The 60,948-nt window shown below is 43.6% G+C and overlaps 1 protein-coding gene across 1 annotated transcript; it reads right to left on the reverse strand.

Annotated features, from left to right (window-relative positions):
- Positions 1 to 21,819: 21,819 nt before the first annotated feature.
- On the reverse strand, positions 21,820 to 55,280 carry SOD2 (superoxide dismutase 2). Its single transcript, XM_056567192.1, has 5 exons — positions 55,011 to 55,280; positions 45,510 to 45,703; positions 28,614 to 28,730; positions 28,337 to 28,516; positions 21,820 to 22,183 (listed from the first exon to the last, which is right to left on the reverse strand). Exons 1-5 carry the CDS (start codon positions 55,037 to 55,039, stop codon positions 22,038 to 22,040), a joined length of 666 nt encoding a protein of 221 aa, XP_056423167.1. The 5' UTR covers positions 55,040 to 55,280; the 3' UTR covers positions 21,820 to 22,037.
- Between the last annotated feature and the right edge of the window lie 5,668 nt (positions 55,281 to 60,948).

A 60,948-nucleotide genomic window follows, 5' to 3' on the forward strand; every position in this document is an offset into this window, starting at 1 on the left:
CTATGCACACTGACGGGCTGGCTCAGCTAACGTCCGGCACAGTTGTATGTGCCCGTCTGGAGGGAAAGCTTCTCCGCGTGGTCCTGTGGTGGCAGACTGGCAGGGCTGGCGTCCGGCCAATGTAAAATGTCCGGGCTTCAACAGGTGACTGTGGGAGTGATGATGTAAGGGAGGTTGGCAGTGGATGCTGGCGTCCTGTGTAGAAGCGCATGTAACAGTGCTGATGTCCTGTGTTGCTGCGCATGTAACAGTGGGCCGCTCACTCGGGGCCTCCAGCAGTTGCAAGTTGGTTTGTAAAGATCCTGGTTTCTATGGTGGTGAGTATAGTATAATAGATTGATGGTATATGTAGAGGCTAGACGCGTTTCGAGACCTTCATCTGTCTCTTTTTCAATAGCTGTCAGCTATTGAAAAAGAGACAGATGAACGTCTCGAAACGCGTTTAGCCTCTACTGTGCGGGGGGTAGGTGATTATAACTGTATTTAATAAATGTTTTATGATCACACTGAATCTCCTACAATCTTTTTAATATCACATTTACATATATATATTATATAGAAACATTACATTTACACACACACACACACACACTTTTATACACATATTAAAATCCATATAGACAACATCACATATTTATATGGTCCATACATATTTATCCATATCACACAAACCCAATACATTGTATATACACAATTTTCCTATATTTATCCAGGTTGTAAGGGCTACACAACCTTCACGCTAGTACTCGTCTGGCAAATATCCCATATAATCACTGTCTTGGTTGTAGCTACCTATTTTTTTTATTTAAAAATAAAAATAAACATATGTGGTATCGCCACGTTCGGAAATGTCCGAATTATAAAAATATATCATTAATTAAACCACAAGGTCAATGGCATACGTGTAAAAAAAATCCAAAGTCCAAAATAGCGTATTTTGGGTCACTTTTTATACCATGAAAAAATGAATAAAAAGCAAACAAAAAGTCCAATCAATAAAAAAATGGTACCAATAAAAACTTCAGATTACGGCGCAAAAAATTTGCCCTCATACCGGCCCGTACGTGGAAAAATGTAAAAGTTATAGGGCTGAGATATAAGTAGGGTATCATTTTAACTGTATGGACCTACAGAATAAAGATAAGGTGTCATTTTTACAGAAAAATGCACCACAAAAGTGGCAAAATGCAATTTTTTCTTCAATTTTGTCACACAATGAATTTTTTTTCTATTTCGCTGTGGATTTTTTGGTAAAATGACTAATGTCACAGCAAATTAGAATTGGTGGCGCAAAAAATAAGCCATCATATGGAATTTTATGTGCAAAATTGAAAGTGTAATGATTTTTAGAAGGTGATGAGGAAAAAATGAAAATGCAAAAACGGAAAAACCCTGCGTCCTTAAGGGGTTAAAGTTATCCATTTATAAAAAGTGGTACTAAACAGATTTTAAAGGAGAACTACGGGATTGAAAAATGTATCCCTATCCTAAGGATAGGGGATAAGTTTCAGATCGCGGGGGGTTCCGCGCTGGGGCCCCCTGCGATCTCCCATACGGGGCCGCGGCTCTCTGGTTAGAGAGGGCGTGTTGACCATCGCACGAAGCAGCGGCCGACACGCCCCCTCCATACACTGCTATGGGAGAGCCAGAAATTGCCGAAGGCAGCGCTTCGGCTCTCCCATAGCAGTAAATGGAGGGCGCGTGTCAGCCGCCGCCTCGTACGGTAGCCGACACGCGCTCTCTATGCAGAGAGCCGCGGCCCCGTACGGGAGATCGTGGGGGGCCCCAGCAGTCGGACCCCCCGCAATCTGAAACTTATCCCCTATCCTTAGGATAGGGGATAAAATTTTCAAGCCCGTAGTTCTCCTTTAAGGATGGGTTTAAACAAGGAAGAATCTCTGCAACTGTTCTAGTGATTCAAATTATACCATCTCAGATAAATAGAACAAATTTTCAGTTGTCAGAATTTCTGTAACAGATCTGCCGCAGCCTTTTAGTGTAGGGTCACATGTGCTGTATCTTGCTGTGTATTTTGCTGAGTATTTTTTGCAGCTGGTTTTGCTACCGATTGACTTCAATGGGTAGGAAAATATGCAGCAACAAATAAGCAGCAAAATATGGCACGTGTGACCCTACCCTAAAAGTGGAGTTATAGATTTTTTCTTCTTCTTGAAATATGTACAGTATTTTTAGCACCAGCTATGTTTTAGGAATGTGGTAATGGCCTATGCTGCCAACATTAGTATGTCTGACTTTGTACAGTTATTACGATGTATAAAATAACTGAAAACTAAAATATACATCTAATGGTCGTCTAAAGAAACCTATATGACATTTTAAATGCCTTTTTTCTAGGGGTACTTTATTTTTTTACATGACCCCCCTATTTTCCATGCCTATTATAATAAGTATTGAGTGATTCTATTGAATTAATTGTATTACACTTAGATACATCTCTGATATTTCTTGCTCATAAGAGAGAAGCTGCAAGGGATTGCTTAAACTGGTTGGTAGGACACCATTATTCTCCTGAAGATAAATAAGGTGTAGGTCTAGGCTCAACAATTTTCCTCTTTTGCATGCAGGAAGGTAATGCATGTAGGTTCCTGTTGTACATGCTACAGGCTGTATAGCGCTGTACATTCACGATTTGTCATTAGTTTAATCATCTTAACTGTAAATAGAACAGTATAAGGATTTTCCTGCTGTAAAAAATAAAACTGACATATTTGTTATTAATGGCAGGAGTGCACCTAGAACTTCTTATTGGATAGGGTCTTGGAATCACGCCAAAGGGGTTGGAGAGCATGTAGTGGAAAGACAGACTATGTCCAATTTTTCTGATTTGCTGTGGCACCTGAAAATACCAACAACTGGCTTTAGGTGGCAACAAAGTCACAGTGAAAATGTAGGGGTCACACATCATCCAAATAAGTTGTGCCTTTCAACAACCAAATAAATAATGCCATACAGAGCCCCTAAAAATAGTTACAGATATGCCACCTTAGTGTCCTCTTTGTGCCATACAGAGCCCATATGTGTCCCTTTTGCATCATACTTTGCAGAGATGTTGCATGCAGTGCCCCCTTAATGTACACATAGCACCATACAGTGCCAGGCAACGGCATAATATATTAATGTATCCATCTCCCAACCATGTTGGTCACAGCTGCCTAGGCTGCATACATTTTCTAGGCTGTTGCATATATAGCCTGTGTAGGAACACAGACTGGCACAATGAGATCATTGTGAAACACACACCCTTTAACATCTGTGTGGACAACGGGCCTAAAAGGGCATGAAGCCTATGCTTAAAAATGTGGGCGGAAGCCAGTGCATGGTTACAAGCAGGGCAAGTGCTTCCTCTGCTGGTGTATGTACCACTACGTGTTGGGCAGGGGCACAGGGATTATGCTTTTGAGCCAGCCATTGTAGATGAAACTCGTATTGCCTAATGAAAACATTCTCTGTTTCTGTGAAAGATCTTAATGACAGTGGTAGTGGTAGTGATGGGTGGGGGTGGGTATCTTCAATATATGCTGTGTACTTTGCTTTCAAGTATCCCAAAATTTTGCACAGCCCACAAACTGTGCATAAATGTTGCACTTTTTTAGAGATGTATGCATCTTGCGCTGACATTATGTGTTGAATTTGTTAAATGCAACATTTCAAGTTTTACTGCAAAGAAAAAACTTAAAATAAAACTTTCTGATGCCACACATTTTCAAGCATAATGGGCACTGTAAGATTCAAAAACTTTTTACTATTTGTTGTACATCTTGGCAAAGCCTTTTTAATATACATCATTTTTACAACATTGTATTTCCTTTTTATAGAAAAGCATGGCTTATAAACTAAGACCACTAGGGGTCGCCATACCATCCAGAATATAATCCTGTCCGGCTGCAGCATCATCTTTGTCCAAGCTGAAGCACAGGGTAGGACAAAATTCAAGAATTGAGGGTAGGACTAGCATTCCCCTGTGCTTACTCCTGTCCTATCACACTCCTGTCTGAAAACAAAGAGCAGCCTGTATTAAAGGGGTTATCCAGGAAAAAACATTTTTTTATATATCAACTGGCTCCAGAAAGTTAAACAGATTTGTAAATTACTTCTATTAAAAAATCTTAATCCTTTCAGTACTTATGAGCTTCTGAAGTTTAGGTTGTTCTTTTCTGTCTAAGTAATCTCTGATGACACGTGCCTCGGGAACCGCCCAGTTTAGAAAAGGTTTGCTATGGGAATTTGCTTCTAAACTGGGCGTTTCCCGAGACACGTGTCATCAGAGATTACTTAGACAGAAAAGAACAACCTTAACTTCAGAAGCTCATAAGTACTGAAAGGATTAAGATTTTTTTAATAGAAGTAATTTACAAATCTGTTTAACTTTCTGGAACCAGTTGATATATAAAAAAAAGTTTTTCCTGGAATCCCCCTTTAACCCCTTCATGACCCAGCCCATTTTCACCTTCATGACCTGGGCATTTTTTGAAAATCTGACCACTGTCACTTTAAACATTAATAACTCTGGAATGCTTTTACTTATCATTCTGATTCCGAGAATGTTTTTTCGTGACATATTCTACTTTATGTTATCGGTAAAATTTCACTGATATTTGTATCCTTTCTTGGTAAAAAATTTTTCTAACTTTGAAAGTCTCTGCTTGAAAGGAAAATGGATATTCCAAATAAATTACATATTGATTCACATATACAATATGTCTACTTTGTGTTTGCATTAAAAAATTTACAGGTTTTTACTTTTGGAAGACACCAGAGGGCTTCAAAGTTCCGCAGCAATTTTCCAATTTTTCTCAAGATTTTCAAAATCGTAATTTTTCAGGCCCAGTTCAGGTTGGAAGTGGATTTTAAGGATCTTTATATTAGAAATACCCCATAAATGACCCCATTATAAAAACTGCACCCCCCAAAGTATTCAAAATGACATTCAGTAAGTGTTTTAACCCTTTATGTGTTTCACAGGAATAGCAGCAAAGTGAAGGAGAAAATTCTAAATCTTCATTTTTTACACTCGCATTTTCTTGTAGACCCAATTTTTGAATTTTTACAAGGGGTAAAAGGAGAGAAATCACCCAATTTCTCTTGAGTAAGGAAATACCTCATATGCGTATGTAAAGTGTTCGGCGGGCGCAGTAGAGGGCTCAGAAGGGAAGGAGCGACAAGGGGATTTTGGAGAGTGAGTTTTTCTGAAAGGGTTTTGGGGGGGCATGTCCCATTTAGGAAGCCCCTATGGTGCCAGAACAGTGGACCCCCCCCACATGTGACCCCATTTTGGAAACTATACCCCTCATGGAATTTAATAAGGGGTGCATTGAGCATTTACACCCCACTGGCGTTTGACAGATATTTGAAACAGTGGACTGTGCAAATCAAAAATTTTATTTTTCATTTTCACAGACCACTGTTCCAAAAATCTGTCATACACCAGTGGGGTGTAAATGCTCACTGCACCCCTTATTACATTCCGTGAGGGGTGTAGTTTCCAAAATGGGGTCACATGTGAATATTTATTGTTTTGCGTTTGTCAGAACTGCTGTAACAATCAGCCACCCCTGTGCAAATCGCCTCAAATGTACATGGTGCACTCTCCCTTCTGGGCCTTGTTGTGCGCCCCCAGAGCACTTTGCGCCCACATATGGGGTATCTCCGTACTCAGGCGAAATTGCGTTACAAATTTAGAGGGTCTTTTTTCCCTTTTACCTCTTGTGAAAATTAAAAGTATAGGGCAACACCAGCATGTCAGTGTAAAAAAATTTTTTTTTACACTAACATGCTGGTGTAGACCCCAACTTCACCTTTTCATAAGGGGTTAAAGAAGAAAAAGCCCCCCAAAATTTGTAAGGCAATTTCTCCCGAGTACGGCGATACCCCATATGTGTCCCAAAACTGTTGCCCTGAAATACGACAGGGCTCCAAAGTGAGAGAGCGCCATGCGCATTTGAGGCCTGAATTAGGGATTTGCATAGGGGTGGACATAGGGGTATTCTACGCCAGTGATTCCCAAACAGGGTGCCTCCAGCTGTTGCAAAACTCCCAGCATGCCTGGACAGTCAATGGCTGTCCGGCAATACTGGGAGTTATTATTTTGCAACAGCTGGAGGCTCCGTTTTGGAAACAGTAGAATACCAGACGTTTTTCATTTTTTTGGGGGAGGGGGGCTGTGTAGGGGTATGTGTAGTGTTTTTTACTTTTTATTTTAGGTTAGTGTCAGTGTAGTGTAGTGTTTTTAGGGTACAGTCACATGGGCAGAGGTTCACAGCAAGTTTGCCGCTGGAAGTTTGAGCTGCAGCGCAAAATTTGCGCCATCTCAAACTTGCAGCACTCACTGTAAACCTCCGCCCATGTGAGTGTACCCTGTACATTCACATTGGGGGGAGTGGGCAAACATCCAGCTGTTGCAAACTCCGAGCATGCCCTTTGGCTGTCCGTGCATACTGGGAGTTGTAGTTTTGCAACAGCTGGAGGAACACTGGTTTGGAAACACTAAGTTAAGTAATAAACTTTCAAGTGTTTTGCAACCAAACTTAGTGTTTCCAAACCAGTGTGCCTCCAGCTGTTGCAAAACTACAACTCCCAGCATGCATGGTCTGTCAGTGCATGCTGGGAGTTATAGTTTTGCAACAATTGCAACAGCTGGAGGCACTGAGGTAGGAAATGGACAATGTTTCCCAACTAGTGTGCCTCCAGTTGTTGCAAAACTACAACTCCCAGCATGCCCAGACTGCCAAGGCATGCTGGAAGTTGTAGTTCAGCAATATCTGAAGGATCAGATGTTGCCGAACTACAACTTCCAGCATGCTTGGGCAGTCTGGGCATGCTGGGAGTTGTAGTTTTGCAACATCTGGAGGTCCACAGTTTGGAGACCACTGTATAATGGTCTCCAATCTGTGCTCTTCCAGATGTTAGAGAACTACAACTCCCAGCATGCCTGGACAGACTGAGCATGCTGAGATTTGTAGTTTTTCAACATCTGGAAGAGCACAGATTGGAAACCATTATACAGTGGTCTCCAAACTGTGGACCTCCAGATGTTGCAAAACTACAACTCCCAGCATGCCCAGAAAGCCAAAGGCTGTCTGGGCATGCTGGGAGTTGCAGTTTTGAAACTCTCAGAGGCAGCAGTGAGATCGCTTTACGGCGATCTCACTGCTGCCAATGAAGATGCCGCCCTGCTGCCGGAAACTCACCTCCGGGACGCAGCGCAGCCGGGACCGCACGGAGGATGCCGGGACCGCACGGAGGACGCCGGGACCGCTCGGGACACCGCTCCGACGGGTAAGTGACGCCGGGGGACGGGTAAGGGACACTTAGCAGAGCGGTGTGTGTCCCGATCCCCGTGATCGGAACTCACACACCGCGCTGCTAAGTATTCTGATAGCGAAACGCTGCTATCAGCTAGTCAGATTTGAACAGCTGATAGCAGCGATCGCTGGGGGGGGGTGGGGGATGAAACCCCCCGTGGTCGCATGGTAAGATGGCTGGCTATCAGTGATAGCCACCATCTTTCCGGGCGCTGCGGGATGCCGCGAGTAGCGGCAGTAATGTCCATGACGTACCTGTATGTCATGGGTCGGGAACACCTTGCCACCCATGACGTACAGGTATGTCATAGGTCGGGAAGGGGTTAAGAGACCAAGCACAGCACAGCACAGCAGACTGAAGGAGGAAGTGAATGCATGGTGAGTGAGGGCAAGAAACCAACATGCACCCTACAAAGCACAGGATGAAAAACCAAAACAGAAAGAAGGTATTTGTGAGAGAAATACAGGTGCTACATACATAAAAATATATATCCATGATCAGGATTAGGTACTGAGTAACATTACATTTTTTTGTGGAATATGACAGGTACTCTTTAAATAAAGATACAGAATATAATATGGTCTATGGATGCACAGAACAGCAAATAGATGAGACGACTAACTAATTATAAATTACACCCTGGGAAAACCAGTCTATCAATAGGAGACTGAGGAAATTATACATTTCCCCAATATATCTGGCAACAACACATAAAAAGTAAGCCAAAGTTTCATATGATATAGTGGCAGCCCGAGGGCAAAAGGTACCTCATGAAGAAAAAGGTGCCTTTGAAAGTTCCAGATATTGGTAATCTCCTGTCAGAGCAGATGTCTACTGTACCTCTAGGCCATTCATTTATTCTGACAAAGAAGAAAGTTGATATAATGATCACATTATTAAGAGCTGTCAGTTCCAATATCTCCTACTATGTATGAACATGTTTAGAGTGGCAACCTTTCCTTCATATTCAGGAAGATTTTATTAATACTGTACATTGTTTATAGTATATAACCTCTAAAGTTTATCCTGTTTCTGTGTTAATGAGATTCAGAATATTTTACAATTCTGTGGAAATAAATAATGACCTAATGGGAGACAGTGGCTTCTGTTTGCCTTAGTGTAACATAAAATGTCTGAAATCCATAGCAACAAGTGTCCCTCTAAATTTTGCCCAAATGTTGGCTGTTACATACACAAAGATGCTAACTTCACTGGCGAGGAATTTTAAATATTTGTACTAGAGAAGCTATTATAAAAAAGAAAAACAGAAGTTCCTTTGAGTTAGTAATGGATATTGCCACTATTTTACACCTCAGAGGAGAAAACTTGTGGCAAAGATGTTTTAGTGTGTTTGTAGCACCACCTAGTGGTTTTAAAGCTTGTTGTTTCATTTGTTTAGCATTGAAAACCTTAAATTTCAATGCAAAAAAAAAAAAAAGATATACAAAAGCAGCTCTCTACTGCCACCTTTTGAAGGTAATGTCAGAGTGTTGCTTTGCATACAATGGAGCAAAAAGGTATTTAGTCAGTCACCAATTGTGCAAGCTCTCCCACTTCTAAAGATAAATACAAAAGAAAGAGAAGCACTCCATAGTGCATCAACCGGGCAAGATGATATTCACAGTAGTTTACTGGGAGTGCTTACCCGGTAGGTTGTGCTAGTATACCAGGCACAACACTGTTAAGAGCTTCCAAAATGCAGCCAGTCCCGCCACCACATAGGTGTAATGGTAACAGCAACCTCCAAATACTCCCAAGGGACTTCAATAGGCACAGAAAGGATGAGGAGTTATAGATGTATAAGCGATAGCATTTATTTGCAGAGCAACGCGTTTCAACGCCAGGACGGGCGTCTTTCTCAAGTTCAGAAAGTTCAGAAAGACGCTCGTCCTGGCGTCGAAACGCGTTGTTCTGCAAATAAATGCTATCGCTTATACATCTATAACTCCTCATCCGTTCTGCGCCTATTAAGGTCCCTCGGGAGTATTTGGAGGTTGCTGTTACCACTTATAAAGATGAGAGGCTGTAATTTTCATCATAGGTATACCTCAACTATAATGAGAAAAAAAAAATCCATAAAATCACATTGTCTGATTTTTAAAGCATTTATTTGCAAATTATGGTGGAAAATAAGTATTTGGTCTATAACAAAAGTTCATCTCAATACTTTGTTATATACCCTTTGTTGGCAATGACAGAGGTCAAATTTTTTCTCTAAGTCTTCACAAGGTTTTCACACACTGTTGCTGGTATTTTGGCCCAATTTTCCATGCAGATCTCCTGTAGAGCAGTGATATTTTGGGGGCTGTTGCTGTGCAACTCCTTCCAAAGGTTTTCTATGGGGTTGAGTTCTGGAGACTGGCTAGGCCACTCCAGGACCTTGAAATGCTTCTTATGAAGCCACTCCTTCATTGCCCAGGTGGTGTGTTTGGGATCATTGTCATACTGAAAGACCCAGCCACGTTTCATCTTCAATGCCCTTGCTGATGGAAGGAGGTTTTCACTCAAAATCTCACGATACATGGCCCCATTCATTCTTTCCTTTACACTGATCAGTCTTCCTGGTCCCTTAGCAGAAAAACAGCCCCACGTTTCCACCCCCATGCTTCACAGTAGGTATGGTGTTCTTTGGATGCAACTCAGCATTCTTTCTCCTCCAAACACAACAAGTTTAGTTTTTACCAAAAAGTTCTACTTTGGTTTCATCTGACCATATGACCATATGACATTCTCCCAATACTCTTCTGGATTATCCAAATGCTCCCTAGCAAACTTCAGAAGGGCCCGGACATGTACTGGCTTAAGCAGGGGGACACGTCTGGCACTGCATAATTTGAGTCCCTGGTGGCGTAGTGTGTTACTGCTGGTAGCCTTTATTACCTAGGTTCCAGCTCTCTGCAGGTCATTTACTAGGTCCCCCGATTGGTTCTGGGATTTTTGCTCACCGTTCTTGTGATAATTTTGACACCACGGGGTGAGATCTTATGTGGAGTCCCAGATCGAGGGAGATTATCAGTGGTCTTGTATGTCTTCCATTTTCTAATAATTGCTCCCACAGTTGATTTCTTAACACCAAGGTGCTTGCCTATTGCAGATTCAGTCTTCCCAGTCTGGTGCAGGTCTACAATTTTGTTTCTGGTGTCCTTCAACAGCTCTTTGGCCATAGTGGAGTTCGGAGTGTGACTATTTGAGGTTGTGGACAGGTGTCTTTTATACTGATAAGTTCAAACAGGTGCTATTTATACAGGTAACGAGTGGAGGACAGAGGAGGCTCTTAAAGAAGAAGATACAGGTCTGTGAGAGCCAGAAATCTAGCTTGTAGGTGGCCAAATACTTATTTTCCAAAATCATTTGCAAATAAATTCTTTAAAAATCAGACAGACAATGTGATTTTATGGATCTTTTTTTTTCTCTCTCATGTCTCTGTTAGTTGAGGTATACCTATGATGAAAATTACAGGCCTCTCATCTTTTTCGGTGGGAGAACTTGCACAGGTTGTGGCTGACTAAATACTTTTTTGCCCCACTGTATTCTTCCAAGAATTCCTAGTGGAGAACGAATGGATTTTAAGTCTTCACTTGTCTTTATGATGATCTCCTCAAGGAGAACAATTACCCATTTGGTCCCAAAGCAAATAAATTAACTATTACAAAAGAAAAAAAATTTGGACAATTAATTTTTTTAATTTGCAGAGGTAACAGTCACACTTTAGCCCTGTTGTCTGAGGGGAACCAAGAGCTATGCTGTCACAGAGGACAAAAAGTATGATAAATGGCTGATGGGGCCCTGATCAAGATCAAGTCCTGCCCTTGGTGTTAAAGGGAACATGTCACCAGATTTATGCTGCTCCCTGTCTAGCAGAACAAAACTGTTGACAGGTGCCCTTTAATACCAAGGTGGTGTTAAAAACAGGTGCAGTCAGTACAATCCTGACATACTATGATTTACTCTGAAACACTCTGGAGTTTTGGGGAAATCGTGGTTAACAAATGCTGCCAGGATCAATGTAAGTAGTCATTGGGGTGGGTCCTGGCACCTGCTCTGTGTCCCACTGGCACCAAGTGATGTATCTCTTTCTATCTACCGTATATACTCCAGTATAAGCCGACCCGAATATAAGCCGAGGCCCCTAATTTCACCCCAAAAACCCAGGAAAAGTTATTGACTCGACTATAAGCCTAGGATGGGAAATACATCATCCCCCGTCATCATCCAGACCCCCGTCATTAACACCCTCATCATCATCACCCTGTCATCATCCCCCCTTCATCATCATCACCTGTCATCACCCCCCCCCCCCTTCATCATTACGCTGTCATTATCCCGCACTTCATCATTATCCTGTCATCATCCCCCCTTCATCATCCCCCCCTTCATCATTACCCTGTCATCATCCCCACCTTCATCATTACCCTGTCATCATCCCCCTTCATCATTACCCTGTCATCATCCCCCCTTTCATCATTACCCTGTCATCATCCCCCCCTTCATCATTACCCTGTCATCATCCCCCCCCTTCATCATTACCCTGTCATCATCCCCCCTTCATCATTACCCTGTCATCATCCCCCCTTCATCATTACCCTGTCATCATCCCCCCCTTCATCATTACCCTGTCATCATCCCCCTTCATCATTACCCTGTCATCATCCCCCCCCCCCTCCATCATTACCCTGTCATCATCCCACACCATCCCCTTCATCATCACTGCTTGTCAATGTCTGATTTAACAGTGGTCTTCAACCTGCGGACCTCCAGATGTTTCAAAACTACAACTCCCAGCATGCCCGGACAGCCATCGGCCTATCACCTTAATGCTAAATATCAGTCATAAGCAAGGGATTCTCCAGATTCTGTAATAGACCTATACATCACAGTGACCTTTTGTTACTGACACTATACTGCCCAAGAGATCAAAAGCAGGAGAGCCGCTGATATACACACACACAAAAAAAAAAAAACACAGACTTCTGCCACAACTGCCTAGGAGCATAGAGGGATTAGTCTTACTGGTAATTCGGTTTCTATGAATCCTCTATGACAGCATCATATGACTATGTCCATTGGTTCTAGAAGGGACAGGAAAAACACAAGAGGTCCCTCTCCCACCTTATCACCATTAAATTATAACTGATCACTACTAGGAAAAAAAAAAAAAGTGCACAGTAGAGAGGGTAAGATTCCTGATGCTGTCATGGAGGATTCATACAAACGGATGGGGGTGAGAAAGACTTGATGTGACCATAGATGCATAAGTGCATAAATGCGGTCCATTTAGCAAAAAGTGGTAAAATATAAATCTATGACCACTGCATAAAAACTTACGGTATCATTATAAACGTCCCTCACTGTTTGTAAGTTGGGCCATGTTGCTGCCTCACATATTTACACCACTGAGGTGTCTGCCGTGACCCCGCATCATACCGGGTCGGTCCTGGCAGCTAATGACAGCTGGGACCCTGGGCTAATAGCATGCGGCACTGATCATTGTGCCGCACGCTAAGAACCCTTTAGACGCGGCATTCAAAGTTGATCACCGCGTCTAAAATGAAAGTGAAAGCTTCCTGGCAGCTCAGTCTGGCTGATCGGGACAATCGCGGTGAAAGCGCAATGTCCCGATCAGCTAAAACCTGAGCGGAGGTCCCCTTACCTGCCTCCGACTGGCGATTGATTGCTGAAATACAGGCTTGAGCAATTGACCGCCGATAACACTGATCTTTGCCGTGCCAATGCACGGCAATGATCTGTGTATGAGATCTGTACCGTATGTGCATTGTAATAGCCACTAGGGGGGCTATGACTAGGGATCGACCGATTATCGGTATGGCCGATATTATCGGCCGATAATCAAGATTTTGGGCATTATCAGTATCGGCAATTATCTTGCCGATAAGCTGATAATGCCCCGCCCCCACCGCACCACGACCGCCACCCCCCGACCCGCCGCACCGCACCCCCGACCCACCGCACCGCACCCCCCACCGTAATGCTAGGCGGCATACCGGTATGGATTTTTGCCCATACCGCTATACCGGTTGGGCCCCTCCCCCACCCTCCGAGTCAATAATAAAAAATTAAACTTACCCGTAATGGGGGTGGTCCGGCCCATCCATCCTTCCTTCCTGTAGTGTCCGGGGGCGTTCCGGGTGAAGAGTGAACCGGTCCGGGCTGTCCTTCTTCTCCCACGGTCTTCTTCTCCACTCCGGGCAGGCTCCGGCCTAGTACGCTGCATAGACGCCGCTACGCCGTGACGTCAGGTGCGGCGCTGCGCACGGGCATCACTGCGCAGCGGCGTCTATGCAGCGTACTAGGCCGGAGCCTGCCCGGAGTGGAGAAGAAGACCGTGGGAGAAGAAGGACAGCCCGGACCGGACCACCCTCCACCCGGAACGCCCCCGGACACTACATGAACGATGGATGGATGGCCCAGACCACCCTGACAGGTAGGGGAGAGAAGCGGGTGGTGGTGGCGGCGGCCTATGGCCCCGCAAAAGCCACTGCAGATCATTGATTTAAAGCGCCCGCTTTAAATCAATGATCTGCAGCGGTGTCGCAGGGGGTTAAATAGCCGATAACTTATACCGGAATATCGGTATAAGTTATCGGCTATCGGCCCTAACCTGCACCGATTATCGGTATCGGCCCTAAAAAAACGATATCGGTCGATCCCTAGCTATGACACTGCCCAAAAAAAAAACCCTTTCCCATAAAAAAATAAACTGTGTAAATAAAAATGAAAACATATGTGGTATCGCCGCATGCGGAAATGTCCAAACTATAAAAATACATTGTTAATTAAACCGCACGGTCAATGGCGTATGCGCAAAAAAATTCCAAAGTCCAAAATAGCGTATTTTTGGTCACTTTTTATATCATGAAAAAATGAATAAAAAGCAATCAAAAAGTACGATCAATATAAAAATGGTACCGCTAAAAACTTCAGATCACGGTGCAAAAAATGAGCGCATATAACGGCCCATACGGAGAAAAATGTAAAAGTTATAGGGGTCAGAATATGACAATTTTAAATGTATAAATTTTCCTGCATGTAGTTATGATTTTTTTTAGAATACAAAATCAAACCTATATATTTAGGGTAGCATTTTAACCGTATGGACCTACAGAATAAAGATAAGATGTCATTTGTACCGAAAAATGCACTGCGTAGAAACTGAAGCCCCCAAAATTACAAAATGGAATTTTTTTCCACTTCGCCGTGAATATTTTGGTAAAATGACTAATGTTACTGCAAAGTAGAATTGATGGCGCAAAAATTAAGCCATAATATGGAATTTTGGGTGTAAAATTTAAAACTTTATGATTTTTAGAAGGTGATGAGGAAAAAAAATGCAAAAAAAGGAAAAACCCTGCGTCCTTCAGGGGTTAAAGGGGTACTCCGGTGGAAATGTATTATTATTATTTTTTTAAATCAACTGGTGCCAGAAAGTTAAAACAGATTTGTAAATGACTTCTATTAACCTCTTAAGGACGCAGGGCGTACCTGTACGCCCTGCGCCCGGTCCCGGTATATAACGCGGGGTCCCGCCGTGACCCCGCATCATACCAGGTCAGTCCCGGCAGCTAATGATAGCCAGGACCCTGGGCTAATAGCGCGCAGCACTGATCGTTGTGCCGCGCACTATTAAAGCGCAACTGTCATGAAATTTTAGGGTAATAACCTGCACACAGCCATTGTACTGTGTGCAGGTGTTGTGTACAGCAATTATTTTACCTCATATTTGCAGGCTTTCGTGACGCTAAAAAGGGCTTTTAATCAAAGCCTCTGACGGTCGAATAGGCGTGGTGCGAGGTACGCGATGCCCCGCCGCTACCAGGCCCACCCACACAGCCAATTTGTATCTCAGTGCTGGGACCGCTCTGTGATTGACACACAGGTCCCAGGGCATGTGCCTTTCAACTAATGTAACGTGCGCGCTGCTGCGTGTCATCCAGCAAGCGCTTGCTCCTCCAGCGAGCACTCGCTCCCGCCGCCGTCCTCCTCAATGCGCCTGTGCAGGGCTAGGTGCAGAGAGCGCGCTTCCTCTCTGCTTCTAGTATCCTGGACTATACTGATTGCGTGGCGCGCACGTTACATTAGTTGAAAGGCGCATGCGCTGGGACCTGTGTGTCAATCACACAGCGGTCCCAGCACTGAGATACAAAGTAGGCGTGGGGGTGGGCGTGGTGGCGGCGGGGCATCGCGTACCTCGCACCACGCCTATCCGACCGTCAGTGGCTTTCATTAAAAGCACTTTTTAGCGTCACGAAAGCCTGCAAATATGAGGTAAAATAATTGCTGTACACAACACCTGAACACAGTACAAAGGCTGTGTGCAGGTTATTACCCTAAAATTTCATGACAGTTGCGCTTTAACCCTTTAGGAACGGCGATCAAAGTTGATCGCCGCGTCTAAAATGAAAGTAAAAGCTTCCCGGCAGCTCAGTCGGGCTGATCAGGACCAACGTGATAAAATCGCGATGTCCCAACCAGCTAGCACGCAAGCGGAGTTCCTCTCACCTGTCTCTGTCCGATCGGCGATTGATTGCTCCAAGCCTGAGATTTAGGCTTGAGCAATCGACCGCCTATAACACTGATCAATGCAAATCTATGGCTTTGCCGGAATCAGTGTCAAAGATCAGTGCGTGCAGTGTTACAGCCCCCTATGGGAGCTATAACACGGTTACAAAAAGTTAATAAAAGGTCATTTAACCCCTTCCCTAATAAAAGTTTGAATCAACCCCCTTTTCCCATAAAAAAAAAAACAAAGAAGTGTAAATAAAAATAAACGTGGTATCGCCGCGTGCAGAAATGTCCAAATTATAAAAATATATCATTAATAAAACCGCACGGTCAATGGCATACTCCAAATAAGTCAAAAGTCCAAAATAGCGTATTTTTATATCATGAAAAAATGAATAAAGAGTGATCAAAAAGTCCGATCAATACAAAAATGGTACCGATAAAAATTTCAGATCCCGGCCCAAAAAATGAGCCCTCATACCGGCCCGGATATGGTGTCATTTTTAACAAAAAATGCACTGCGTAGAAACGGAAGCCCCCAAGAGTTACAAAATGTCATTTTTTTTCTTCAATTTTGTCACACAATTATTTTTTTTTCCATTTCGCCGTGGATTTTGGTAAAATGACTAATGTCACTGCAAAGTAGAATTGGTGGCGCAAAAAATAAGCCATCATATGGAATTTTATGCGCAAAATTGAAAGCGTTATGATTTTTAGAAGGTGATGAGGAAAAATTGAAAATACAAAAAACGGAAAAATGCTGAGTCCTAAACCTGTTCAGGACCCCGGGCGTACAGAGGTACGTCCTGAGACCCTGGGTCTTAAGGACCCAGGACATACATGTACGTCCGTGGGAATTTCGGTCCCCACCGCGCGGGGACTCGACCGGGGTGACTGCTGATATCGATCAGCAGGCACCCCACGCAAATGCCCAGGGGGGTCACCAGTGCCCAGGGGGGTCACACTTGCGATTTGCGCCTATTCCGGGTCATACGGGTCTATGGTGACCTGGAATATAAGGGGGATCGCGGTTGTCCAAGACACATACAATACCCCTAAAGGGATAGGAGTGAGGTGGCAGGGGTGCCACCCCTCCTATCCCTGCTATTGGTCGTCAAAAGCGACGACCAATAGCAGATCGGGGGCAGGGGGGTTAACTTTCCTTTTCCCCGTTCGGCCCACCCACAATAGGCAGGGCAGAAGTGGGAAACCGAAGGGGACTGGGCACCGAAGTCCACTTACCCATCGGTGGAGGCTGCGGGATCGGCATGTCGTGCGGCTGGCTCCCTGGATCCTACGGAAGCCGGTGAGTTGCCTAGCAACATCTGGAGGGCTACAGTTTGAGACCACTATACAATGGTATCTACACTGTAGCCCTCCAGATGTTGCAAAACTACAACTCCCAGCATGCCCAGACAGCTGTTTGGGCATGCTGGGATTTGCAGTTTTGCAACAGCTGGAGATCTACAGTTTAGAGACCACTGCACAGTGATCTCTATACTGTGGCCCTCTAGATCTTGCAAAACTACAACTCCTAGCATGCCCACACAGCTGTTTGCTGTCTGGGCATGCTGGGATTTGTAGTTTTGCAACATCTGGAGGTCCACGGTTTGGAGATCACTGTGCAGTGGTCTCTAACTGTAGCCCTCCAGATGTTGCAAAACTGCAAATCCCAGCATGCCCAAACAGCAAACAGCTGTCTCGGCATGCTGGGAGTGTAGTTGCGTACCTCCAGTTGTTGCATAACTACATCTCCCAGCATGCCCTTCGGCAATCAGTACATGCTGGGAGTTATAGTTTTGCAACAGCTATAGGCACACTGGTTGGAAAATACTGAGTTAGGTAACACAACCTAACTGAAGGTTTTCCAACCAGTGTGCCTCCAGCTGTTGCAAAACTACAACTCCCAGCATGCACGGTCTGTCAGTACATGCTGGGAGTTGTAGTTTTGAAACAGCTGGAGGTTTGCCCTCACATGTGAACGTACAGGGTACATTCACACGGGCAGGTTAACAGTAAGTTTCCTGCTTCAAGTATGAGCTGCGGCAAATTTTTCGCCACGGCGCAAATTTCTAGCGGGAAGCTCACTGTAAACCTCTGCCAGTGCGAACGTACCCTAAAAACACTACACTAACACATAATAAAGGGTAAAACACCACATCTACACTCCCTTACAGTGTCGTCGTCCCCCCCCCCCCCCAATAAAAATGAAAAACTTATTGTACGGCAGTGTTTCCAAAAGCTGTTGCAAAACAACAACTCCCAGCATTTTCGGACAGCCACTGACTTTCCAGACTGCTGTGAGTTTAGCAACAGCTGGAGGCACCCTGTTTGGGAATCACTGGTGTAGAATACCCCTATGCAATCCCTAATTTAGTCCTCAAATACGCATGGAGCTCTCTCACTTCGGAGCCCTGTCGTATTTCAAGGAAACAGTTTAGGGCCACATATGGGGTATTTCCGTACTCGGGAGAAATTGCACTACAAATTTTGGGGGGCTTTTTCTCCTTTTACCTCTTATGAAAAGGAAAAGTTGGGGGCTACACCAGCCTGTTAGTGTAAGAAAATGTAAAAAAAATTACACTAACATGCTGGTGTTGCCTCACACTTTTTATTTTCACAAGCGTTAAAAGGAAAAAAATACCCCAAAAATTTGTAACGCAATTTCTCCTGAGTACAGAAATACCCCATATGTGGTCGTAAAATGCTCTGCGGGCGCACAACAAGGCTCAGGAGTGAGAGCGCACTATGTACATTTGAGGCCTAAATTGGTGCTTTGCACAGGGGTGGCTGATTTTACAGCAGTTCTGACATAAACGCAAAAATATAAATACCAACATGTGATCCCATTTTGGAAACTACACCCCTCACGTAATGTAATAAGGGGTACAGTGAGCATTTACACCCCACAGGTGCCTGACAGATTTTTGGAACAGTGGTCCGTGAAAATGAAAAATTTTATTTTTCATTTGCACAGTCCACTGTTCCAAAGATCTGTCAAACGCCAGTGGGGTGTAAATACTCACTGCACCCCTTATTAAATTCTGTGAGGGGTGTAGTTTCCAAAATAGGGTCACATGTGGGGGGTCCACTGTTCTGGCACCACGGGGGGGGCTTTGTAAACGCACATGGCCCCTGACTTCCATTCCAAACAATTTTTTTCCCCAAAAGCTCAATGGCGCTCCTTCTCTTCTGAGCATTGTAGTGCGCCAGCAGAGCACTTGACGTCCACATATGGGGTATTTCCATACTCATAAGAGATGGGGTTACAAATTTGGGGGGGGGTCTTTTCTGCTATTAACTCTTGCAAAAATGTGAAATTTGGGGGGGAAACACATTTTAGTGAAACATTTTTTTTTTTTACATATGCAAAAGTCGTGAAACCCCCTGTGGGGTATTAAGGCTCGCTTTATTCCTTGTTACGTTCCTCAAGGGGTCTAGTTTCCAAAATGGTATGCCATGTGTTTTTTTTGTTGCTGTTCTGGCACCATAGGGGCTTCCTAAATGCGACATGCCCCCCGAGCAAAATTTGCTCTCAAAAAGCCAAATATGACTCCTTCTCTTCTGAGCATTGTAGTTTGCCCAAAGTGCACTTCAGGTCAACTTATGGGGTACCTCCATACTCAGAAGAGATGGGGTTACAAATTTTGGGGGCATTTTCTGCTATTAACCCTTGCAAAAATGTGAAATTTGGGGGGAAAAACACATTTTAGTGAAAAAAAATTTTTTTTTACATATGCAAAAGTTGTGAAACACCTGTGGGGTATTAAGGCTCACTTAATTCCTTGTTACGTTCCTCAAGGGGTCTAGTTTCCAAAATGGTATAGCATGTGTTTTTTTTTTTTTTTGCTGTTCTGGCACCATAGGGGCTTCCTAAATGCAACATGCCCCCCCCCCCCCCCCCCCAAAAAAAACATTTCAGAAAAATGTACTCTCCAAAATCCCCTTCTCGCTCCTTCACTTCTGAGCCCTCTACTGCGCCCGCCGAACAATTTACATAGACATATGAGGTATGTCCTTACTCGAGAGAAACTGGGCTACAAATGTAAGTATAAATTTGCTCCTTTTACCCCTTGTAAAAATTCAAAAATTGGGTCTACAAGAACGTGCGAGTGTAAAAAATGAAGATTGTGAATTTTCTCCTTCACTTTGCTGCTATTCCTGTGAAACACCTAAAGGGTTAAAACGCTGACTGAATGTCATTTTGACTACTTTGGGGGGTGCAGCTTTTATAATGGGGTCATTTGTGGGGTATTTCTAATATGAAGACCCTTCAAATCCACTTCATACCTGAACTGATCCCTGAAAAATAGTGAGTTTGAAAATGTTGTGAAAAATTGGAAAACTGCTGCTGAACTTTGAAGCCCTCTGGTGTCTTCCAAAAGTAAAAACACGTCAATTTTATGATGCAAACATAAAGTAGACATATTGTATATGTGAATCAAAAATTTTTTTATTTGGAATATCCATTTTCCTTACAAGCAGAGAGCTTCAAAGTTAGAAAAAAGCTAAATTTTCAAATTTTTCATCAAATTTGGGGATTTTTCACCAAGAAAGGATGCAAGTTACCACAAAATTTTACCACTATGTTAAAGTAGAATATGTCACGAAAAAACCATCTCTGAATCAGAATGATAACTAAAAGCATTCCAGAGTTATTAATGTTTAAAGTGACAGTGGTCAGATGTGCAAAAAACGCTCTGGTCCTAAGAAGTAAAATGGCCTGGTCCTTAAGGGGTTAATGCTTAAAAAGTGACAGTGGTCAGATGTGCAAAAAATGGCCAGGTCCTACAGTGAATATTTACCCATCCAGTACTTTTTAGCAGCTGCATGCTACAGAGGAAATTCTGCTGTTTTTTAATTTTTTTTTTGTCTTGTCCACGGTGCTCTCTGCTGACACCTGATGCCCATATCAGGAACTGTCCAGAGCAGGAGAAATTCTCTATTGCAAAGCTATGCTGCTCTGGACAGTTACTGACATGGACAGAGGTGTCAGCAGAGACGACTGTGTAAAAGACAAATAAGAAATTCAAAAAGAACTTCCTCTGTAGCATACCACTGCTAAAAAGTACTAGAAGGGTAAAGTACTGGAAGGGTAAAGATGTCAATGTTTCCGGTGGGACCTTCTGTGCGGATGAAAAAAATAATGTTTTTGATTTTCTGACCCTTAGGATAGATCCTTCTCCCTGATTTGCCCTTTCCCCTATAGGCATACTGTCTACCAAAGTTGCAAAATTACCTTTCTTTTAAAGGTCTTTCCTATCTTTTCACCCAGATCTTGTCTAGGGCTGGTCCAAAAATAAGCTCCCTTAAAACAAAATACAACAGTTTAGTTTTACGCATAATAGCCCCAATAGAGCTACATAGATAAAGATATTGCTCGCTATGAGGTAGACTTGTCAAAACCTGTGCAGAGAAAGAGTGGTACAGTTGCCCATAGCAGATCACTTCTTAAATTTTTAAAGAGGACTGTGAAAAATGAAAGAAGCAATCTGGTTGCTGTGGGCAACTGCATCAATCTTCTACATAGGTTTTGATAAATCTCCCCCTATATCCAGTGATTAAGGAGAAATAGGAAGAAAGGAATAAATAAAAATAAATCATTGTCTTCAAGGCCAACAATGTGTGTCCTGAAGGAGATATAATTACACAAACCTTGAAGGGTACTCTGTCCCAAGACATCTTATACCCCATCGAAAGGATAGGCTGTACCACAGTTGTGAGTGGGCGTGGAGTCATAACCACATGCGCCCAAAGCTGGTGTTCTGAACATAAATGTCCAGAACTCTGGGGTGCCAGCCCGGAGATTGCAGGGGGTCCAGTGCCCAGACATCTCACCCCCTATGATTTGAATAGGGGATAATATGTCTAGGGGCGGAGTACCCCTTTAAGTTGTAGACTGAGGCTTAAAGTACATTACATCACTAAAATTGAAAACTGATATGATCCAAAGAAGAAACACACTTACACAGGAAAGATATTTCAGATCTTTCAGTCGCTTTTATTGTAAGCAGAAATCAAGCAAAACTCTTCACAGGTTTGCAGAAGTGTAAAGGTGCTGTAAGTATTCTGAATGAGAAGGCATGGCTTTTGTAACATAAGAAAATTAACAAACATCTAAGGAAGTCCACCTACAATTGTAATGGGTTCTAAGTGCTTATATAGGATGGAGCAGATTACTATAAAAATAAAGTTTATTTTTTACAGGCCCGATATCTTTCTGATACATTCTCCCAGTTGATAACATCCCAGATTGCTTTTAGATAGTCCGGTCTAACGTTCTTGTACTGTAAGTAGTAAGCATGCTCCCAAACATCAATACCTAGAAGAGGGATGAGACCTGGAAAGCAAAACAGAAGGAAAGTATCACTATTCAGTTTTAGTGGAAGACAGTTAGTATAGAATTATATATCTGACTAATTCGAAGAACGCAGCAACTAATGTCACAAGTGATGCCAGAAGTGCATAAGATGGCATCAGTTATTTAGGATCTGGCGTTAATTATTGTGCATGCTGGACAGCGGAATGCAGCAGGATGCGTTCTCCCGTCTGGTGGCCATACGACACGTTTCACCATCAGGCGTTTTATCTAGAGTTAATTGTCCCATTCAAATATAGGATACCTTATGATTGAATGTCCACACTAAATGTTCACGATGCATTAAAAAAATCATCCTGTAATGTGTCCAATGTTATATTTCTTACAGTGCTGCTACAGCTGGACTAATTTTGAAGTAGTCCTAGCTCTCTGGCATAACAAGACAGTGACAAGCAAATAACTACTTAAAAATGCTCAAGTGCATTTAATCCATTTTCATAAAACATATACTATTACAGTACATAAATTGTTATCACATAAGTAGGTTATTAACCCCTTAAGGACCAGGCCATTTTACACCTTAGGACCAGAGCGTTTTTTTGCACATCTGACCACTGTCACTTTAAACATTAATAACTCTGGAATGCTTTTAGTTATCAATCTGATTCAGAGATTGTTTTTTCGTGACATATTCTACTTTAACATAGTGGTAAAATTTTGTGGTAACTTGCCTCCTTTCTTGGTGAAAAATCCCAAAATTTGATGAAAAATTAGAAAATTTAGCATTTTTCTAACTTTGAAGCTCTCTGCTTGTAAGGAAAATGGATATTCAAAATATTTTTTTATTTTATTCACATTTCCAATATGTCTACTTTATGTTTGCATCATAAAATTGATGTGTTTTTACTTTTGGAAGACACCAGAGGGCTTCAAAGTTCAGCAGCACTTTTCCAATTTTTCACAAAATTTTGAACCTCGCTTTTTTTCAGAGACCAGTTCAGGTTTGAAGTGGATTTGAAGGGTCTTCCCATTAGAAATACCCCACAAATGACCCCATTATAAAAACTACACCCCCCAAAGTATTCAAAATGACATTCAGTAAGTGTTTTAACCCTTTAGTTGTTTCACAGGAATAGCAGCAAAGTGAAGGAGAAAATTCACAATATTTATTTTTTACACTCGCATGTTCTTGTAAACCCAATTTTTGAATTTTTACAAGGGGTAAAAGGAGAAAATGTATACTTATGTTTGTAGCCTAATTTCTCTCGAGTAAGCACATACCTCATATGTCTATGTAAAGTGTTCGGCGGGCGCAGTAGAGGGCTCAGAAGCGAAGGAGCGACAAGGGGATTTTGGAGAGTACGTTTTTCAGAAATGGTTTTTGGGGGGCATGTTGCATTTAGGAAGCCCCTATGGTGCCAGAACAGCAAAAATAACCCACATGGCATACCATTTTGGAAACTAGACCCCCTGGGGAACGTAACAAGGAATAAAGTGAGCCTTAATACCCCACAGGGGTTTCACAACTTTTGCATATGTAAAAAAAATTAAAAAAAATTTCACTAAAATGTGTGTTTCCCCCCAAATTTCGCATTTTTGCAAGGGTTAATAGCAGAAAATACCCCCCAAAATTTGTAACCCCATCTCTTCTGAGTATGGAGGTACCCCATAAGTTGGCATGAAGTGCATTACGGGCGAACTACAATGCTCCGAAGAGAAGGAGTGATATTTGACTTTTTGAGAGCAAATTTTGCTCGGGGGGCATGTCGCATTTAGGAAGCCCCTATGGTGCCAGAACAGCAAAAAAAAAAAAAAAAAAACACATGGCATACTATTTTGGAAACTAGACCCCTTGAGGAACGTAACAAGGAATAAAGTGAGCCTTAATACCCCACACGGGTTTCACGACTTTTGCATATGTAAAAAAATGTATATATTTTTTTCACTAAAATGTGTGTTTCCCCCCAAATTTCACATTTTTTCAAGGGTTAATAGCAGAAAATACCCCCCAAAATTTGTAACCCCATCTCTTCTGAGTATGGAGGTACCCCATAAGTGGACCTGAAGTGCACTACGGGCGAACTACAATGCTCAGAAGAGGAGGAGCACCATTGAGCTTTTGGAAAGAGAATTCGTTTGGAATGGTAGTCAGGGGCCATGTGCTTTTACAAAGCCCCCCGTGGTGCCAGAACAGTGGACCCCCCCACATGTGACCCCATTTTGGAAACTACACCCCTCACAGAATTTAATAAGTGGTGCAGTGAGCATTTACACCCCACTGGCGTTTGACAGATCTTTGGGACAGTGGGCTGTGCAAATGGAAAATTACATTTTTCATTTTCACGGATCACTGTTCCAAAAATCTGTCAGACACCTGTGGGGCGTAAATGCTCACTGTACCCCTTATTACATTACATGAGGGGTGTAGTTTCCAAAATGGGGTCACATATGGGGGGTCCATTGTTCTGGTACCACGGGGGGCTTAGTAAACACAAGTGGCCTTCAATTCTGGACAAATTTTCTCTTCAAAATCCCAATGGCGCTCCTTCTCTTCTGAGCATTGTAGTGCACCCATAGAGCACTTTACATCCACATATGGGGTATGCTCTTACTCAGAAGAAATTGGGTTACAAATTTTGGGGGGCTTTTTTTATTTTCCCTTGTGAAAATGAAAAATTTAGGGTGACACCAGCATTTTAGTGAAAATTTTTTTTTTTTTTCATTTTCCCATCCAACTTTAATGAAAATTTGTCAAACACCTGTGGGGTGTTCAGGCTCACTATACCCCTTGTTACGTTACGTGAGGGGTGTCGTTTCCAAAATGGGGTCACATGTTTGTATTTATTGTTTTGCACTTATGTCAGAACCGCTGTAAAATCAGCCACCAATGTGCAAATCACCAATTTAGGCCTCAAATGTACATAGTGCGCTCTCACTCCTGAGCCTTGTTGTGCGTCCGCAGAGCATTTTACGCCCACATATGGGGTACCTCCGTACTCAGGAGAAATTGCGTTACAAATTTTGGGGGTCTTTTTTTTCCTTTTACCTCCCATGAAAATAAAAAGTAAAGGACAACACCAGCATGTTAATGTAAAAAAAAATTTTTTTTTTACACTAACAGGCTGGTGTAGACCCCAACTTTTCTTTTTCATAAGGAGTAAAAGGGAAAAAAGCCCCCAAAATTAGTAACGCAATTTCTCCCGAGTACGGAGATACCCCATATGTGGCACTAAACTGTTTCCTTGAAATACGACAGGGCTCTGAAGTGAGAGAGCGCCATGCGCATTTGAGGACTAAGTTAGGGATTGCACAGAGGTGGACATAGGGGTATTCTACGCCAGTGATTCCCAAACAGGGTGCCTCCAGCTGTTGCTAAACTCCCAGCATGCCTGGACAGTCAGTGGCTGTCCGGAAATGCTGGGAGATGTTTTGCAACAGCTGGAGGCTCTGTTTTGGAAACACTGCCGTACAATACGTTTTTTATTTTTTATTAGGGGGACAGTGTAAGGGGGTGTATATGTTGTGTTTTACTCTTTATTATGTGGTAGTGTAGTGTAGTGTTTTTAGGGTACATTCACACTGGCGGGTTTACAGTGAATTTACCGCAAGGAGTTTGCGCTGCGGTGAAAAATTTGCCACAGCCCAAACTTGAAGCAGAAAACTTACTGTAAACCCACCAGTGTGAATGTACCCTGTACGTTCACATGGGGGGGGGCCAAACCTCCAGCTGTTTCAAAACTACAACTCCCAGCATGTACTGACAGACCGTGCATGCTGGGAGTTGCACTTTTGCAACAGCTGGAGGCACACTGGTTGGAAAACCTTCAGTTAGGTTCTGTTACCTAACTCAGTATTTTCCAACCAGTGTGCCTCCAGCTGTTGCAAAACTTCAACTCCCAGCATGTACTGATCGCCGAAAGGCATGCTGGGAGATGTAGTTATGCAACAGCTGGAGGGATCGCAATTACAACTCCCAGCATGCCCAGAGAGCTGTTTAGGCTTGCTGGGAGTTGCAGTTTTGCAACATCTGTAGAGCTATAGTTTAGAGACCACTGCATAGTGGTCTCCAAACTGTGGACCTCCAGATGTTGCAAAACTACAACTCCCAGCATGCCCAGACAGCAAACTGCTGTCTGGGCATGCTGGGAGTTGTAGTTTTGCAAGATCTGGAGGTGCACAGTATAGAGATCACTTTGCAGTGGTCTCAAACTGTAGACCTCCAGCTGTTGCAAAACTGCAACTCTCAGCAAGCCTAAACAGCTCTCTGGGCATGCTGGGAGTTGTAGTTTTGCAACATCTGGAGGGTTACAGTTTAGAGACCACTATAGTGGTCTCAGACTATAGCCCTCCAGATGTTGCTAAGTAACTCACCGGCTTCCGTCGGATCCAGGGAGCTGCGTCGCCGTCCTCTTCTTCCGCCGTTCGTCGCCCGCTGCTGCCGCTGATCGTCGCCCGCTGCCGTCGCCGATGGGTAAGTGGATCTTCGGCGCCGGTCCCTGTCGGTTTCCCCGTCCTGCCCCGCCTATTGTGGGAGGGCAGGACGGGGAAACCGAAAGTAAACCCCTCCGCCCCCGATCTGCTATTGGTGGTCACGTCTAGACCACCAATAGCAGAGATAGGAGGGGTGGCAACCCTGCCACCTCACTCCTATCGCTACAGGGGGATCGTGGGTGTCTAGGACACCCGCGATCCCCCTTCTATTCCGGGTCACCGGGTCACCATAGACCCGTATGACCCGGAATCGGCGCAAATCGCAAGTGTGAATTCACTTGCGATTTGCGCCGATCGCCGACATGGGGGGGGGTCTAATGACCCCCCTGGGCATTTGCGCGGGGTGCCTGCTGATAGATATCAGCAGTCACCCCGGCGCGATCCCCGCCCGGCGGGGACCGAAATTCCCACGGGCGTACAGGTACGCCCTTGGTCCTTAAGTACCAGGGAACAAAGGCGTACCTGTACGCCCCTGGTTTTTAAGGGGTTAAAATAATAAAAATCCTTGGAAAGAGTATAGAAAAAGGTTGCAGCAGCACTTTTTGATCAAAATGTATCCCCCATCCACCACGCAGAGGTGGCCCCACAACACGCTAATTCCACTCATCTCTGCTGGGTGAAGGCCAGATCATAAAGTTGTGATCATAAAGTGTGTTAAGCGCCTCAATATTTTGACCAAGAGTGCTGCTGCAACTTTCTTTTTGTATACTTTGTATTTGCCCCACAGCTTGCCCCCGTGGTGAATTACGCAGTTGTGCTGGCTATTTTATTTTTTGCCATGCATAGTGATAAACAACAAGCTGATCACTGGGTAGGACAGCTTTCAGATTTTATGAAAAATGGCATGGCCTAGACTCATCTCTTGGCCAAAGTACAGAGCAGTTACAATGAGACAACCCACCAACCCTAAGGGGTGCTGCAGGCTGCCTAATCTATGTTGTGGTGCTGCAGGAAGGCTGCCCATTTACTACCAGGTTTCCTGAAGATAGTTTTTTTTTGTTGGGCTTCTATACACTTTTTAGAGGGACAGTTCAGATTAGCTCATTGTCAAGGAACCCTTCTAAGAAGAGGTTGTGCAAAACTAAGAACCCCATTAAAGAAGAAAACCCCTTTCCTGAACGCACACCTAGTGGTGATCACATAGTTACACCTGCCAGAATAACAGTAGTGTGCTGTAAAGTGCTACTATCATTTGCAAAAAAAAATTACATGTCACAAAGACTGGTGAAAAGTTTTCATTGGTTGGGATCTGACACCCAGACCCTGACCAATTATTAGAATAAGCCAGTATAAGCATGTGAATGTGCACTTTATTTCCCAGTGCAATCTTAATCTCACTGCAGGAGACATGCTCCATTGTAAGTCTATGGTGGACACCTCCTACAGCGAGAAGGAAAAGGCAACAAGCTGCAGAGTAAGGTACACAGCGGTGCACACTTCTCCCAGCTCGTTCTAATTATCGGAGGGGGTCTGAACACACAGACCAGTCAAGACTTTAGACGTGTCTGTAACATGAACATGTTTCTCAAATGAGAAGGACACTTAAGAAAATTGTTTTTCTCTGAAGAAACAAACCCTGTAACATCTTAAGGGTCCATAAAAGGGGTTATGCTATGAAGCACACTAAGATGCAAAAAGCCTATTTACTTTTTAAAGCCATTTAAAAATACTGTGTGGTCTCACCTGTTGTTCCTTGGAGAGGGTCCTGATTGGCACAGGAAGCAACTTGCAGGCGATTGGATTCTTTGTTGTAACCTAGCCAGCCCCATCCTGATCCCTGGACTCCCACTGACACAGTAGTCAGCTTCTCCTTAAACTTCTCAAAAGAGCCAAAGTCCCGTTTGATTGCCTCCAACAGGTCACCTGATGTACACACAATTAGTCATTGGTTCAAAGTCACAGCATTTTAGGAATATATGAATTAGCAATGTATTTATGAAGTACATGCATGTATACAAACCTTGAGGTTCTCCCCCTCCATTGGGAGAAAGATTTGTCCAGAAAATAGTGTGATTAATATGTCCGCCACCATTGAATTTAAGGGCAGGCTGAAGAGCAACCTGAGCAGTCACATCCCCTACAGATGAATGAAAAAACAGGTTACGCTTAGGAGACAAGTCATTATCTAATGTTACAAATCACAATAGACTGATATCAAGACAAATGTTAAACCTCATACAATAAAGAAATTCTAAAATAACAGAAGCCTCGGCATCCATCATTGTGAATGATCTTTTTAGAGGATCGTATAGGTTCACTAACATTACAGACAGTTCTCGAACACCGCATTTTTCCTACTTTTAGTTTTAACATAAAAAAAGCTCTTGACATACAATCTCAAAATCTGCACAGGAGACCACTAGTTAGATGAGAGACAAAAGAAGGAATAATTCCTTTGTCTAACGTGTGTTTGTTTGTCTACCCCTGTCTAATTGTGTTGTCTTTGGTGATACGGATGTATCCGACTTTAGCTCTCTTGGAACATCCAGGCGTTATCTCATTTTTTAGTCAGAGGCTTCCTGATTGGTGAACTATCCTTATTTTGCCCTGCCTTTGCAGTACTGTGCCTTTTGTCTAGGTCATCTGTACTTTTGTTTGACAAATTGTAAAACTTCAATAAACATTTACAGTTGAAAAAACAAAACTAAAGAAGGAATAATTATTGATAATCAGGTTTTCATTCATCATAACAACAACACCTGGAAGTCGCCCCTTGATTCGGCAAGGAACAGGAGGCACAGAGGGGTTAGAGAGGTCCCTCCCCCCACCCAGGCTCCAACTATGCACAAAATACTGAAACAACACCTAAGTGGGAGGAAAATTATGAATTTATGAAAATGTAAACTGCCAAAACTCATGTCGCATGAAGATTAGAGATAGAGAGAAAGATATACTCCCTCCTCCCCTTTTATTATGCGCTTGAAATTTTACTAAAAAAGATACAGCTAGTTTTTTTCATATTAAGTTAATGAATTAAAGTACATGTAACATCTAGCATGTGAAAAGTCCTGTCATTCTTCAGATTAGCACACAAAAGAAAAATTAGGTCTGTGAAAATTTGTCACCACTTTTTGTAGGAAGGTGGGATTAGGCCTCAATACAACTCTATCAACTCCATTAGGTACGACTCTCGAAAATGATTAGATCTTACCGTTCCTCCCTGCAGAGGGGATGACAATCAAGAATACAGCTTTGAGGTTAGACATTTTAAAGTAATCTCTTCCAGAGGCTCCAAGGGACATGAAGATAATGATTTTAGGTTTCATTCTTAACTCCTTGGGGACGGAGCCCATTATAACCCTAAGGACGGGAGCATTTTTTGCACATCTGACCACTGTCACTTTAAGCATTAATAACTCTGGAATGCTTTTACTTTTCATTCTGATTCCGAGATTGTTTTTTCGTGACATATTCTACTTTATGTTAGTGGTAAATTTTGGTCGATACTTGCATCATTTCTTGGTGAAAAATTCCAAAATTTAATGAAAAAATTTAAAATTTTGCATTTTTGTAACTTTGAAGCTCTCTGCTTGTAAGGAAAATAAACATTCTAAATAAATATTTTGATTCACATATACAATATGTCTACTTTATGTTTGCATCATAAAGTTGACATGTTTTTACTTTTGGAAGACATCAGAGGGCTTCAAAGTTCAGAAGAAATTTTCCAATTTTTCACAACATTTTCAAAATCAGAATTTTTTAGGGACCAGTTCAGGTTTGAAGTGGATTTGAGGGGTCTTCATATTAGAAATAGCCCATAAATGACCCCATTATAAAAACTGCACCCCTCAAAGTATTCAAAATAACATTCAGTAAGTTTGTTAACCCTTTAGGTGTTTCACAGGAATAGCAGCATAGTGAAGGAGAAAATTCAAAATCTAAATTTTTTACACTCATGTTCTTGTAGACCCAGTTTTTGAAATTTTACAAGGAGTAAAAGGAGAAAAAGCCCCCCAAAATTTGAAACCCAATTTCTCTCGAGTATGGAAATACCTCATATGTGTATGTCAAGTGTTCGGCGGGCGCAGTAGAGGGCTCAGAAGGGAAGGAACGACAAAGGGATTTTGGAGAGGCATGGGCATGGGGGCATGTTGCATTTAGGAAGCCCCTATGGTGCCAGAACAGCAAAAAAAAAAAACACATGGCATACTATTTTGAAAACTAGACCCCTCAAGGCACGTAACAAGGGGTCCAGTGAGCCTTAACACCCCACAGGTGTTAGACGACTTTTCGTTCAATTCGGATGGGTAAATGAGAAAAAAAAAATTTCACTAAAGTGCAGGTTTTTCCCCATAATTTACCATTTCTACAAAGGGTAATGGGAGAAAAATCCCCCCAAACTTTGTAACGCAATTTCTCCCGAGTACGGAGATACCCCTTATGTGGCCCTAAATTGTTGCCTTGAAATACGACAGGGCTCTGAAGTGAGAGAGCGCCATGCGCATTTGAGGCCTGAATAAGGAAATTGCAGTAGGGGTGGACCCGGTTACAAGGAAGGGGCTTGTCTCCACCAAAACCCTACAGCAGTGTCTCCCACAGGGTGCCTCCAGCTGTTGCAAGACTCCCAGCCTGCGAGGACAGTCTATGGCTGTCCGGCAACACAGGGAGTTGTGGTTTTGCCACAGCTGGAGGTGCAGTTTAGGAAACACTGCCGTAGGAGACATTTTTGATTTTTATTGGGGGGGGGGGGGGGGGGGGGGCGGCGACGTGTAAGGGGGTGTATATGTAGTGTTTTTAGGGTACAGTCACACAGGCAGGGGTTCACAGTAAGTTTCCTTGAAGGAAACCCACCCGTGTGAATGTACCCTGTACATTCACATGGGGGGGGGGGGGGCGCCCCAAACCTTCAGCTGTGGCAAAATGACAACTCCCAGAATGCACTGACAGACCGTACATGCTGGGAGTTGTAGTTTTACAACAGCTGTAGGCACACTGGTGGGGAACCACTGAGTTAGAAAACAGACTCTAGCTCAGTGATTCCAACCCATGTGCCTCCAGCTGTTGCAAGACTACAACTCCCAGCATGTACAGTCTGTCAGTGCACTCTGGGAGTTGTAGTTTTGCAACAGCTGGAGGCACACGGGTTGGAATCACTGAGTTAGGAAACAGACTCTAGCTCAGTGTTTCCCAACCAGTGTGCCTACAGCTGTTGCAAAACTACAATTCCCAGCACGGCCAGAAAATCAGGGATGCTGGGCGTGTAGTTCTGCAATATCTGGCCCTTCAGATGTTGCAGAACTACAACTCCCAGCATGCCTGGACAGTCTGGGCATGCTAGGAGTTGTAGTTCTGCAACAACTGGGGAAGAACAGTGGCCTCCAAACTGTAGCCCTTCCGATGTTGCAAAACTACAACTCCAAGCATGCCTAGACTGTCCAGGCATGCTGGGAGTTGTAGTTCTGCAACATCTGAAGGGCCAGATATTGCAGAACTACACGCCCAGCATCCCTGACTGTCTGGGCATGCTGGGAGTTGTAGTTTTGCAACATCTGGAGGGCTACAGTTTGGAGACCACCATATAGTGGTCTCCAAACTGTGCCACTTCAGATGTTGCAAAACTACAACTCCCAGCATGCCCAGACAGTCAGTGCATGCTGAAAGTTGTAGTTTTGCAACATCTGGAGGACCACAGTTTAGAGACCACTACACAGTGGTCTCCAAACTGTGACCCTCCAGATGTTGCAAAACTACAACTCCCAGCATGCCCAGACCGCCTTTGGCTGTGTGGGCATGCTGGGAGTTGTAGTTTTGCAGCTTTTAGAAGGCCACAGTGAAGATCACTTACCGCGATCTTCACTGCAGCCTTCTCAGCCGCACTTTCCGGCCGCCGCTCCTCCTGCTCGCGCCGCTTGTTCCTGCCGCCGCTGCTCCGGGATGCTGCCCACGCCGCCTCCGGTCCGGGTAAGCCGGGCCATGTCCCCCACCTCGCCGCCAGTGTTCCCCCCGCTCTGTACCGACTTCGATCGGTGCGCAGAGTGGGGGGAAATGAACTGTAACCCCCCCGCCCCCCTCCTGCCATTGGTGGTCAGCCTGACCGACCAATGGCAGGGATTAGGAGGGGGTGGCAACATTGCCACCTCGCTCCTACGCTTAAGGCTGGTCGGAGCGGTCTGACAGCTCCGATCAGTCTTATTTTCCGGGAGATCGGGTCACCAGTGACCCGATTTGCCCGGATCGCGGGAAATAGCAGGTCTGAATTGACCTGCGATTTGCTGCGATCGCCGATATGGGGGGGGGGGGGGGTCTCAGGACCCCCCAGGCATTGCCACGGGATACCTGCTGATAGATATCAGCAGGCATCCCGGTCCGATCACCACCCGGCGAGCGGCAGTGATCGGAAATACGGAGGGTGTATAGATACGCCCTCCGTCCTTAAATGACGGGACGCAAGGGCGTATGCATACGCCCTTCGTCCCCAAAGAGTTAAGACAGCATTAACCAGTTTACGCAGAATCAGGTACATGTACCTGATGATTAGGGATGACTTCCCGCATCATCAGGTACATGTACCTGATGAGAATAAACTGTCACAGCACCACTGGGCGCTGTGACAGTTTATTGAGCTCTGCTGTGCTGCACAGCCGAGCCTCCCTGAAGCCGGCCAGGGACCAATTGCAGCGGTCCCCGGCCAGCAATCGCTCCTACTGGCCCGTCAGTACAGACGGACCGATAGCAGTGATCTGGCGGGGGTCTCCTTCCCCCTCTCCTCCGTCACTTCACACAACGCGATCGGTGGCGAGTTGGGCCCCATTGGGGCAGGCTGCCTGCAGCACTCAGGATCGTAACTGTGCTACAATCTTGAGTTAAACCTGTTATCACTGTGACCACAGCATCTATTAGGTTAACAGGCCTGACAATTGCTTCAGTGTACAAACGTGTTTTTTTTATTACAATAGTTTTTATGCTACAAATGAACTAACATGTTTAAAAAAAAAATATATAGAATTTGGTATCGCCATAACTATATCAACCTGCAAAGTAACGTTAACATGTCATTTATACCGCATGATGAACGACCTAAAAAACACCTTTTTATAAATGACCTTTTTATAAAAAACTACCAAGGAATAGTTTTTTTTTTTATGTATACCACCTCGATAAAAAGAGATCAGTGTGACATGTACCCCTGAATGGTACCAATGAAAGTCAATTCGTCTCCCAAAAAATATTTTTTGCACCCCAAGGCCTCTGCAACTTTATCTGATGCCAACAAAACTTGCTGAACTAAAAGGACGCTCCAAATCCACACAGCACGTCTTCATGTCTGAGGCCTGTGTGAGATACACTTAGGGATACATGGGATATTTAAATAGGTCCGAATTTAGGGAATAAATCTTGAGTTGTATTTCTTTGTCAACACCTACTGTGTTACAGAAAAAAAAATGGATTAAAATGAAAAGTCTGCAAAAAAATTAAAAATTTAAAAATTCAGCCTCCATTTGGCTTTCATTTCTGTGAAACACCTAAAGGGTTAATAAACTTCTTTAACCCCTTAAGGACTCAGGGTTTTTCCGTTTTTGCACTTTCGTTTTTTCCTCCTTACCTTTTAAAAATCATAACTCTTTCAATTTTCCACCTAAAAATCCATATTATGCAGGGGTGTTGAAATTTTATAAAAAAAACTACTTGTCCAAGGGACTAAAGCGGGACACAATCTACTTGTCCCTCAAGAAAATCCACTTGTCCTGGTAGATAAAATAATTTCAACCAAAATAGTCTGATCCCCCCCCCACTAGACCACCAGGGATGGATATAAGATCCTTTAGACACTGCTGACAGCGCTGATCTAATGGGTTAATAGGTGATCGCAGTATGCCAGGCTATTAGCGGAGGGAGAGCTGTAGATCCTCTTACACCCGAGGGAACCACAGAAAAGTCTAGATGTAACTTTTTGATCACCATAAAAAATTTCTCGTATGAAGTGACCAAAAATGAACAATTCTGGACTATTTTTTTACATTTACACCGTTCACCGTACGGTTTAATTTACATTATATTTTAATAGTCTGGACATTTCCACATGCAGCGATACCACTTCTGTTTATTTTTGTACATTATTTTTATTTAAAGAAAATTGGAAACTTTTATTAGGAAAGGGGCTTATTCACATGTATACGCACTTTTTAAAATATTTTAATCACTATTTTTCAGTCTCAATAGGGACTTATGTGTTACTGGGGGTGGGGGGGGGGGGGTCTGCTTCTCCAGTTTATATGGTGCATTTTGTGTCAGAAAATGCTGGAAGTTGCATTTAGTTACTAGATAACTACAACACCCAGCATGCCCTGATACAGCCTATGGTTGTGTGGGTGTTGCAGCATGTTGCACTGTATAGTAGTACAGTTAAGGTTATTGTGTAACATGCTGGGAGTTGTAGTTTTGGTTTGTGTCAGCTGCAGAGCCAGAGGATGTGTCAGGGAACACTGGGAATTGCAGTTAGTAACTACAACACCCAGCATGCCCTGATGCAGCCTATGGCTCTGCAGCTGACCCGAACCAAAACTACAACTCCCAGCATGTTACACTTTATAGTTCTACAGTTTAAGTTATGGTGCAACATGCTGGGAGTTGTAGTTTTGGTTCGGGCGTGTTTGTGTGCATCCGTGGGGCTCTTGGTTGGCGGATGAGTATGAAGGGGGCGGGATTCTGGGGGTGCAATTTAGTGCGGGTGCCACTAAAAATAAATAAAATTAGATGGTACAACTGCCCTAATGCCCGACGTGACAGTCCACTCCTATACAAAACATTCATGCATACACATATCATACACTAGCCACTGCCCCCATATCATACATACACACACCCCAGCCACTGCCCCCCCCCCCCACATCATACATTACATACACACATACACTCACACCATACATATACACTCACACCATCCATACACCTGCCGCTGCCCACCCCACATCATACATCACATACATACACATCACACTTAGACATTATACACACATCATACATTACATACACATCACACATAGACATCATACACACATACACTCACACCATACATATACAGCATACATACACCCACCGCTGCCCCCCCACACATCATACATTACATACACATCACACATAGACAGACATCATACACACATCACACATAGACATCATACACACATTATACATTACATACACATCACACAGACAGACATCATACACACATTATACATTACATACACATCACACAGACATCATACATTACATACACATCACACAGACAGACATCATACACACATTATACATTACATACACATCACACAGACAGACATCATACACACATCATACATTACATACACTCACACCATACATATACACCATACATATACACCATACATATGCACACATCATACATTACATACACACATCACACATACATCATACACACATACACTCACACCATACATACACCCCCCGCTGCCCACCCCACATCATACATTACATATACACACACATCACACTTAGACATCATACACACATTATACATTACATACATACACACATCACACATCATACATTACATACACATCACACAGACATACACACATCACACATTACATACACATCGACATCATACACACATCACACACACATCGCACACGCATCACACATACACTCACACCATACATATGCACACATCATACATACACCCGCCGCTACCCACCCCACACTTAGACATCATACATTACATACACATCACACAGACATCATACATTACATACACATCACACAGACAGACATCATACACACATCATACACACATTATACATTACATACACATCACACAGACAATCATACACACATCATACATTACATACACATCACACACAGACAGACATCATACACACATCATACATTACATACACATCACACAGACAGACATCATACACACATCATACATTACATACACATCACACACAGACATTATACACACATCATACATTACATACACATCACACATAGACAGACATCATACACACATCACACATACACTCACACCATACATATCCACCAGTGTTTCCCAACCAGGGTGCCTCCAGCTGTTGCAAAACTACAACTCCCAGCATGCCCAGGGCATGCTGGGAGTTGTAGTTTTGCAACAGCTGGAGTCACCCTGGTTGGGAAACACTGATATACACCATACATATGCACACATCATACATACACCTGCCCCCCCCCCATCATACATTACATACACACATCACACATACACTCACACCATACATATACAACCACCCTTTCTGTCGCCTGTATTCTCTGCCTCCTCACCTGATCCGGCCATGAGTGGACATCAGAGCTGTAGTCCTGGCCGGTGTGAGGTGAGATTTCCGTCCTCCCCCTCCCCCCTGCTCTGTGCTTTCCCCGTGCAAGCAAGCAACCGCCCCGTGGTGGTTTAGGTCCTGTGGAGACAGATCAGGGGAGGGGGAGGGGTAGAGCTGAGTACGTCCTTTCTCTCACCCTCCTGTGTCTTCTTGTGTAGAGCTGCATCCTCTGGGAGGGGAGATAAGGGGTCTCTGCAGTCAGCTGGAGGCCGCCGCCCCCTCCATACACTGAGCGCCGGTGTGAGGTGGAGACTTCCATCGGCTCCTGCGCCTCACACCGGCATTAAAGAAAAATAAGGGGGACGTCGGTCTGTCCCTGCCCGATACAGGGCTGAATCTATAAACAATTCACCTGCCCGGCGCCCAAAACTACTTGTCCCAGGCGTCGGGCGATAGAATTTCCACATCCCTGTTATGGCTTATTATTTGCGTCGCCAATTCTACTTTGGCGTGACATTAGTCATTTTACCCAAAAATGCACGGCGAAACGGAAAAAAAAAATCATTGTGCGACAAAATCGAAGAAAAAACGCCATTTTGTAACTTTTGGGGGCTTCCGTTTCTACGCAGTGCATATTTCGGTAAAAATTACACATTATTCTGTAGGTCCATACGGTTAAAATGATACCCTACTTATATAGGTTTGATTTTGTCGTACTTCTGGAAAAAATCATAACTACATGCAGGAAAATGTATACGTTTAAAAATGTAATCTTCTGACCCCTATAACTTTTTTATTTTTCCACGTACAGGGCGGACTCATTTTTTGCGCCGTGGTCTGAAGTTTTTATTGCTATGATTTTTGTTTTGATCTGACTTTTTGATCACTTTTTATTCATATTTTAATGGTATAAAAAGGGACCAAAAATGCGCTTTTTTTGACTTTGGAATTTTTTGGCGCGTACGCCATTGATCGTGCGGTTTAATTAATGATATATTTTTATAGTTCGGACATTTACGCACGTGGCGATACCACATATGTTTATTTTTATCTGTTTTTACACTTTTATTTTTTTTATGGGAAAAGGGGGCGATTCAAACTTTTATTAGGGAAGGGGTTAAATGACCTTTATTAACACTTTTTTTTGCAGTGTTATAGCTCCCATAGGGACCTATAACGCTGCACACACTGATCTTCTACACAGATCACAGGCGTGTATTAACACGCCTGTGATCAGTGTTATCGGTGCTTGACTGCTCCCTGCCTGGATCTCAGGCACGGAGCAGTCATTCGCCGATCGGACACCGAGGAGGCAGGTAAGGGCCCTCCTGGTGTCCTGTAAGCTGTTCGGGACGCTGCGATTTCACCGCGGCGGTCCCGAACAGCCCGACTGAGCAGCCGGGTCACTTTCACTTTAGAAGCGGCAGTGAGCTTTGACCGCCGCTTCAAAAGGGTTAATACCGCACATCGCCGCGATCGGCGATGTGTGGTATTAGCCGCGGGTCCCGGCCGTTGATGAGCGCCAGGACCGACGCGATATGATGCGGGATCGCGGCGCAATCCCGCTTCATATCGCGGGAGCCGGTGCAGGACGTTAAGGGGTTAATGTCATTCTGAATACTTTAAGGGGTGCAGTTTATAAAATGGAGTGATTTATGGGGGGGTAACATACAGGCCACTGAATTCCACTTAAGAACTGAGCTGGTCCCTGCAAAATCAGATTTTGAAATTTTCTTGAAAATCTGGAAAATTGCTGCTAAACTTATAAACCTTCGAACATTCTAAAAAAGTAAAATAATGTTTATCAAATGGGAAGATCTATTATAGATGTGAATTAACCATTAATTTGGTGCAGTATGACTATCGTAGCAGAGCAGAAAATGTTAACTCTCGAAAAATGCAAATTTTTCATTTTTTTTTTCCCACAAAAAAAACACTAAATATAATCAATCATTCAAAATTAACCACTAATGTAAAGTACAATATGTCACGAAAAAACTCTCGGAATTGCTTTCATAAGTAAAAGTGTTCCAAAGTTATTACCAATTAAGTGGACACATTAGATTTAGAAAATTTGCCTTGGCCATTAAAGGGGTACTCCGCCCCTAGACATCTTATCCCCTATCCAAAGGATAGGGGATAAGATGTCAGATCCCCGGGGTCCCGCTGCTGGGGACCCCGGGGATCGCTGCTGCAGCACCCCGCTATCATTACTGCGCAGAGCGAGATCGCTCTGCCCGTAATGTCGGGCAATACAGGGGCCGAAGCATAGTTACATCACGACTCCACCCCTCGTGATGTCACGGCCCGCCCCCCGCAATACAAGTCTATGGGAGGGGGCGTGGCGGTCGTCACGCCCCCTGCCATAGACTTGCATTAAGGGGACGGGCCGTGATGTCATGAGGGGCGGAGCCATGACGTCACGCTGCTCCGGCCCCTGTATCGCCCGTCATTACGCACAGAGCGAACTCGCACTGTGCAGTAATGATGGCGGGGTGCCGCAGCGGCGATCCCCGGGGTCCCCGGCAGCGGGACCGCGGCGATCTAATATCTTCTCCCCTATCCTTTGGATAGGGGATAAGATGCCAGGAGCGGAGTACCCCTTTAAGGTCAAAAGAGGCTGTTGAGTAAAGCGGTTAAAATAGCCTAGAACACCAACTTGTACCCTCAGTTTACTAATTGATAGCCCTTTATCTAAGCCATCCTGAAGACAGTCCAGATATCTTGTAAGGTTAAGTTAAAAGATCAGGAGCACAGTCAGACCACTGTACAAATGTATCCCACTGCTTTAGATAGATGCAAGCAGTGTATTATTTATCTTGGATGAAAGGCCTCTTCTAGCTAAGAGGGACTTTTTAAAATTCCAGCTCACCAAAACGTAGATTTTCCAGACCATGATGGTAGAAAGGACTCTGCATTACAAGGTCTTCCCTCTGTGGTAGAAGAAGAGTATCTTCAATTGACAGATTTTTTGGAAGACAGAACCAGCTGCATTTTGGCCATAGTGGGGGAATGATTATTATTTGAGCATTTCCCACTAAAACTTTCAACAGAGCCACTGCAATTATTGGCACTTCTGGTTGCTCTCCGGGAGTCAGCAAGAAAGAAAAAAAAAAAAAAAAAAAAAAAAAATATCTTCCTGTTTTTTTTTCTCCAGAAAACCTACATATGAACTTCCCCGTCTACTGATTTTCAGAATACATGAAGGTTTCTTTCCCACTCTCCAGGATAAACCTTACTTATACACTAAGACTGCTCTCCTTACATCAAGGGTGTTAACAGCTTCTTTTCTTGGGTTTCTTGAATCAATGCAGAACAATGGCAAGACATAATCCTGTGAGATCTGTGGTAGTTTGATATCACTTTGGGAAAGAAAGAGCTAATTTTGTAACTATCCTGCTACTCACTAACCTACCTTGTTGTAGTGTTGGCTACAAGAAAAAAATGGCAATTTACCCCATTTCCCTTAAAACCACTGTTAGTGGTCAATACGTCTGGGGGGCTATGTTTTTTAACCAATGTATATTACAAAGTTTTTTTAATTTCACCTAGGTGGTCTTTAATATAGTAGCAACTGAAGCGCCCACAAATTTTGTTTGGATGATAAATTTAGGATTTTAGTGATCGCTCAGCGGTTAATGCATATTGAAATTGTATTACATAACCCTTCGATCCATAGGTTCAACTGTGTGTGAAGGTAGAAAGGACACAGGATGTGGATGTGAGAGCCCAGGAGAACTGCTTCTGTCTTCCATACTGCTCTTGATTCCCTGTAGTTGGAAGATCTCTGGGTCAACCACTGGGGCCAAACACGCAAGAAAAGTCAGAATTATGACTTACCGATAATTATTGTATTTTTTTTTTGTCCACCATGACAGCCACCAAAGATGGTCCCATAGTACCTAATAGGAACAGGAAAGAGGTTAAAAGCCCCTCCCCTGCCACTCCTCCTCAATGTATTCAAATTACCCATAGGGACAGGATAAGCAAAAGAATACACAACATAATATAATAAACTATAGAGGAGGGAATTAGGGGCTGTCATGGTGGACTTGTCAGTAAGTCCAAATTCTGACTTTATTAATAGTCCACAGGAAAAAATACCAAATAATTTAGGGAGCATGTAACACCTTTCTACCAAATGTCTGAAAAATGTATGAGAGCTGGACAAGATGGCAGCCTTGCAAACCTTGTCAATAGACACAGATCTTTCTGCCCAAGAAGCAGACATGGCCCTAGTAGAATGGGCCTTTAATCCTTTCGGAACTTGTTCCCTTTTAGAAGAGTAGGCTTCTGAGATAACTGATTTCCTCCACCTAGCAATGGAGGTCTTAGAAATTTTTTTTGCCCTTGTTTAGACCTTGAAATTGGAAAAAAAAATGTTCATCTTTCCTCCAAGGGTTGAATACTTCCAGATATTTAAGACATCTCCTGACATCCAAGACATGATAAGTATTTTCTTGCTAATTTTTAGGGTTGTTGCAAAATAATAGAAGTACAAATTTCCTGGGTCCTGTGGAAATCAGAAACTACTTTTGGCAAAAAGGCTGGGTCTAACATCAGAGTCACTCATCAGATAGTCATATATGGACAGAGCCTGAATTTCTCTTACTTTACGGGCTTTAGTAATTGCAATTAAGAAGGTGGTTTTAAAAGTTTTCCGAATCCATGCTGTAAGCTGTACATTTTGGATGCCCTGATGACATACTGGGTCCTGGAGAAGATCGACCCTTTTTAGCCAAAGACAAACCCCTCTTTAGCCAAAAGGGGGCTACAAATATTACCAATAGATTGCTGTCCCTGATTTTTGCTAGAGTTCTTGCAATAAGAGGAATTGGAGGGAAGGAATATGCTAGAGGAAAGCTCCAAGGTTGAACTAATGCATCCACTGCTTCTGGGTGAACTCTCGGGTTCAGGGAAAAAACCTCTCTACCTTTGCATTTTTTTGGGAAGCAAAAAGATCTATACAAGGCATCCCCCATCTGTTTATTAGTAACTGGAAGATAAGAGGATTGAGAGACCACTCCCCTGGGTCCAGTACTCTCAGACTCAGAAAATCTGCTGCCTACTAGATTGCAAGAGCCTTTCAGATGAACTGCAGTGATGGAGGTTAGGTTTTTTTCTGCCCAGACAAAATTTCTTGAAGAAATTGCTTGCAGAGCTCTGTGTTTTGTGCCTCCTTGAGGTCTTTTGAACGCCACTGCAGTAGAATTGTCTGAATACACTCTTACATCCTGGTCGGACAGAAGAGGTTTGGCTGCCTGTAGGGCTTTCCAGATTGCCCTGAACTCTTTGCAGTTTGAGGAAAACTTTACCAGGTGTGGAGGCCATTGACCTTGAAAATAATTCTGATTTATGTGGGCTCCCTAACCCCAGGAGCTTACATCTGTTGTGATTATCAAAGGATCTGGATACCAAACAACTCCTTTCTTCAGATTTGACTCCTTCAGCCACCAATTTAGGGATCTTCCCACTTTGGGGGATAGGCACAATTTCTTCTCTAGAGAAAACTGGGTTTTGTCCCAGACCGCTAGAGTCTGAGCTTGTAGTTGCCTCTAGTGAAATTGCGCCCATTGTACAGCTGGGATGGTGTCATAGAGCCTAACACCGACATAAATTTCTCCTGAATTTATATTATCTTTTCTTTTGGAAGGAACGTAGACATCTTCCTCGAATCCAGGATTAAGCCCAGTAATCTTTTCCTGTGGCTGAGAATAAAATCCAATTTCTCTAGATTGATTATCCAACCTAGATTCTGTAAACAAGAAGTCACCTGATTTTGATGAACTCTAAAATCCATTGATTCTGCTGAGATGAGAAGATAATCTAGATACGGGATTATTACAATGTTCTGTAACCTCAGAAATGCCACTACTTCAACTATCAACTTCATGAAGAGTCTGGGGGCAAATGCAATCCCGAACGGAAGGGCAACAAATTGAAAATGCAGGATCTCCCCGTTTGTGACAAATGGCAAATCTAAGGTATTTCTGAAAATCCACATGAATGGGAACATGGAAATAAGAGTCTTTCAAATCTAGTGTCATCAGAGCCCCCGCTGCAATCATTAGAATTGTTGTTTTCAAGGATTCCATTTTGAATTTCTTCTATACATTAAACTTGTTTAGAGGCTTTGAAATTGCTCCCAATTGCAGGAGACTCTGAATGCCTTCCAACCTTCTGTGTTGAAGTATGGGAGATGCTTGTCTCGTAATTAGAAATTTTGGAAGAGGGAGAGAAGAAATTTCTATCTTGTATCAGAGTTTTATCAGATTCAAGATCCAGGCATTTGTAGTCATCTCTCTCCACTGGAAGAGAAAGAACTTCAGTCTCCCTCCTACCAGACTCCAGTCATTGTTTATTAGGGGTCTGATTGGGGTTAATGATAAACTCTTTTCCTTTACGGCCTTTAGGATAACTCCATCTCTCGGATTTCCCTTTACCTCTGAAGCTTGTGACCTTATTCCTTTGGATCAAAAAGACTACTGAGGTCTTCCCTAGGGGTCTTTTTCTCAATATGATCTTCACGATGCAATAACCATACATGCAAGGCCCTAGCTACATTTGGATTAAGTATGGCTGATGATGCCTCCCAGGTTTTCCGCAAGAGAGCATCTACTTTACGATCCATGGGATCTCTTACTTGAGATGAATCCTTGAATGGTAAAGATAACTTTTCCCTACCTTAGTAACCTGAACATCAACTTTTGGGATCTCTCACAATTCTGTATCTTTTTCATCAAAGGAAAAACGATCTTAAACTCTCTGGGAAGGACAACTCTTCTCTTAGGTTCTTTCCATTCATCAATAAGAATGTTCTTAACATTTTCATGAATAGGAAAAACCATTTTCTTTTGAGGTCTTAGACCCCCAAACATTTCATCCTGAATGGTTCTAGGAGGATCCTCATCCTCAAATCCCACAATATTCCTGACAGCTTTTAAAAGAGTCCCTGTATCATCAGACAAAAAGAAGTATTAAGGTTTATCCCGTTTAGAGGGCCCCAGAGAAACTTCCCCCTCCTCCATACCCTCTATATCAGAGTGAGATATTAAGTCCTCAGAGTCAGAATTAACAACCAACTTGGATTTCTCACAAGGTGGTTGGTAATCTCCACACATCTCTGCACATCTTTATTATAACCAGATGGAACACTGGGGTTCAATCAACTTTGATTAAAGCCCAAGGGAGACAAACCTGGAGAAGCCTGAGAAGTGACTTTAGGTAAGTATCCCACAGGACGGTAGTATCTTAGGAAGGTAAAGCTAAGAAAACATTAACAGCAGGAGGAACATTCACAGCAGCATGACTGCTTGTAGAAGGGGTTAAAGGCCGCCATGGATGCTTGGATTTCTTGGTAAATAAGATAACACAAATCCTCAGAAATACCCGGCTTCTCCTCTTGCACAACTTTTGAAATACAGACTTTACATAGCTGTTTTTTTTTTTTTTTTTTTATAAGATTCCGGTAATTTTGTAAAACACATCACACATTTCCGGACTTTAATGTTAGATTTTTTTAGATGGTTCCTTGTCTCCCTAAAAGAAACAAAGGGACCAATAAGCACTAGCAAGAGGAGAGGCAACTGATAACTATAGCAGAATTACTCACAGATACAGGAGGAACAAGCTGCTCCATAGGGTCCACATTGGAGGAAGCTTGAGAGTCCATCATAGCATGGAGCAAATAATAGTCAGAGAAACAACGATGATCCTACCTTTATTCTCAGCAATTCAAATTTTGGCGCCCTCTGACGTCACTGACCGGAACTTCCGGACGCCGGTGTTCACCTTACACTTTTCGTCCGCGACAGGGCTTCAGAACATTTGCGGCTAAGCAGAGGAAGATGCCGGAGAGTGTCACTTTTCCGAACGCCGCTACAGAGAGCACACAGGAGCTCTGCAACACCAGGAGGTACGGGCAGCCCCCACAACACACGGGGAACCCGGTCAGCAAGATATGTCGTATCCTAGTATGGGGACATGTAACCCCTCTGGAGCGCAGTCCGCATACAGTCCAGAGGCAGGGGAACCAGCTCCCCCCGCGACTAAAGGGGTATAATAAGGTTAGGAAGCCATTACAGAGAACAGACCCCGGACCTCTGTCCAGGACCTAATAGGAACAGGAAAAACACTGAGGAGGAGTGGGAGGAGCTTTTAACATCTCTGTTTCCTGTTCCTATTAGGTCCTAGGGGACCATCTCTTCGGTGGCTGTCATGGTGGACTATTAATAAATTTTATCCTGTATACTTGTGCTCCCCAACCCGACTGACTTGTATCTGTATAGATCATTATTTTAGGGTAAGGGTGCCCAAACCACTCTCTTGGGATGGGAGGACTATCGCCTGCAGCAGAGACCCTGGGAAGGGTCAGATGGGGAGGGGCTTTCAACTTATGTGTGTTTTTTCCTTTCCCTTCTAGGACTAATTGCATCCTAGGGTGCCATCATGGAGACAAAGGGAAAAATATACAACTTAGCTCATACCAATTGAGTGCCAGCCAAGGTGCACTTGATGAGGATTTGGGCTAATCCCCAATTCAAATGGTGGCGTTTGCCTGGTTAACACAGGTGCTCTATGCCTCTTACCTTTCGCCAGGGCCTCAGCATATTTCTCCTCTGCAATGTTTAGGTTGTTCACATAAGCAGCATGATGTTTGCTGTGGTGGAGCTGCATGATCTCAGCACTAATATGGGGCTGAAGTGCACCATAATCATAAGGCAAGTCTGGCAGTGAATGCTTCTGTCTTGAGGCCAAAGCAGGCGCAAGTCTAAGGCTTGTCCTATATAGAAGAAATAAACAGATCAGTATTATATTATTTCATCATAAAAACATGCCATGTTCTTATTCTAGGGGTCTTTTCTATAAGCTTAAAGGAAGTACAATACCGAATGACCCCCAGCACTTAAATACTTGGGGGAGAAGTTTGCAAACGTGGGAATACCTCTTCAATATGGATTATTTTTGTACTTTTATTACAGATGCAATTCCCAGACCTCTTGTGGTTTATCAGCAGATTAAGATGTTGTGTCCATAAAACAGAAGCAATGAAACACCCATACTGTGAATCTCTGAAACAGCCTTATTCAGCACATGATATAGGTCTAAGGATTTACAATTTTTCATTAGGATTACAGTTTGTAGAGGGAGATGTAAGATTATATAACTAAAAAATTTTTTTTCTTTGTTATGTTTTTATGTTGGTACAAGGGGGGGGGGGGGCATTAATGTGGACAGATAACCTAACTACTGGGGACTTTTACCTGCCCAATGAGGGAACCAACCTACCTAATTGGGGACCTTCTTACTCATACCAGGAGAGGCACTAGTATTGTATGGTCTTGGAATACCAAGTATAACCCATTAACGACATTGAATGTAAATGCCCTAGTACCCTGGTACTTGGCACACCAGGATGCATGTCCTAAGGGGCATTCCAACTATGTAGCAAGTGTGGGGGCTGCGCTCGCTTTATAGAGGGTAGATCTTACCATTAATGCTGATGCTCACCATTAACCCTCTAGATGCCATGATCAATAATGATCACAGCATCTAAAGCAGTTGTGGTGGTTGTATTCACTCATCTGACTATGGGAGTCTTATAGATAAAAATGTGTCCGGAACTCTCCTTAACTGCTCTGTGCATCTCCGGGAATCTTCTTGTAATGTCTGCCCAAAAAGGCAGAGTATACAATTGGATCACCAATAGCACTGAATAGTAATAGCAAACCAAAGACTGCTATAAATGGACCCATTTGGGGATTTTAACCCCTTAAGGACCGGGGGTTTTTCCGTTTTTGCATTTTCGTTCTTTGCTCCTTGCCTTTAAAAAATCATAACTCTTTCAATTTTGCACCTAAAAATCCATATGATTGCTTATTTTTTGTGCCAAAAATTCTACTTTGTAATGACGTCAGTCATTTTGCCCAAAAATCTACGGTGAAATGGAAAAAAAAATCATTGTGCGACAAAATTGAAAAAAAAAAACCGCAGTTTTGTAACTTTTGGGGGCTTCCGTTTCTACGTACTACATTTTTCGGTATAAATGACACCTTATCTTTAATCTGTAGGTCCATACGATTAAAATGATACCCTACTTATACAGGTTTGATTTTGTAGTACTTCTGGAAAAAAAATCATAACTACATGCAGGAAAATTAATACGTTTAAAATTGTCATCTTCTGGCCCCTATAAATGTTTTATTTTTGCGCGTATGGGGCGGTATGAGGGCTCATTTTTTTGCGCCGTAATCTGAAGTTTTTAAAGGTACCATTTTTGCATTGATAGGACTTATTGATCGCTTTTTATTCATTTTTTCATGATATAAAAAGTGACCAAAAATGCACTATTTTGGAGTTTGGAATTTTTTTGCGCATACGCCATTGACCGTGCGGTTTAATTAACGATATATTTTTATAATTCGGACATTTCCGCATGCGGTGATACCATATGTGTTTATTTTTATTTACACTTTTTTTTTATGGGAAAAGGGAAAAACTTTTAATAGGGGAGGGGTTAAATGATCTTTATTCACTTTTTTTTTGCAGTGTTATAGCTCCCATAGGGACCTATAACACTGCACACACTGATCTTTCACATTGATCACTGGTTTCTCATAGGAAACCAGTGATCGACGATTCTGCCGCTTGACTGCTCATGCCTGGATCTCAGGCACTGAGCAGTCATTCGGCGATCGGACAGCGAGGAGGCAGGTAGGTACGGCTGTCCTGCAAGCTGTTCGGGATGCCGCGATTTCGCCACGGCTATCCCGAACAGCCCACTGAGCTAACCGGCAGTTTTTACTTTCACTTTTAGCCGCGTGGCTAAAGGGTTAATAGCGCGGCACCGCGATCAGTGCCGCGCGCTATTAGCGGCCGGGTCGCGGCTTCACTATGACACCGGGCCCGCCGTGTTATGATGCGGGGTCACCGTACGTCCTTGGTCCTTAAGGGGTTAACCTGTTAAGGACGCAGGGCGTACAGGTACACCCTGAATCCTGAGTCCTTAAGGACGCAGGGCATACATATTTGCCCTGATAACAGGGTTTAAGCCGCTCTCTCCAGTGGAGAATGGGTTAAACCCTGTGGGTCTAAGTTGCTACCGGCAGCCAGGACCCATGGCTAATGCCGGGCACATGCCCGGCATTAACCCTTTAGACGCTGCAATCAAAGTTGATTGCGGTGTCTAAAACCAAACTAAAACTGTCCCGGCAGCTCAGCGGGGCTGATCGGGACTGTTGTCCCTACCAGCTTACTGGACGACGTGAGGGTCCTCACCTGCCTCTCCATCGTCTGATCAGCGATCTACTGCTCGATGCCAGGAGAAGCAGAGCGCTGAGAACACTGATCAATGCTTTGCTATGGCATAGCATTGATCAGTGTATGCAATCAGAACATTGCATGTTTTAGACTAAAAAAAAAGTGTAAAAAAAAAAAAAACTTCCCTATTTAGTTTAAATCACCCCCTTTTTCCCATTTTTTTAAATAAAAATAATGTAATAAAGAATAAAAATAATCATATGTGGTACCGCTGTGCGCATAAATGTCTGAACTATTAAAATATAAGGTTAGCTAAACTGCACAGTCGATGGCGTACACGCTAAAGAATACCAAAGTCCAAAATTATGCATTTTTGGTCACTTCATATACCATAAAAATAAAAGGCGATCAAAAAGTCCCATCAAAACAAGAATGGTACGGATAAAAACAAGAGACGACGGCGCAAAAAATGAGCCCTCATATAGCCCCATATACGGAAAAATAAAAAAAGTTACAGGGGTCAGAAGATGCCAATTTTAAACATGCTAATTTTGGTGCACGTAGTTTAAAATAAAACCTACATATATTGGGTATTCTTGTAACTGTATGCAGGGATGTGGAATACCTATCACCCGACGCCCGGGACATGCAGTTCAGGGTGCCAGGCAGGTGAATTTTTCTGGCCCTTAGCCCGGCTTCGGGCATGCAGGCCCAGACCTGACAAGCACGGCGGCGCTCAGCAGTCTGTATGGAGGGGCCTATCAACTCGTGCCCGCTCCATACACTGAAGCCCCCAGCTGTTCTAAGCCGGGGGCCGCCACTAATACCCAGCATGCGGCGATCGCCATGGCTGCCTATTAACCCTTTGGATCGCCGCTGTCAACGGACATGTGAATGCCCCCTGGTGGGCTGGATCGTTCCCCCCCCCCCCCACCGGAGATCCAATATAAAGGTAGCCGGAGGGCTTACTTCTGTTCCCTGCTGTCCCTTGGCTCTGTCATTGATAGAGCCTAGCTGGACTAGGCTCTATCAATGGCGCGCAGAGCACACAGATCAATGGAGTTCAATAGAACTCTATTGATCTGTATGAGGAATCTAATGATTCCTCCTAAAAGTTTAATAAAGTGTAAAAAAAATAAAAATTAAAAATAAAAACATTGGCAATTTTTATAATCTCCCAGAAAAAAAAGTTTAAAAGCGATAAAAAAGTCAGTACTAACATGGTACTGATATAGGAAAAAAAAAAAAAAATGATTGTGGCTCAAAAAATGAGCCCTCATACGGCCTGATATGCGAAAAAAAATTGTAAAAAATAAAAAATAAGCTACAGGGGTCAAAAAATGGCAATTAATTTAAATTTTTTTTTTTTTTTTATATAGTTAGTAAAACATGACAGAAACTATACAAATCTGGTATTGCTCTAGTCAGGACGGCCTAAAGTATCAAACTAACATGTTAGATAAATGGCATAGAAAAGAAAACCACCAAATTTGCTAAATTATCTTTTACTATTTATTTTATTATTTTTTTTGGTTCGGGGAATATGTTATTGAAAAATGTAAAGGTATCATTATAGTAGGTAGTTATGGCTATTCTAGGGCGAGGAGGAAAAATTGAGGGTGTAAAAGAGAAAATTGGCCCGGACAAGTGGATTGTCAAGAGGGACAAGTAGATTTTGCTCCTTTTTAGTCCTGTGGACAAGTAGTATTTTTTTTATTAAATTTCCACACCCCTGTGTATGGATCTACAGAATAAAGATAATGTGTCATTTTTACCGAAAAGTGTACTGCATAGAAACCGGAGCAACCAAGTTACAAGCTGTTTAATTTTTTTTATTTCACCCCACAAAGTTCTTTTGTTTCACCACAGATTATATTATAAAAATAAGTGATGTAATTACAAAAGTACAATTGGTGATGCAAAAACAAGACCTTATATCGGTCTGTAGGTGCAAAATTTAAAGGGTAACTCATTAAAACTAATTTTTACTATTGCACTCCTTATGGTAAATAAAAATATTTCTAATATACTTTGCTTAACTCCTTAAAGGGGTTCTCCGGTGCTTACACATCTTATCCCCTATCCAAAAGGATAGGGGATAAGATGCCTGATCGCGGGAGTCCCGCCACTGAGGACGCCCGTGATCATGCACGCGGCACCCCGTTTTGCTTTGGGTCTGATTACCGGCGTGTTCGCTTTGGGTCTGATTACCGGCGACCACCGGGCCGGCGGCGTGACACGTCACGCCTCCGCGTGACGTCACGTTCCGCCCCTCGATGCAAGCCTACGGGAGGGGTCGTGATAGCTATCATGCCCCCTCTTGTAGGCTTGCATTGAGGGGTGGAGCGTAGGCATAGGGGATAAGATGTGTAATCACCGGAGAACCCCTTTAATGACCACGGACATAAATGTACGTCCTGGTTTGGCGGGACTTGCGCACCAGAATGTACATTTACGTCCTGTGTATGACCGCGAGCATCGGAACGGTACTTGCGTCATACACAACAGGTTCCGGCTGCTAGTCGGTAATTGCCTACATCCGTGATCGCAGCGCTGCCGTGGCAATCCGATCATCCAGCATGGCGGCTGGAGGTCCCCTTACCTGGCTCCGGCCGTCTCCAGGTGTCTTCTGCTCTGGTCTGAGATTAGGCAGACCAGAGCAGAAGATCACCAATAATACTGATCGGTGCTATGTCCTATGCATAACACTGAACAGTATAAGCAATCAAATGATTGCTATAGATAGTCCCCTATGGGGACATAAAAAATGTAAAAAAGCTGAAAAATTTAAAAATAAAAAGTAAAAAAAAAGTGAAAAATCCCCTTCCCCCAAAAAAATGTAAATTGTCAGTTTTTCCCATTTTACCCCCGAAAAGCGTAAACAATTTTTTTTTATAAACATATTTGGTATCGCCGCGTACGTAATTGTCCAAACTATCAAAATATATTATTAATGATCCCATACGGTGAATGGCATAAATGTAAAAAATAAACAAAGTCCAAAAATGCTGCTTTTTTTTGTCACATTTCATTAAAAAAAAAAAAAAAATGTATAAAAAATTATCTAAAAGTTTTATATATGCAAATGTGGTATCGATAAAAAGTACAGATGACGGCGCAAAAAAATTTGCCCTCATACCGCCCTATATACGGAAAAATGAAAAAGATATAGGTGGTCATAATAGGGCGATTTTAGATTACTGATTTTGTACAAAAAGTTTTAGATTTTTTTTAAGCAATACAAAAATATAAAAGTACCTAGCCTTGGGTATCATTTTAATCGTATTGACCCACAGAATAAAGAACACATGTCATTTTTACTGTAAATTGTACAGTGTGAAAACGAAACCCTCCAAAATGTGCAAAATTGTGGTTTTTATTTAAATTTCCTCCCTAAAAAAAATTGTTTGGGGTTCGCCGTACATTTTATGGTAAAATGAGAGGTTTCATTTCAAAGTACAATTGGTCATGCAAAAAACAAGCCCTTATATGGGTCTGTAGATGGAAATATAAAAGAGTTATGGATTTTAAAAGACGAGGAGGAAAAAACAAAAACGCAAAAATAAAATTGGCCTGGTCCTTAAGGTCAAAATGGGTTTGGTCCTCAAGAGCACATTTTCCCCCATCTCATACACAGACTTTGGACCGAAGTCCAAACACAGAAAGTGCAGCCTGGAGTGTTGAGGGGATGTGTCCAGCCTCATCCAATCATAGCTCCTCTCACACTTAAAGGGGTATTCCAGGAAAAAACTTTTTTATATATATCAACTGGCTCCAGAAAGTTAAACAGATTTGTAAATTACTTCTATTAAAAAATCTTAATCCTTTCAGTACTTATGACCTTCTGAAGTTTAGGGTGTTCTTTTCTGTCTAAGTCCTCTCTGATGACACCTGTTTCGGGAAACGCCCAGTTTAGAAGAGGTTTGCTATGGGGATTTGCTTCTAAACTGGGCGTTTCCCGAGACACGTGTCATCAGAGAGCACTTAGACAGAAAAGAACAACCTTAACTTCAGAATGTCATAAGTACTGAAAGGATTAAGATTTTTTAATAGAAGTAATTTACAAATCTGTTTAACTTTCTGGAGCCAGTTGATATATATAAAAAAAAGTCTTTTCCTGGAATACCCTTTTAACTGCCATTTGCTGTTGGTTGGACACCCCCCCCCCCCCCCCCTCAGCACTTCAGGTTGCACTTCCTGTCTTTGGGCTTCGGTCCAAAGTCTGTGTACGAGATGGGGGAAAATGTGCTCTTGAGCTTTTTTAAGCACAAATAAAACATAGAAAACTTCATTTTTTTAAGTATAAAGTATATTAGAAATATTTTTTATTTACCATAAGGAGTGCAATAGCAAAAATTAGTTTTAATGAGAGTGACCATTTAAAGCATTAAGGTTTTTAGATTGGGAGGAAAAAAATAAAATACGAAAATTTGCTGCGTCCTTAAGGTGAAAATGGGACGAGTCCCTAACCCCTTAAGGACTGAGCCCTGTTTTGCAATTCTGACCACTGTCATTTTTTGCATTAATAACTCTAAGACCCTTTTACAGATTATTCTGAGAAAGTTTTTTCGTGATATTCTACTTTATTTTAGTGGTAAATTTTCGTCGCTACTTGCATCCTTTCTTGGTAAAAAAAAATCCCCAAATGTTATGAAAATGTAGCATTTTTCTAACTTTGAAGCTCTCTACTTGTAAGGAAAATGGATATTCCCAATAAATGTTATTTTTATTCACAAATACAATATGTCTACTTTACGTTGGCATCAAAAATAAAAAATAAATACTTTTTGAAAAAATTAGAGGGCTTCAAAGTATAATTTTCTAAATTTTCATGAAAATTACAAAATCTGAAGGGACAGATGTTACAGAACTACAACTCCCAGCATGCCTGGGCAGTCTAGACATGCTGAGAGTTGTAGTTTTGCAACATCTGGAGGGCTACTGTTTGGGCACCACTGTAGTTGTGGTCTCCAAACTGTGACCCTCCAGATGTTGTAAAACTGCAACTCCCAGCATGCCCGATGATCGGCGGTCCCCACGGCATCTTCTCCTCAGGTACTGTCCGCCACCTTCTTCCCCCGTTCTGCCCGACATCCAGGGGTGGGCAGAGCGGGGGTTTCCTTGGCAACCCCCCCCCCCCCCTCCCACTGCCATTGGTCAATACTCTGTGCTGACTAATGGCAGGGGATAGGAGGTTGCAGCACTGCGACCTCACTCCTATCCCTTAGGATGATCGGGGCTGTCACTGATTCCCTGCGATCGCCGACAAGGGGGCGTCTCAGGACCCCCCTCGGCGATGAGCCGGGATGTCTGCTGAATGATTTCAGCAGGCGTCCTGGTCCGGTCCCCAACCGGCTAGCGGCGGGGACCGGAATTCCCACGGGTGTATCCATACGCCTTCAGTCCTTAAGGACTTTAAAACGGGGGCGTATGGATATGCCCGCCAACCTTAAGAGGTTAAGGGGTTAAAAAGGAAAAAATATAGTAAAAAGTTCTTCTTTCAAAATGTAGATAAGCCTTTCCTCAAAAAAAAAAAAAAAAACAAGCACGTTTTAGAGCAGTGATGGCAAACCTGTGGCACGCCGAGCCCCCTCTGTGGGCAAGCGGCCATAGTTCACCATGGATGCCTTTTGATGCGCTCCGCCATGCTCAGGGCCGGCGTTAAGGCAAGGCGAGGCAAACCGAGACATCCCTGTGTCCCGAAACATCTTTTCGGGACACAAGTATGGCTGTCCAGGAATGCAGGGAGTTGTAGTTTAGCAACAGCTGGAGGCACCCTGATTGGGAAACACTGATCTAGATTCTGGAATATATAGAGGGTAGCATTGTGCCTGATAGATTTCACCTAAATTTAACAGGGTTATGTAGCCAGCCCTAATGTGTTCTTACAAATCTTTTAAAAAGGAGTTTGAACAATAGAACTTAGACCAAGCACTCTGTTCTATGACACAAGGATCACAGGAAAGGGGGGGCAGTCTTAGGCTGCTTTCACACTATAAAAAGTACCCGTTATAAAATAGCGGGCGAACGCGGGGTTAAACCGCCATTAGAAAATCCCTAACATACGTTAGAAAAATCCCTTAGACTGTAATGGGATTTTCTAATAGCCGTTTTAACCCGTCATCGTCCGTGATTCATAACGGACGTTATTTTATGGAGATATTGCATGCACTATTTTTTCCGTTCAATCGCCCGTCACAAAATAACACCCGTTATGAATAACGGGCAATGACGGGTTAAAACGGCTATTAGAAAAATCCCTTAGACTGTAATGGGATTTTCTAACGTATGTTAGGGATTTTCTCATGGCAGTTTAACCCTGCAATCGCCCGCTATTTTATAACAGGTACTTTTCATAGTGTGAAAGCAGCCTTATCTGTCTAGGGCAGTGTTTAGCAACCGATGCGCCTCCAGCTGTTGCAAAACTACAACACCCAGTAGGCATGCTGTTTGGAAGTTTTGCAACAGCTGGAGGCACCCCGGTTGGTAAACACTGGTCTAGGGCACCAACATCCCTTGTCCAGATCCTGCTAAACAGAACACATGGGAAGCCATATACTATGATGATGCAGTACATGTGTAAACCATTGCACTCCATGTGCCACATTCACTACAGTCTAATAACCAGCATGTTAGTCAGGCGCACTATGACAGTCTCCCGCCCGCCGCAGCTTCTGAGCTCGGGGCCTGAGCTGTACTGCACACAAGGGGGCGGAGGGGCACTGATACATAACCCCATAACCTCGTCCGTACACAGATAAGTGCCCTGGAGGTGCCACCATGTATGTACAGGTGGGGAGAAGAGCGGTGAGGCGGCCCCGGTAACTCACCTAGCGCACACGCTTAGTCTACACAACATGACCGCTACTGATACGGCGCAAGGAGACCACTGCACCACCTGTCACTGTCAGCCTGACTGTCCGTCCTTGCAGAGGCTCCGCCCACTCACTCGCTAATATAGTTCCGGTGTGAGGTGCAAATCTGCGCCTCATGCAGCCTTGCTTCCGCCCCTCCCCTAAGCTCTCTGAAGATTTACAAAGTTAGAGCTGGTGGGAGGGCAGAGCAGGGGGAGAGAGGACGTACACGCCTCTGTCCCCTCCCCCTGCAATGCCTTCGGAGGACGCGCTGAAAGGAGGGGCGGAAGCAAGTGTGCACGGGGCGCAGATTTGCACCTCACACCGGGCGCCTATAAGCCACGCCCCTTTCTTCTCACAGGGCTCCGGTATTTGAAGTGCGGGATGGCCATTACACCGGTCCAGTATACCTGGCGCGTGTACTGCTAGAAGGGTTCGGGTTGTTTACCAGTGAAGGGGTTGTCGAGTGCAGAAGACCCCTCCATGACTTCAGTATCCACCTCCCCGGTGAAGAGCTGTCACGTCTTTCCTATATGCCCCTCTACCTCCTGAATTTGTCTTAAAAACTGCATCAAAATGACAAATGTATAAGGACTGCAGGGGAGATTTATTAAAACCTGTGTAGAGATAAAGTGGTGCAGTTGGCATAGCAACCAATCAGATTGCTTCTTTCATTTTTCAGAGGCCTTTTTAAAAATGAAAGCAACGATCTGGTTGCTATGGGCAACTACACCACTCTTGCTGTTTACAGAGTTTGATAAATCTCCCCCTGCAAGTCTATAATAAGGCTCGGTCCACACTGCGTTACGGCTTCTGTCAGACGTTTCTCTTGGCATTCCGCTGAAATCAGGATACCAACATATATTGTATGTGAGGGCAACGGATGCCATAGATATCGATGGCCATATGCGCTATTTTCAGTGGAGTCTAAAGCACGATCTGTTGCACTATTCAGCCTGCTGAAAATAACGCATACAGCCATTAAAACTAATGGCTTCCTTTTAGGGATCGACCGATTATCGGTATGGCCGATATTATCGGCCGATAATCACGATTTTGGGCATTATCGTTATTGGCAATTACCTTGCCGATAAGCTGATAATACCGCCCGCACCGCGACCGCCTCCCCCCCGACCCGCCGCACCGCACCCCCGACCCACCGCACCGCGTCGCACCCCCCACCGTGATGCTGGGCGGTATACCGGTATGGATTTTTGCCCATACCGCTATACCGGTTGGGCCCCTCCCCCACCCTCCGAGTCAATAAAAAAATTAAACTTACCCATAATGGGGGTGGTCCGGGCCATCCACCCTTCCTTCCTGTATTGTCCGGGGGCGTTCCGGGTGAAGAGTGAACCAGTCTGGGCTGTCCTTCTCCGGCGGTCATCTTCTCCACTCCGGGCAGGCTCCGGCCTAGTACACTGCATAGACGCCGCTACGCCGTGACGTCAGGTGCGTCGCTGCGCACGGGCGTCACTGCGCAGCGGCGTCTATGCAGCGTACTAGGCCGGAGCCTGCCCGGAGTGGAGAAGATGACCGCCGGAGAAGGACAGCCCGGACCGGTTCACTCTTCACCCGGAACGCCCCCGGACACTACAGGAAGGAAGGATGGATGGGCCTGACCACCCTGACAGGTAGGGGAGAGAAGCAGGTGGCGGCCTATGGCCCCGCAAAAGCCACTGCAGATCATTGATTTAAAGCGCCCGCTTTAAATCAATGATCTGCAGCGGTGTCGCAGGGGGTTAATTAGCCGATAACTTATACCGGAATATCGGTATAAGTCATCGGCTATCGGCCCTAACCTGCACCGATTATCGGTATCGGCCCTAAAAAACGATATCGGTCGATCCATACTTAGTTTGTCTTCATATACAGTATATATATATATATATATATATATATATATATATACTAGCTTTCCTTCCTAATCCTTGTTGGGGAGGAAAATAAAGGAGGAAGCTTTTGACTTCAAAGCCCATCCTCATATATTGTTGTCATATCCTGACCTCCTATCCCATCATCATATCCCGACCTCCTATCCCGTCCTTCTATCCCGTCCTCCTTTCCCGTCCTCATATCTGGACCCTCCTTGCCCGTCCTCCTTTCCCGTCCTCCTATCTCGACCTCCTTTCCCGTCCTCCTTTCCCGTCCTCCTCTCCCGTCCTCCTATCCCGTCCTCCTATCCCGTCCTCCTTTCTGGTCCTCCTTTCCCGTCCTCATATCTCGACCTCCTTTCCTGTCATCATATCCCGACCTCCTATCCCGTCCTCCTATCTCGACCTCCTTTCCTGTCCTCCTTTCCCGTCCTCCTATCCCATCCTCCTATCCCGTCCATCTATCCCGTCCTATCCCGACCTCCTATCCCGTCCTCCTATCCCGTCCTCCTATCTCGACCTCCTATCCTGACCTCCTATCCCGACCTCCTATCCTGTCCTCCTATCGCGTCCTCCTATCCCGATCCTCCTATCCCGGTCCTCCTATCCCGGCCTCCTATCCCGACCTCCTATGTCGACCTCCTATCCCGACCCGTAATATGTGTACCAAGTATTGAAATATCTCCAGCCGTACGGAAGTTATGTGGGAACATACATTTCCCATTGATTTGCATGGGACTTTAAACAAAAACCCCGACCCTCACAAATGGGGGTAGTTAAGGGTTAAATTAACTATCCTATATTTTAAGTGGACATATAAGTAACATGTGACCAAGTATTACCGAAATATCTCCAGCCGTTTGGAAGTTATGCAGTAACATATGTTTCCCATTGACTTGTATGGGACTTTAAACATAAACCCCGCCCCTGGCAAATGGGGGTGAGTAAGGGTTAAATCACCTATCCTATGTTTGTTGTTGACATATTAGTAACATGTGTGCCAAGTTTCATGTTAATATCTTTAGCCTTTTGAACGTGATGCTGGAACATACACACATACATACATACATACACACGTTGAGTTTTATATATATATATATATATATATATATATATATATATATATATATATATATATATAGTCCAACAAGTAATGGCACAGCACTCCAAAAATAGATTAAAAAAACAGGAATTTATTCACCACATGTTACCAACAGCAACGTTTCAGCTCATAACTAGAGGCTTTTTTCAAGCATGCTTGAAAAATGCTCTAGTGTTGAGCTGAAACCTTGCTGTTGGTAACATGGTGAATAAATTCATGTTTTTTTTATCTATTTTTGGAGTGCTGTGCCATTACTTGTTGGACCATCTAAATGGATCAAGATCGGACCTAGGACGCCGGGCACCCACATATTTTTTCTGTCTGGTGGTGCTGCGACTACTCTGGTATTTATATGTAGGAAGCCTTTTTGGCTGTATTTGTGCGAGGGGGCGTGAATTCCCACGCCCCCCCACACCTACAGGCGGGGCCATGCAGGAGGCACCGCTATAAAACGCCCCCCGCAACTTACAGGCGGGGCGTACATGGTTTTCAGGATGGAGCGGCGTTCCGGTAGCGGTAGGCCCGGGTCACCCCGGTATATTATACTCGATAGTCGGCCCCCCAACCCGTTACCTGAGTTCCCCCGCGAGGCGCTCCGGGAGCCGGCCGGGTGAGGTCACTCACCCGCGCCAAGACAAGACTTTCAGCCGTGCTTGCTCCCAACAGCAGCGGTCTGGGCTGAGCGCCAGCCCGGTTCTGTGCATCAGCACGCTGCTTGTCCTCTGCCGGCATTCCCGTGGCTCTTGCGGTGTGTGTCCTGCGCTTCGGTGCGCCGGGATGCCACCGCCGAGTCACATGATGTGCACGGGGAAGAGCTCAGCCACAGCCTGCTGGCAAGAAGTTAGGCTGGCCAGGCAGGCTGATAGGTTGCCACCATAGTCGCAAGCCCAGGTTGGTGTGTCTCAGCTGGGGGTCCCTGATTGACTACCACCAGGGGTGCAACCGGAGACCAGTCCAGCAAGTCCCCCCCGCATGTGCAGTACATGTTTCTTCACCCCGGTCCTGACACGCTGCAACAAGCTCCCCAGCTGTGGTCAGACCGTCTCTGAGGTGCATGCTCGGCCTACAGCTGTTTCTTACACACAGTACAAAGTTTAGCTCATTCGGTTTATTGTAAATTCCTCGTGTCCACTCAGAACATTCATGTTATATATCTCATTCATGACTTCATCATAGTCCGTACAGTCACCAGTAGCATTTATACTGTGCAGTCGCTCATAGCATTCATACCGTACAGTCACTCATAGCTTTCCATGCAGTTATACTGTGCAGTCACTCATAACTTCATACCGTGCAGCAGGGGCGGATCCAGAGTCTAGTCTCAGGAGGGGCACTATTAGAGAATTTTGCGTTGGCGGACACAAAATAAGGTGTTGCTTAACGAACTTATAATATTATTAAATGTATCCAGTATAATAATCAAATATACCAATTACCACAGAATGGGAAAGGGCTAAAGAAGTTTTTACCATTTAAAACTACAACTCCCAGTATGACCTAAGTAGTGGTGAGGAGATGCTGGGAGTTGTTGTTTTACCAGACAAGAAAATAGTATTGTACAGCTCACCTCCACCAATTTCTGTGCACGGGTCCACACTCGGCAAAGTGCTAATATTCCAGGCAGAAGAACAAACGATGATCCGGCACCAGATATAAGACTTGCAGCTTTATTTTCTCCGTATCAAAATTGAACAAACAATACACAGTAAAACCAACTCCCTCCACAGTCATACGCGTTTCAAGCGCATGCGCGCTCTTCCTCAGTGACGTTGTGGGTCTGACAGGTAAGGATTCTTATTTGTACCTGCGCAGGTGAGGAATAATTTCATTACCCCGCCTACTTTCAGGTTACTTATCAATCCCCGTTAGATCTCACAACTGGGTAGAGACTTTGCGTCTTTCAAAACACTCATTTAAATTTAAAAAGGAGGTGTTATAAAATAACAACACTGTATTCAACACCTTATGCTTAGCAACACATGATTTTCTATCTGTAATATACAATCAATAAATTTACGATATGCGTGTTACATCAATAATGGAACAGCAATTCACGTCTTACATTCATGCCGGACGAGGCACGCGTGCCAAGAGTGAACTGCCAGAAGGCTTCCCTGTGTTCCAACCTTTTCCTAATGCATCCTTGCCTTATATCCAGTTTAACCAACTCAATACCATATATTTTAAATCCTGATATATTGCCACCATGTACTATTTGGAAATGAAGAGAGGCAGCAGATTTATTTCTATTTAAAGCCCCCACATCATTAAGGTGTTCTAAAGAACGCATTTTTAATTTGCGGGTGGTATAACCTATGTATTTTAATTTGCAATGTATACACTCAATCATATAAATTACGTTTTTACTATTACAATTCATGTTGTTGTTTCACCCATCATTATTGCAAAACTTACCAGTGATGGGACAGTCGGGACACTATACAATGATATCAGTGACTACAGGTGACGTTTTCTCTATAGTCTTTCCTTATCTAATTCAGATGGTACATACCGCCAGGTCCAGCTAAATGTTCTCACTGCAGAACTTGATGCCCAGATGGCTCTTCACTATGTCAGCGCATTCTGATCCTCTATATGAAAACAATTATTATTAGAAACCTTCCAAACATTGTATCCTTTGAATATAATACTGGCACACTGTACCCTCTGAATATAATTCTGGCACACTGTACCCTCTGAATATAATTCTGACACACTGTACCCACTGAATATAATACTGCCACAAATTGTACCCACTGAATAATACTGTCACACATTGTACCCACTGAATATAATACTGCCACACACTGTACCCCTGAATATATTACTGCCACACACTGTACCCACTGAATATAATACTGCCACACACTGTACCCCCTGAATATAATACTGCCACACACTGTACCCCTGAATATAATACTGCCAACCACTGTACCCC

Source organism: Hyla sarda, chromosome 3, assembly GCF_029499605.1.
Source record: "Hyla sarda isolate aHylSar1 chromosome 3, aHylSar1.hap1, whole genome shotgun sequence".
Classification (NCBI taxonomy): Eukaryota; Metazoa; Chordata; class Amphibia; order Anura; family Hylidae; genus Hyla; species Hyla sarda.

Bases quoted from the DNA above. Each gene is read 5' to 3' on its own strand.
- SOD2 (XM_056567192.1), bottom strand. From the start codon at position 55,039: ATGTTGTGTAGACTAAGCGTGTGCGCTAG. The intron at 28,517-28,613 runs GTTTGTATACAT...TGTGTACATCAG, and splicing joins TGGAGGGGGAGAACCTCAAG to GTGACCTGTTGGAGGCAATC. The intron at 22,184-28,336 runs GTGAGACCACAC...TTTGCTTTCCAG, and splicing joins CCCTCTCCAAGGAACAACAG to GTCTCATCCCTCTTCTAGGT.